This window comes from Tenrec ecaudatus, chromosome 2, assembly GCF_050624435.1.
Source record: "Tenrec ecaudatus isolate mTenEca1 chromosome 2, mTenEca1.hap1, whole genome shotgun sequence".
Lineage (NCBI taxonomy): Eukaryota > Metazoa > Chordata > Mammalia > Afrosoricida > Tenrecidae > Tenrec > Tenrec ecaudatus.
Window position 1 is genome coordinate 35,286,919 of NC_134531.1, and position 72,089 is coordinate 35,359,007.

General features: G+C 45.2%; 1 pseudogene; it reads left to right on the forward strand.

Moving 5' to 3' along the window:
- Positions 1–18,483: 18,483 nt before the first annotated feature.
- LOC142440749 (trafficking kinesin-binding protein 2-like) lies at positions 18,484–21,438 on the forward strand (annotated as a pseudogene).
- The last annotated feature ends 50,651 nt before the right edge of the window (positions 21,439–72,089 follow it).

Genomic DNA, 72,089 nt, shown 5'->3' on the forward strand with positions numbered 1-72,089 from the left:
TCTGTCTGGGTTGAAGTTGTCAAGGATTTTGTCTTGCTTCAATCCACAATCAATCATCACAGATGCAGTAGTCAGGAGATCAAATTATGCATTACATTAGTAAATCTACTGTAAAAGACCTCTTTAAAGTATTGAAAAGCAAGGATGTTACTTTGAGGACTAAGGTGTGACTGACCCACGTCATGATATTTTCCATCGCCTCATGTGCATGTGAAATGTGATCACTGAATAGGGAAGACCAAAGAAGAACCAGTGCATTTGAATTGTGACTCGGGAGAGGAATATTGAAAGTACCATGGGCTGTTAAAAAGACAAACCAAACTGTCTTGGAAGAAATTCGGCCAGAGTGCTCCTTACAGACAAGGGTGGGAAGACTTTGTCTCACGTACTTTGGATATATTGTCAGGAGTGACCAGTTCCTGGAGAAGGACATCATGCTTGGTAAAGTGGAGGGGCAGCAAAAAAGAGAAAGGTCCTTTACAGAATGGATTGGCACAGTGGCTGCAACTCAGGCATAGGAACAACCGTGAGGATGGCGCAGAACCATGCCGTGCTCCCTTCTGTTGTGCATAGGGTTGCTATGGGTTGGAACCAACTCAGGGGCACCTAACAACGAGAACAGCCTGGGGCTCTCTGCCTCCCATCTCTCCAAAGGGCACATAGCATTGGTTCGATATGATGAGCAAGACCTCTTTAAAGTACTGAAAAGCAAGGATGTTGCTTTGCGGGCCAATTTACACCTGACCCAAGCCATGGTATTCACCATTGCATCATATGCTGTGAAAGCTGAACACTGAATGAGGAAGACCGAAGAAGAAGAATCGGTGCATTCGGATGATGATGCTGGTGAAGAATATTGAAAGTATCATGCTCTCCCAAAAGAATGAACAAATCTGTCTTGGAAGAAGTACAGCTAGTGTGCTCCTTAGTAGTAAGGATCGTAAGAGTCTGTCTCATGGGCTTTGGAATGAAGTCAGGAGAGACTAATCTCTGAAAAAGGACATCATGTTTGGTAAAGTGGAGGGGCAGTGAAAAAAAGGAAGGCTCTTGACAGGATGGATTGACACAGTGGCTGCAACAATGGGCTCGAACATAAGAACAATTGTGGGGATGGTGCAGGGTTGGGTGGTGTTTCTTTCTGTTGTGCGTAGCATCGCTATGAGTAGGAACCAGCTCAACAGCACCTAACATAAGAAAGACTAGAACTGCCTCGTGGGATCCTGTAGTAGTCTGCATAGACTACAGAAACACGTCTATGGACACACATATGTGTATAAGGAAGAGGTTTACATACACGAGCAATTGTACATTAAGAAAGGGTGAGTGGGTTGGAAAGGGGGGAACCGATTACAAGGATCTACATGTGACCTCCTCCCTGGGGGACGGACAACAGAGAAGGGGGTGAAGAGAGACGCCGGATAGGGCAAGATATGACAAAATAATAATCTAAAATTATCAAGGGCTCATGAGGGAGAGGGGAGCAGGGAAGGAGGGGGGAAAAAAGAGGACCTGATGCAAAGGGCTTAAGTGGAGAGCAAATGCTTTGAAAATGATTAGGGCAAAGAATGTACAGATGTGCTTTATACAATTGATGTATGTATATGTATGGATTGTGATAAGAGTTGTATGAGCCCCTAATAAAATGTTTTTTTAAAAATAAAAGCAATTTTAAAAAAAGAAAAGAAAACACCCCAACCCATTGCAGTCCAAGGCCATAAGTCTGATATTAGCCCATATGTCCGATACCAATGTATAAAGTCCTCTTCAGATTCAGGAAACCCATGCAATGAAGCCAAATGCAGGACGATCACAAGCCAGTGGGTAGAAAGTCTTTGGGTCCAGTGGCATTGTAAGCATCTCAGCACTGGCAGGGGGTCTCTCTGTGGCTTCTCTGGCTTTAGAGCTCTGGTTGCATCCATGCAGCTTGTCCAGCTCAGGACACTACGGTAGTTCCATGTATCTTGTCAGCTGCAATGTCTCAGGGAGTGAAGTAGTGAGAGAGAGTCTCTCCTGCCTCCACAGAGGAAATACTGCATTCCCAGAATTCTCCGACGAAGGCCGTGCCCTCACAGAGGCCTCATTGACTACGATCTGATTCACAGCCTAGACTCCACCCCTACATTCTTAATTCTCAAATTGACAAATGATTATATAACTACCACAGATTCCCAAGGTTGGGTGTGTGTTAAGATTTCAAAAGCAGAGCATCGTTTTACATTGGACAATTCATATGCATGCTGATTCAACTCATCCATTGCAATCCCTTCAATGTACCATCGCTTATCCCATTTCTTCCCTGTGCTCCCTGTTTCCATTCCTCCTTCTTTCCTAAACTTCTGAACTTTGTCCTTGGGTAAAGGCTGCCCTTTTTAGATCTTAAATAGTTGATTATTCTAATGCATGCGTGAGTTTAGTTCCAGAATTGAAGAGTAAGGGCCATAAGTTAGGAGTGTCCCACTAGTCTCTCGTTTGCCAGTCAGTCCAGGTTCTTTGTGGATTTTGAGTTCTGTTCCACATGTCTCTCCCACTTTCTCCAGGACATTCTAATGTGTTCCTCTTCAGAGAAGCTGGTAGTGGGAGCCCAGCACCATCTAGGTCTTCTGGTCTCAGGGTTGTGCCCACTGATGTTTGCATGGTCCGTTGGATGAACTGCGTCCATGTGTCCCTCGCTTTTCACCACTTTCCTTCCCACTGGACAGTAATAAGAGACCAGTCATTGCGCCTTACTTGGATGCTGGTGAGCTTTTAAAGCCCCTGTTGCCAATTACCTATTAACCTATTACAAAAATTAAATCCCCACTCACCAAATAAGGATGTAAAACATTATCTTGATGAAACAAGCCATTGAACTCTAAGACGATGGTCCTAATCCCCCAGGCACAGTGACCCTTTCCAACAAGATAAGTGGTTATGTCTAAGATCTTTTCATAACTCTGCCTTTTGTACCTCGACCACCTTCATGGGTATATTTGAAGTAAAAGTAAACACAGACATACAAATATCCTCTGTCAGCCTACATATTGACCCAGTTTGCCTCTTGCCCTTCACGCTTACAAACCTCCCAGGGTCTTCCTCTGCCTCCCTCATTTTTCCTCACCCCCTCTTGGCATGCATTGGCATGTATTGGCATGCATTGGCATGCATTGGCATGTATTGCCTTTCCCTTCACCCAACTTAAAATCTGCCTACCCTCTAAGCTGCGACTTCCCTTCCCTGCTCTTCTCTCCCATCCTGGGTAACCCTCAAAACCGTGTTTTGTGTGTGTGAAAACCTATTCTTGACTTGTTTAATAGTGGTCTCATTCAGTGTCCTCCAGGTCCATCCATGTGGTGAAGTATTTCACATACTCATCATTATTTTTTTGACATTGCACAGTGCTGCCTCGTGTGTCTGCACCAACATGTTTTCATCTATTCTTTCGCTACTGGGCATTTCGGCGGTCTCCATCACTTTGCTGTCCTGAATCGGGCTGTGGTGAACACAGCTGTGCAGATCTCTGTTCATGTTACTGCTCTTCTTTCTCCAGGCTATATACCAGGTAGAGACCTGGCAGGGCCGTGTGGTATTTCTCGTCCCCGCTGTTAGAGGAGGCACTAGTATAGTGCTTTCCACAGCGGTGACACCATTTTACAGCCCCACCAGTCTCTCCACGTCTTTGCCCGCATTTGTTGTTAACCTTTTTTTTTCTTTTTGAGGGAGGTGGGCTTTTGTTTGCTTGCTTTTGAAATTTCTTAGTAATGCTAGGTGAGGTGGTATCTAATTGCTTTGATTTACATTTCTTAAATGGCTAATTATCACCAACATTTCTTCATATGTTTGTTGACAGCCTGAATGTCTTCTTTGAATTAGTGTCTGTTCATGTCCTCTGCCCATGTTTTAATTGTGTTATTTGTCTTTTCTTGTTGAGGTGTTGGAACTTTCTATAAATTTTAGAAATTTAAATTTTGTTTTAGAAATTACTCCCTTGTCCAACGCATTACTGCCAGAACTTTCTCCCAGTCTGTGTGTTCTTTTTACTCTCTTGGTGGCATCTTAGGATACATCTAAGATGTGTCTTTTATTATGCTTGTTAGGATATTTATGTATTAGGAAGCCTGTTTGTCCCTATTTTTCATTGATTATCTTTAGAGGTATAAATTTTTTTTAGTCATTTTATTGGGGGCTCATACAACTCTGATCACAATCCATGCATACATCAATTGTGTAAAGTACATTTGTACATTCATTGCCCTCATCATTCTCAAAACGTTTGCTCTCCACTTAAGCCCTTGTCATTGGTTCCTCATTTTCCCCCTCCCTCCCAGCTCCCCCCTCCCTCATGAAACCTTGATAATTCATAAATTATTATTTTGTCATATCTTACACTGTCCGACGTCTCCCTTCACCCACTTTTCTGTTGCCCATTCCCCAGAGAGGAGGTTATATGTAGACACGTGTAATCAGTTCCCCCTTTCCAACCCACCCTCCCACTACGCTCCCAGTATCACCACTCTCAATACTGGTCCTAAAGGGGTCATCCGTCCTGAATTCCCTGTGTTTCCAGTTCCTGTCTGTACCATTGTGCATTCTCTGATCTAGCAAGATTTGTAAGGTAGAATTGGGAACATGATAGTGTGGGGGAGGGAGGGGAGGATGCATTTAGGAACTAGACGAAAGTTGTATTTTCATTGTTTCTACACCGCAACCTGACTGGCTCATCTCCTTCATGCAACCCCTCTGTAAGGGGATGTCCAGTTGCCTACAGATGGGTCTTGGGTCCCCAGTCTGCACTTCTTCTCATTCACAATGATTTGATTTTTTGTTCTTTGATGCTTGATACCTGATCCCTTCAACATCTCATGATCACACAGGCTGGTGTGCTTCTTCTATGTGGGCTCTATTGCTTCTGAGCTAGAAGGCTACTTGTTTGCCATCAAGCTTTTAAGACCCCAAATGCTATATCTTTTGATAGCCGAGCACCATCAGCTTTCTTCACCACATTTGCTTATTCACCCGCTTTGTCTTCAGTGGTTGTGTAGGGAAGGTGAACATCATAGAATGCCGATTTAATAGAAGAAACTATTCTTGCATTGAGGGAGTACTTGAGTGGAGGCCTAATGTCCTTCTGCTACCTTAATACTGAACCTATAAATATATGCCCAAAATAGAGTTCTAAATTTTATGTTTAGGTTTCTGATCCATCTTGAGTTCATTTTGCATAGATATGAGTGAGATGTGAGGCCCAAATGTGATATTGTCTTCAAAAACCCAAAAGGACCCACCAACTCTCCTTCTTGGGAAGATGTAGCATTTTGTATTTCTGTTTCAATAAGACATCCCAGAATTCTCCAAACCATTAGCTTTCTGTAGATTTCCAAGGTGGCAGACTGTTGAATTTTCATGATTGTTTTAATGGTATCAGCTGTGTATGTATTTTATATGCTATTCCATTTAACTTGGCCCAGCAGAATGAATGAAGTTATTAGTACAGTGGACCATTGTGATGTTCCATAAAATAGTGTGATGCTCAATATTCCTATAAACTAAAATATGAGGGAACCCAAGAGCCTGCATTGTCTTTACCTTACCTCCTCTGTCAGGTAAGACAACTGCTTCTGATACTCTGTACTAACTGGAGCAGATAAAAAATATTTGCCAAATTGATACCACCATACCAAGAGACCAAGAGCCAGAAATTGGTTTTTTTTTTCCAATAAAAGCTGACATGTGGAACCATAACTAAAGCCAATTTCACTGCCACCAAGTTAATTTTGACTTGTCTCAACAATTCTACTCAACTCACTTCCATAGAGTCAATGCTAACTCATAAAGACCCTGTAGGACAAGGTAGAACTGCCCCTATAGGTTTCCAAGACTGTAGTTTTTATGGGAGTAGAAAGCCTCGTTTTCCTCACACAGAGAAACTAATGGTTTCAAATTGCTGACCTTGTAGTTATTAGCCCAACACAGAACCCATTACACCACAGGGTTTCTGAGATTGTAAATCTTTATGAGAGCAGACAGTCTTAGATATTTGTCTGCCTTGGAGCAACTGAGGGGTTTGAGCTGTCGACCTTTTCAGTTAGCGAACTAATGCCTAACCCATAGCACTACCGGGGCTCCTTGACATAGGAACAGGATACAATTGGAGTCACCATCTGAATAAATTGACAGTGATCCATTGTCAATCTCTAAATATGTTTTTTTTCTATAGAAGCCAAATGTAGTAGTTAAATCTGAATATAGAACCAGTGGAGGGGCCTGAGGGCTCGGCCCCCATACCAGTTCCATGGACAACTGCCCCTCCCTCCAGAAGAATTTACTTTAGAGGGGCACTGAAGCTACAGCTAGGGGAGAGGGGCATGTCTGATCAGAGCAAATAGGAGCAAATGAAGGGGGAGGAAGAGAGAGTGGAGCACATTCTGGCCCATCAGGCCTGGAGGACGATATCCCTGCTCTGAACAGCTAATGGACAGAGTGGACAATATGGCTGATCCCACTATGAGACACGCCGTCCCTTGATGGCCCAGGACCCTAAGGGGGACAACACTGGAGACTCAGTGTCGGAACTGAACCAGACTGACCCTGTGACACCGAGGCAAACCACTAAAAGCGTGCAGCAGAGTAACCGTGGGAGCAGAGCAGGGAGCCCTTGAGGGAGTACAAAGGACACCAGCTCTGGGGCCAAAGCATGGTACCCCATTGGACCTGACTGAAGGACACGCCTAGAGATCAAAAATCAGATATTGATCTATTTACAGGTTTTTCTTTCTTTTTAAATTTTTTTCTTTTAACTAATTTATTCTTCTACGGGTAATTGGTTTCCTTTTTGTTGTCATTGCGTGTTCTCACTCATCGCCTATCTTGCTATGACTTGATTTCTGGTGTATATTATTATCTCTACAGATCTATCTAGATAAGATAGACTGGATGAATAGTCTGGAGGAGAAAACAACGGGACCAATGGTGCTGGGGGGGACACGGGAAAGGGGGAGGCGAGGGTAAGGAGGTGGTGCTGACCAACCCAGGGACAGGGGAGCAACAAGTGATCCAAAATCAGTGGCAAGGAGGGTGTGAGAGGCCTGGTAGGGATTCAGAAAGGGCAATGTAACTGAGAGAAATTGCTGAAATCCAAATTAAGGCTCAGCATGATAGTGGGACAAGAGGAAAGTAAAAGGAAATAGAAGAAAGGGTGATAAAGGGTATTTATAGAGGTCTACAGGCTGGAATGTACATATATAAATATATTTATATAAGAATTTGGGGAAACAGATCTATGTGCATATATTTATAGGTTTAGTATTAAGGCAGAAGATGGACATTGGGCCTCTACTCAAGCACTTACTCAATGCAAGAGCACGTTGTTCTATTAAATTGGCAATTTGGATGCACACCTTCCCGACATGATTGCTGAAGAAAAAAGTGTGCATAAGCAAATGTGGTGAAAAAATCTGATGGTGCCCAGCTATCAAAAGATATAGTCTAGGGTCTTAAACGCCATCTAGTTCAGAAGCAACAAAGCCCACATGGAAGAAGCACACCAGCCTGTCTGACCACGAGGTGTAGAAGGGACCAGTTATCAGATATCAAAGAACTAAAAATCATATCAGTGGGTGCCCACCTTCCTGATACAATCACTGAAGACAAATGTGTGCATAAGCAAATGTGGTGAAGAAAGCTGATAGTATCCAGCTATCAAAAGATAATAGTCTAGGGTCTTAAAGGCTTGAAGATAAACAAGTGGCCACCTAGTTCAGAAGCAACAAAGCCCACATGGAAGAATCACACCAGCCTGTGTGACCATGAGCTGTCAAAGGGATCAGGTATCAAGCATCAAAGAACAAAAAATCATATCATTGTAAATGTGAGTGAGTGCAGAGTGGAGATGCAAAGCCCATCAGTAGGCAACTGGACACCCCTTACTGAAGGGTTGTGGGGAGGAGATGAGCCAGTCAGGGTGCAGGGCAGTGTAGCAACGATGAAACATATAACTTTCCTCTAGTTCTTAAATGCTTCCTCCCCCGCCTCCCACCCCCCGACCACTATCATGATCCCAATTCTACCTTACAAATCTTGCAAGACCAGAGGGTGTACATTGGTACAGATAGGAACTAGAAACACAGGGAATCCAGGACAGCTGACTCCTTCAGGACCAGTGGTGAGAGTGGCGATGCCTGGAGGGTAGAGGGAATGTGGGGTAGAAAGGGGGAACTGATTACAAGAATCTACATATAGCCTCCTCCCTGGGGGATGGACAGTAGAGAAGAGGGTGGGGGAGACATCAGATATTGTAACATATGACAAAATAATAATAATTTATGAATTTTGAAGGGTTCATAAGGTAGGGGGAGTGGAGAGGGAGGGGGAAATGAGCAGCTGATATTAAGGGCTCAAGTAGAAGGCAAATGTTTTGAGACTGATGATGGCAACAAATGTACATATGTGCTTGACACAATGGATAGATGTATGGATTGTGATAAGAATTGTGCAAGCCCCCAATAAAATGATTTTTTAAGGAAGAAAAATAAATAGATAAATAAATATATTTTTTAAAGAAAATGTTGTTCTTGGATTGGGGCTAGAACTAAGTATGAGCCCAAATCTGTTCCTGTATCTATGACTAATGTATGTCTCTGGTTCACTTTGGAGGCATCATTATCATTTTATGTTAGACATTATCAATCACCCTCCTGGAGCATAAGGTAATTCTACTGACAGTGTCATTAATTTACCCAATGGTACAGAATGTAAAGCATTGTTGAGAAAAAGGAATTATACAAGTATAGGGCGGCTATGAACCACAATGAAGTGAATTGTTAACTTGTGCAGCTGAAATTCTTAAGTGGCTGGGCACTATTTACACAGACAATAAGGGTTGCTGATGCATCCATAAGATTTTCCTCCATCACCTCAGGACCAACAATGAGAGGAGCCATGCCAGGAGGGGAATGGGAAGGTGGAGGAGAAAGGGGAAACCAATCACAATCATCTACATATAATCCCCTCCCTGGAGGCCAGACAACAGGAAAGTGGGTGAAGGGAGACATCAGACAGTGTAAGACGTGAAAAAATAATAATAATTTATAAATTATCCAGGGTTCATGGGGGAGGGGGCAGTGGAGAGGGAGGGGAAGAAAATGAGGAGCTGATACCAAGGGCTCAAGTAGAAAGTGAATGTTTTGAGAATGATGATGGCAACAAATGTACAAATGTGCTTGACACAATGGATGGATGGATGGATGGATGGATTGTGATAAGAGTTATGTAAGCCCCCAATAAAATGATTTAAATTTTTTTAAAAGAAACCCCAAAAAATCTGAATATAGAAGCATCACTAAGCCTAGCCTATTTTTTAAAAAAAAACCTTCCATGATAACACTAACGTCTGTGATTTCTGCCGCATCTTGGTATTGTTTAGGCTTTACGATTTTTTTATAGGTAGACATCATTGCAGCTTTTATTTTCCCTTTGTATATAATAACTTTTACTCCACAAAGCCAGTGTGTAATTCTCCAGTTGTTGAAATGTCTACTCCAACTATGCATTCAAGAGTTTCAAAGAACATAAGCCATTCTAGCAAGTTTAAGCGTCCTGGGGTTTACTACAAGGCCTTTAAAAGCTCACTGAATCATTGGGAGAGGCAAGGAATCCGATTTAGGTTAAGGTTTTAAGAATTACTCCCCGAGTCACAAGCTAGAACTGGGTCACTAAGGGAGTGCTTGGCTCTTCAGAAATCACAAACTAAAGTCAGCAAGCTGTCACGGTGTGAAAGTGCTCATGGACAAGAAGCTGAATCATATCACACCTGCTTCAATCCCAATTGCAGTATGAAGTTTCTGTGATCTCCCTCTTTGACGCTCAGAAGCTTCTACTGATGCTTCCACTGAAAGAACAACTACCTGCAGGGCCAAAGTTTCCAAAAGATAAAACAACCGCATGACCTCTGTCTCTTTATTGCTTTCCCTACCTTCCACCAGTGCAACAATCTGGTTGTGATCTAGCTGGACCTAGATCATAACCAGAGCCCCGACCCCTGCCTGTAATCATGACCCTGGAGAACAAGGCAGAACTGCTCCTTAGGATTTCAGAGGCTGTAAATCTTTATGGGAGCTCAAAAACCCAGACTCATTGCCATTGAGTCTATACTGACTCATGGGGACCCTGTAGGACAGGGGAGAACTGCTCCTGTGGGTTTCTGAGACTGTCACTCTTCATCGGAGTAGAAAGCCACTGAGTTGCTGGTGGTTTTGAACTGTTAATCCTTTGGTTAGCAGCCCAATGTGTAACTACTACGCCACCAGGATCCTTTACTGGAAGAAGACAGCCTCATATTTCTCCCCGCAAGCAGTTGGTAGACTTGAACCAGTGAGGTTGTGGTTAGCCTCCCAACACTTAGTCCACTGCACCACCAGGAATGCTTATCCACAACCTAAGGGGAGGGGAATCTGGGAAAACGATGCTCAACTCTCTAGCCTCCACAGTGGGTGGAGGCATATTAAAAAATGAGCAACATGGATATTGGATGCAAATCTACCAAGTCTATCACAAACCCCAGATACTGAGTTCTACTCCGAAACTCTAACAAAGAACCTACATAAATGTAACTCTGTTTGTAAGCAATCATTGCCTTGCGTGAATATGTAGGTAGTCCCACATATCTGGTATAACCTCTTCAGAGTTACAGGTAACCCATAAATGCCAAATGATTGAAAGCTGGACTTCGAGCATGTTTTTATTTGTCTGTTTTCTGACTTTCTTATAGAGGTCACTGCTATGAGGTTTCTCCATGCACCCGTCTCAGAAAACAGCTGCTGTTTCTCTTGAGGTGATCCTAGAGTCTCCTGGATCAGCCTAGTGAAAGTAGATTCTATTTGGTGTCATTGTAGTTTGAAATACATGGTACAATACACTCATCTTCTGGAAATGGACACAGGGAAGCAGGGCACCCCCTTTTTTCCTCATTCATGGCAGCAAACAGAGAGGTTACTGTCTTTAGGAAAGGAACACTTTTATGGCATTTTGCCTTGAAGACAACAATGTGCCTTCACATCACAGAGGAGGCTCCGTGGGAATGATACTCTCTCTCCCTAAGCTATCCTCTTTCTTACCTTGCACTCAGTTGTCTTGAAACTCTTGGGGTCTCTAGAGGGATCCTTCTACCTGAAACAGAGAAAATCTTTGTGAGTGTGTCTCAGTGCAAAAGATGACCCAGACAGCTGCGGCTCCCCTCCTTCTCATCTGACGCTCGTTTGGGTGTGTGAATCTCCAGGGCACATGGTGTACCCAGGACTGTGCAAGACTCAGACCTTGCACAAGAGACTTGCCTGTTCATAACTTGAAAGAGCTCAGGCCGTTTGGCTTATTCTGCCCTGAGCTTCCAGCCCCGACTTTGACCAGGTCTGTGAAACAGAATCCGAGCTCTGGTGGAGCAGTGGCTAAAGCACCCCGCTTTGAACAGAAAGGTTAGCCATTGGAACCTAGAAGACATGGCAGTCTACTTCTGTGCAGATGGCAGCCTTGAGAACACAATGAGGCAATACTAGTCTATCATACAGGGCTCCCACGAGTTGGAATCAACTCCATGATCACAGGGCGGTGGAGATGCAAACTCCTGCCCAAGCTACAAGGTGCGGTTGTGAGTCGGAAATGACAGGAGGCACCAGTCAGCCTTTACTTGTCAAAGCAAATCTCCCCTGTCACTTCCTAAGTCACAGATTGAAAGAGCAGCAACTGACGCAAGGTGAAAATGTTCCATCTGAGAAACACCAAGGAGACCAAGATGCTTATGATAGCTGTTTCACCAAGCGACACGTGTGCACCCAAAAAAGTGCGGACTTACGAGTCAGTCCTGGTCCAGCGACGTAGCATGCTTTGGCATGAGCAGTATTATCTCTCCGAGGAACAAAGAAAAGGAAACAAAGGAAGGTAATTATTCTAATAATTCGATGGCACCCTTTCCTTACTGTAGTCATTGTCTCAACCTTCCGTGGAGATTGGGTTGCAGGTTTTGTAGCATCTCTGGATTGGATGGACCTTACGAGTTGTTAGTCTTTGGGATGAAATGACCCCCTGTGCCTACTGCAAGCTTTATGTTTCTCCGCAAAGTACAGCCCCTCCACCTTCTTTCCCCAAACACACTCAAATCTAAGCTCTCCTGCCGAACTTCTTAAGATCCGTCTCCCAGGTCAAGAGCACATGGGTTAGGATGACGGTTTTGAGCTCCAGAGGAGATCGTTTAAGATGGCGTTACCTTCTAAAAGCACACCTGGTGCCTCTAACAGTTAAGTGTTCAGCTACTAATGAAAACGCAGGAGGTTCAAATCCACCCAGAGATACCTCAGAAGGAAGAAATGCCAATCTGTTGTCTAACTGCTTCAGCCGTAAGAATTCCCGGGAGCACAGTGTCACCGAGAGTTGGAATCCACTCGACGGCAACTCTTTGGTTTGGTTTGGTTTTTTAAGGAACCATGAACCAGTAGATGCATTTTTCCTAATTTTTAAGGTGTTAGAAGAGTGAAATCCTCCCAGGATCCCTTGCTAGACTCCTTCCTAAAACACACACCAATGGAGGTTTCTGCAGATGCCTCCCTTTGTGACCTAAGTTGTGACTTGTATTCTGCCTCTCACTATGTCCCCCTACACACACACACACACACACACACACACACACACACACACACACACACCATGATCCTGTCATGACCCAACATAGTCCAAAACAAGCAGTGGTTTGGGGGCTAAATTACATAGCTTCAAATCTGCCCTCTACCATCTCCTAATGGTCAGGCAAGTTTGACACCTCAGTGTTTTTAATCTGTAAAATCAGGCTAACAGTAGCATCTAACATACATTTTAATTAAATGTATGCATGTTAGTGATGTGCTTAGAAAACTCTCTGCCGATACATAGCATCTCTTATCATCACAGGAGATAGCATCTGGAGGCAGACTGCATAATTTATTCCCTTCCAGGCCCGACAAACCATGAAGCATTTGGTGTTGACCATGCCCACAGTACCTACTGAAGAAAAATAGTCATAGGTAGTTTTTTCTTCATTAAAATACAGCAGTTGATCATGGAATCAAACATGATTGTCCATGCAAAACTGAGCTCACTCACTGCCATCTAACCAATTCTGACTCAGCAATCTACAGCGTAGATTATAACTCCCCCTTTAATTTTCAAAAAATGTAAATCTTTATGGGAGCAGAAAGCCTCATCTTTCTCCTGGGGAGCATCTGATGGTTTCAGACTGCTAATTTTGCAGATAACAGCCCAACTTGTAACTACCTATGTCACCAGGACTCCTTACAGGCAAGATGAACAAGATGTGCAAGATGAACACACGAGGGGGTACACCCCCCAAAAAAAACCCAGAAAAATCTCTGCTGGGGCAAGAGGGAAGAAAAAGAGAAAAGAACAAGAAAGTAAAAATCATATATATATATAATTTATATACACACACACATATATATACACATATACAAACAAAAGGAAACAGATGGTCTTTGGACCTCTACTTAAATCTTAGCTCAGTACAAGAATGGCTTATTCTAATAATGTGGCAATGTATGATACTTACCTTCCCGACATAATCACTGAAGACAAAATGAGGCATAAGCAAATGTGGTGAAGAAAACTGATGGCGCCTGGCTATTAAAAGATATAGTGTCTGGGTTTTCAAAGGCTTGAGGTTAAACAAGCGGCCATCTAGCAGGGAAACAACAAAGCCCACATGGAAGAAGCACACCAGCCTGCGTAATTATAAGGTATCGATGGGAATAGGTATCAGAAATTCAAAATCAACATTCAAATTGAAGTCAAGGAGCATATGCAAATTGGAGACCCAAAACCTGCCTGTAAGATAATTGGACAGTTCCTCACAGGAGGGCCACATGGAAGAGATGCTGTATCCAAGGTGCAGTATAGCACTGAGGAAACACATAACGATCCTCTAGTTCTTTAATATTTCCTCCCCTAACTATTATGGTCTTGGTTTTACCTCATTAATCTTATTAGACCTGTGTATGTTCATTTGTATAATTAAGATTATCCAATGCATAAAATCCAAGATAGATTAAACCCTTCAGAACTAATAATGAGAGTATCGATTCCCTGAGGGTACGAGAAGAGAGGGGCAGGGAAAGGGAGGGAAGGGGAAACTGATAGAGATGATGACTGTATAACCCCACTCTAGGGCAACAAATATCATAATTTCGGTGACAGATACATTGGATGGTGTAAGATATGACATATATAAAATAATATATAATATAATAATAAGGATTCTTGGGAGTGGGGTGAGGGAGGGAGGGGATAAAGAGGAGCTGATATCAAAGAGTTCAAGAAGAAACAAAATGTTTTGAAACTGATGGTGGCAGCACATTTTACAACTATTCTTGACTTAATTGAATGAAGGACTGTTGTAATTTCTATAAGAGCTCCCAATAAAATGATTTTTTTAAACAGAAAAAGGCTCCACTGGGAGGAGCTGTCATTGTACACATTTCTCCTACTAGGTTAGCATCTAGCAACTCACTCTGAGTTAGTGCACCCAATGTCATCCTGTGGGAAGGTTCTCTCTGGTCACAGTGAATTTTTTCATAAAAGTAGTTTTGCTTGAAGGACATTTATAGAGGTATAAATAAAGGCATGTGCATATACATGTATATATATATATATATATATAAAGAGGGGGCTAGAACTATGTACTCATATCTATATGTTAAGAATTAAAGTGCATTTGGAGTTCATTCCACCAGGTCAGACTGCTAATCAAGCCAATAAACACATGTGGGGTTAATTGAAGGGTGGAGAAATAAATGGCTTGGTGAGCCTCTCCTTTCTAGTTCTTGGGTCTCTTGCTTTCTGATGGTCGGACCAGGGTGCAGCCAGTTCCCAGCTTCAGCTGCAAGGCTCACTTCCTGTGAGACATCCTCAAGGAGAAGCTACATGGACCTACCCTGATGCAGCCCTGGGTGCTGGAGCAGCCGCATGGAGACCCCTGCCAGTGCTGAGATGATTATACGCTCACTGACTCGGCTTTCCTCCTGCAGTCGGCATCATTGTGTGTGTTTAGTGAGATGGAGGAGGACTTTGTTGGTTGGTGTCGAACATATGAGTTAATGGGTTAATGGTGGATTTGTGGGCTTGGGCAGCACTGGGTTGGGATGTTTTCTTGATGTGCACTTACCCTTCATATAAAACTCTCTTCTACATATGACTTTCCATGACTTTGTTTCTCTAATGTACCCAGACTAACACAAGCACCTAACAAGAGTGCTCACTTAATCGAACTACATATCATGTGAAAATAATTTTCATTTGTACTGTAACCAAACGTACTGCCATGAAATCAAATGTAGACTCATAGTGACCCCCAGTGGGTTTTGGAGACTAGAACTATTTAAGGGAGTTAGAAAGCCTAGTCCTTCTCCTGCAGAACTGGTTGTGATTTTGACCTGCCGACCATGTGGACCACAGCCCAAGCTGTAACCACTACACCACCAAGGCTCCTTTGTGTGACGGGCTTCATTTTGACATTAACTTTATTGTGGTGGTCTGGAACCTACCGTGCAGTATCTCCAAGGTCTGCCAATAGCCAACTATGCCAATTGCAACTGGCTGTGAAGCAATTGGAATGAAACTGCAATGGGAATGACACTAAATGCAAAGACTGAAGAATTAAGTGCTGTTGAAAACTGTACAAAGCACTGGCAATGTGCTCCCCATCTCTTGTTAAAGATGCTGCTTTCCAAGCCCCGTTCACTGGTGAGGGTCTCCATACAGCGAGGGAGTAAGAAGACTCTGCATCTCCCTGAAAGATAATTGAGGCTTTCTCCTGTAAAGAGTCACAGTCTCAGAAAGTCACTGCGGCAGTTCTCCCCTGGTTGACAGGGTCACTAGAAGTTGGAATTGACTCAACAGCAGTGCACTTGGTATTTTGGAAGTGAGCTTAAGTCAAGAAGTTCTTGCTGAGTTCAGGGAGATGCTGATAGGATTTTTAAAAGAAGAATTGTACAACCTCAAAGCTTCCTATATTTCTAAGCCCTACCATATTGTATCCCCACGATGCTGTGGTTAGACAGCTAATCACAAGATAAGTAGTTCAAACGCATCAGCAACTCCATAGGAGAAGGATGAAACTGTCTTGCTCCTGTACCAATTTGTGGTCTCTGAACCTCTCGTAGGTCTGCCAACAGTTGGAAACCACTCAATGGCAGTGGGTATGAGTTTTCTCCTAAATCCCATTATGATGGCAGCTAAAAACAACAAGTGTGAGGTAGGTATTAGGCTAAATATTAGGCTTGCCACAAAGATAAACTGAGGCCACGCCAGAGAGAAGAAGGAGGAGAAGTTTATTCTGAGCTCCCAGGTGAGATTCACAGGCCCGAGAGTGGGGCCAGTGAAGTCCTGCCTATCTGTGGTGAAGATCAAGTTTTTAAGCTGGTCAGGAGGTTAAACAAGAAGGGAGGGGGCAGGAACTGCAGCTGCAGGGGCTTAAGCCATCTCCATCTGTGAAATTCCAAGGTGGGTGGTGGCTTGATTGCTCCACCTGGAGCCCTTTGAAGCTAACCGTCTGGGTCCTATAAGGGCAGGTGAAGCTATTCTTGATGGCCCGGCCTGTGCCTGACCCAACAGGGGGGAAAGCTGGGATCTGCGTACACACAGCACTACTTTGGTCATTGAGACCTTTCACAGGTCTGGAAAGAATGGCCACTATCATCTTGCATCTCCCAACCTCGTGAAGAAGGACTCAGGAGCATGCAAAGCCTCATCGAATAGGCAACACCACAGCCATTCACTCACTCGCCTGTGTTTACTGAGGCATAACTACATTTTTTCTACACACGGAAAGCCAAGCCAGTTGCTGCTAAATCAATCCAACTCCAGTAGAATGTGTTTCTTTTGTATATGACCTTTCTGGCCCTAGGACACTTGGTCTATTATATTCACCTTACAGGAATTGGTGGTTAATAAAACTCCCTCCAACCTCGGTGCCTCGCTCTTCGATATATAGTTTTTCAGATTATTTACTTGGCATGCAGATTGAATTAAGTACGGTGAAAGGCTCCAACTTAGCCACATACCTTTCCTGATTTTAAAACATGTGGTATTCTCTTGTTCCCTTTGGCTTATTGAGGCTTATGAACAACCTACAATATGCAGGTGACACAACTTTGCTTACTGAAAGTGAGGAGGACTGGAAACACTCACTGATGAAGATCAAGGGCGGTAGCCTTCAGTATGGCTAATAACTCAATGAAAAGAAACCAAAATTCTCACAACGGAACCCATAATGAGCAGAAGAAAGAATGAAGTTGTCAAAGATTTTAGTTTTCCTTGGTTCCACAGTCAATGCTCATGGAAGAATGAGTCAAATCAAATAACAGGCTGCATTGGACAAATCTGCTGCACAAGACTTTTTTTTTAAAGTGTTAAGGACAAAGGTGTCACTTTAAAGGCTAAGATATACCTGACCCTAGCCATGGTGTTTTCAATCGCATAATAAACATTTGAAAGTTGTACAACAAACAAGAAAGACTGGAGAATAATTGATGCCTTTGAATTACGGTGTTGGTCAAGAATATTGAAAGCATCTGCCAGAAGAATAAACAAATCTGTCTTGGAAGAAGTACAGCCATACGGTTCCTTAGAAGTGAGGGTGGTAAGATTCTGTCTCGTGTGCTTTGGATGTTATCAGGAGAGACCAGTCCCTGCAGAAGGACATCATGCTTGGTGAAGTAGAAGGTCAGAGAAAAAGAGGAAGGCTGTCAAAAAGGTGGATCGATGTGGCTGCAACAGTGGACTCAAATATCGCAACAATTGTGAGGCTGCTGAGGCTGCTCCGGCCTGGGCAGTGTGTCATTCTGTTATACGTGGGATCTCTCTGAGTTGAAACAGACTGAATGGTTTCTGACAACAACAAGGATCTGTTGGTTTACGAGTCAAAGGGGTGGTGTGTGAAACCACGGAATATGGTTGAGTGGCCTGTGATCCACCAGCAGGAGGAGTCCGTTTCTGGTCCTGTTGGGAGAGCCACGCCTTGGAAATGTGGAAGGAATTTGCTTATTAACTGTCCAGTTGCACAGAGTGTGGAAGCGGGAAGGAGAGCACGTCATAACAAAGAAAACCCCAGAGCAGAGTGGTTTGGACCCAGGGTTTCTGTTCAGTGAGCCTCCTAAAAAAGCTGTAATAGGGGGGCAGCGGCAGCTTCAGCAGCTTCAGCTGCTGCCCTCAAGCTGCTGCCACTTTAGAAACTTGTTGAGGGACCGCAGGCAGAGTTCGGAAGACTCTGCTCATTCTGGTCATGATTGCCCAGGGGATGATATCACTTGAGGATGCTCCTGGCTGCAGCTGTCACTTGACTCATCAGAAAACGTTGTTTAAAAGCGAAAATACCTATCACCGGATGCATTTCTTTATTGGATGGCTTGATGGATTTCCTGTACATGGATCTACGCCAAAGCTGCCCTTCTCGACCAAAGCAAGAAAGAAACCTGCATGAATCAGTCTCAGAATGCCATTTCTACATCACCAATAGCCTGGTAAGGCAACCAGACGTCCGCTTTTGGTGGGACAGTCCTGATTTTTAACAGTTTTTCCCACGTCCCGCGGCATTTTTTAAAAGTCCTGATTGTTATAAAGAATGCACGACAATCTAGAGTATACGGTTTTCGGCTGCCATGTGACTATTTCTCCAGGATGTGAGTTCTATCAATGGTGTCCCCGCTAGTGTCCCGCTTTACCAATGTTAAAATATGGTCACCTATGATAGGTGAAGAAACCCTCATGAATATCAATCACAGAGAAACAGAGAGCATCACTGTCTGCTGCAGTGAGGACCTTCCTGAAGTTGAGCTGGTGAGCCTGCTACAAGAACAGCTGCCACAGCATAAGCTGAGAGTGGACCCCCTCTTCTGTATGGAAACCAAGCCCAGCACCAACACGCCGCTGATGACCTCTCTCCAGTCCTTGCTGAGGAGACTTCCCACTATATGATTCTGGGCACTGACAGGGTAGACCAAATGACCCAAACTTACAATGACATTGACATGGTTCCACATCTCCTGGCTGAGAGGGACCGTGATTTGGAGGTAGCAGCTTGCATTGGCCAAGCTCTCTTAAAGCGGAATCATGTCTTATCTGAGCAGAATGAAGCCCTGGAAGAGCAATTGGGACAAGCCGTTGATCGAGTTAATCAGCCACAGCCTGAGCTGTCCAAGAAGGAAGAGTTACTTCGAGTTGTCTCCATTGCTTGTGAAGCGAGTGAGACGGGCTCCAGCTGTTCCAACCCTCTTGGGTTCAGTGAGTCCTTCAGCTTATCTCAAGGCCTGCTGCGGCTGGAGATGCTGCATGAGAAACTCAAGGAGCTGGAAGAAGAGACTATGGTTCTGCAATCTAAGGCTTGTCACATCAAGACAGAAACTGTGACCTATGAAGAAAAAGAACATCAGCTTGTCAATGACTGTGTTAAAGAACTTCGTGAAACCAATGCTCAGATGTCCAGAATGACAGAGGAATTGTCAGGGAAGAGTAATGAGCTGATTCGGTACCAAGAGGAGATCTCCACCCTCCTGTCTCAGATTGTAGACCTGCGGCACAAACTTAAAGAGCACACGATTGAGAAGGAAGAACTGAGACTTCACCTACAAGCTTCCAAGGAGGCTCAAAGACAACTCACGATGGAACTGCATACGTTGCAAGACAGGAATATGGAATGTCTCAGAATGCTCCATGAATCCCAAGAAGAAATAAAGGAACTCCGGAGCAGACATGGGACTGCTGCCCCTCTCTATTTCTCCCAGTCCTATGGAGATTTTTCTGGGGAATCTCTGGCAGCTGAGATTGAGGGGACCATGGTAAAAAGTTCACATTGGATGAGAACTCTTGTCTCTTTCAACAAAAGGCCCAACAAAAACGGGTATTTGATACCATCAAGGTTGCCAATGACTCTCGGGGGCATTCCTCCCCCTGCCCAGCACTGCTCCCCATCCCGGGCTCCAACCGTTCCAGCTGTTCCAGCGTCATCATGACAGTAAAGCCTTTTGAGTCAGGTTTCCAGCAATCAGAGGACAAAGCACTTTGGAAGCAGGGCAACATCTCAGAGCAAGTTGCTGGGAATGCTGGGGAGATGGGTCGGCCAGGACCCTCCGGAGGTGGCCATCTGGCTACAGCACTGCACTGCCTTAGTCTGCGTCAACAGAGCTGCTTAAGGGAGAAGCAGTTCTTTGCTCAAGAATGGGAGTGGAAGATCCAGGTTCTAGCTGACCAAAAAGGAGTTGGTAGCGGCTGCGCCACCCCCACCGAGAGCACAACTGCTCTCTGCGCCGACCACCCGGAGATAACGGACCTCCGCAGTGCCAGTTGCCTTCGGGGGTTATGCCCAAAAAAACTGCAAATCGCCAAGCCCCTGGAAGGGTCACAAACTTTGCACCGCTGGCAGCAGCTTGCTCAACCAAACTGGGGAACCATTCTTGACCCACGACCAGGTGTCATCACTAAAGGCTTTACCCAGTGGCCCAAGGACAGTGCCATCTACCACCTCTCAGATTTGGAAGAGGATGAAGAAGAGGGAATCCCTTTCCAAGTTCAGCTCCCTCTTCATGTGGAGCAGAAAGCTTCAATGTCCTAGCCAATGACAGGGATCTTCCTCCCACCTATGACTTCAGCAGTTGCAGCCCCAAGCCCAGGAAAGTGTCTGTCATTCACAAACTGGACATTCACCTGTGCCACCTGTAGGATACTGCATCCTGACATCCCTCGGGTCACCCCCCAGTTCTGGGTCCCCTTCACTCTCCTGCGGAAGTCGTGGGAGCAGTTCATCGGGCACAGCAGTCACTTCTCCTGCCCTGTCCTCCTCCAGACTCAGTACTGGGTAGTCCATCACAAAGCAACGGGATGCTACTGTAACCCTCAGCAGCACCAGGAGTCTGGCCAAACTTCTCCAAGAGCAGGGCATCTGGGCTACAGTGTACCATAGCCCAGTCTCAGAGAGGCCCTTCCTCCATTCTCCCCCCAAAACCCTGACTATCCCTCCACTCCACAAAATTCACCTTCGTACTCCTCCTGCCCTCCACTCTGCCCTTTGAATCTTGAGCACATGCCTCTGAAAATTTCTTGGCCTCCCGACCAGCTGAAACGTTCCTCCAGGAGATGTATGGCCTGAGACCTTCCCAGAATCCTCCTGACGTTGGCCAGCTGAAGATGAACTTGGTGGACAGGCTCAAGAGGCTGGGGGTAGCCAGAGTGGTCAAGACCCCCAATGCCCAGGAGAAAGGAAGAAGCCAAGAGTCAGAAATTGGTCTTCAAAAACCAGACTCTGCTCTTTATTTTAATTCAGGTAGCAATTTATTAGGAGGACTGAGGAGGAACCAGAGTCTTCCAGTCATGATGGGTAGGTTTGGAACCCCAGATTGCACATCCTCACCCAAAATGGGTGTCGTGAAGGAGGACTGAGGCTCAGCAGTGACCTGACTTCGTGTACAGTAGACATGCACAGACAGGTGAGGGGAAAGTATGTCACAGGAAGGTTGGGAACGTGCAAAGGGGCAAGTGGTGGGAGGGAAACAGAGTTGGAATGAGTCCCTAACGGACCAGGTGTGGTAAGGGAAATTGATCAATGAAGGGGCCTTGAGTGTTTGGAGAGGGGGGGGGGCAAAGAAAAGTTTAATACATTCCTTCAGGTAGATTTTCTTGTCATGAAAATAGATGGTGAATAGCAAGGTTCTGTAATAGTGCAACATACCAGAAATCCTGAACTTGCTAACCCACTTTATTTCAGGTCAGCAAGCTCAAGCAGGGAGACCGTGGGTGAGAGAGAGAAGAGTTTGTTGCTTAAAGCCAAGGGGTAAACTCCATGTGTTACTGAGACACATGGTCAGAAGGTGATGGTTTCCCCTGTGGGTGTCCCATCGCTCTACAGGTATGTTACAGCACTAGCAAAGCAAGGACTCTTACCTTTTTGCACAAGATCAGAAGTGGAAACTCCCCTTTTCTTAGGTTTTCGGGCCTTTGAGCCACCCGCAGTACAAAACACCACCCAAATTCATTTTGTATTTGCAAAGAATGAAAACATCTGGCTGTTTTTTTAATTTGTATTTTTATGCAGCCTGCGCGCACACACAAACACAACATGGGTGGGCAGTGGGCCTGAAAGAGGCTTACTTGAAGAAAGAAACAGGGGTTATGGGAGAAGCAAGGAAACGCATTTCCAGAGTGCTTCCTTTGGTAAGCACAGTGACCAAGAAGTATGAACCTAATTAAAGGGCATTCAAATATCCTTGGAGGCTGCCAGGAATTAAAACAGAAGTGAAATTAATAGGAATTAGGGGATGTTGTCTATTTATCTACATAAAACTTTTATATGGAATGTTGATTGCAATTAAATATTTTCCAAAGTATGCCATGCATATTTTTAATGAATGATGACATGTGTTTGCACAAAAATTCTCAGGCGCATTAAATTATAAACTAAGACAATCCCCCCCCCAAAAAAAAAGCTGTAATAGGGACTGAGAGCTTTAATACTGAAGAAGTCCAAAGGTCCCAAGTCAGAGCTGAAAGGCTAATAGCAAAGAGGCCAATGGCAGAGAGGCCTGGTGGCAGAGAGTAGCTGGCAGGACTGAGCAGACTGCTACACTGGCAGAGAGTTGGCCCAGTGAGCCCAGGAGAGGCTTGCGAGTGGGGAGGTTACAGCAGAGAAGCCTGATGATGGGGAGCGCCTGGGGGAGCTGTCCTGGTTGTAGGAAAAGAAGGACCTGCTCTCCACTTCCAGGGGACCGTCCAGCCCTGTCTATGTGCTTCCTGATCCTGACTTGGTCCTTTCACTTCCAAGTGGATTGTGGGGGGTTGGGAGTTGGGGGGCTGGGGAAGAGGGTTGGGGGCGGGGGCTGGGAAGTGGATGGCATCCGAAATGATGATGAAAATGAAGAACAGAGGCCTCTGTGTCATGGGAACAAACATTGCACACATCTTAATTCCTTTAAAAAAAAACATTTTTCCAACTGTATATACACTTAGTATAAAGGAAAACATTAGAAGAATTTAAAGTGTCCGTAAGAATCTATTCACTAGAATCAGCATACTGTAGATTCTTCAGGGGGGAGCCATTAGCTGAGAGGCTAGTTGGTACATGACTTTGGAGATCAAATACCTTTTTTAACAGTTTTTTAAAATTATGAATTCGGTGGGAGTTTTATGTTTCAGATCTTCAATTTTATATTCAAAAAATTTAAACTACTGCTCAACTCCCCCACCCCACCCCAAGTGGCTCTTTCCCTCATCAATCGGTCCGATTCATTGTATTATATTACAGCAAGCCATGATGACCCTGTGTGTGTCAGAACAGCACTGCGCTCCAAGGGTTTTCAGTGGCTGGTTGTTCAGGAGTTGGTCACCAGACCTTTCTTCCGAGGCACCCGAGTACAGCTGAACTTCCAACCCCTCTGTTGGCAGCCAAACATGTTTGCAGCACCCAAGGACTCCAGCACAAAGAAAAGTAGGGTCTTTAATAAGTGTAACCACCTTTCTTGGGTACCAGGAGTCTCTGGGTGACACAAATAATTATGTTCTTGACTACTACCCAAAAGGTTGATGGTTTGAACTCGCTTAAAGGCACCTCAGAAGAAATGCCTGGCGATTACTTTCTGAACAGTCACAGCCTTGAAAACCCAACGAGGCACAGCTCTACTCTGCACCACATGGGATGGGTGCCCGACGCGGAATCTCCTGGATGGCAACTGGTTTGGTTTGACTGGTTTTTGTTTTTGTTTTGGGAAGGGTGGGGTTGATATTAATTAAATCTATGTGGTATCTCAGAATTTCCTGGGATTCTTGCTAAGAATATAAATCCCGGGGCTTCATCTCAAACTTACCCATGTGGGGTTTGTTTGTTTGTCTGTGTAAACAGAGTTCTTTTTGACCAGGAGAGTCTCATGATAAAGTTTGGCTTCCTAGGTCATAGTTGCTACATGGCCAGGCAGAGTCTTCCATGAGACGACAGGCCACTGCCTCGTTCAGTTTAGAACCTGCAGCCCAGTTCTGGCACTGTGTCATGTGATCCTGTTAATTTTCTCTGCATGTGGCTTTGAATGAATGTGTAGGTACGGAGTGTAAAGAAATGGGGACGAGAAGAAAGCATCGTGAGAATTACAATCCAAAGAGCTCACTCATGACCTGTGAGCAAGGAAAGTGGCCAAAGAGAAGACTGAGCAGAAGTCACTGCAAACACGTTGTGCCTGTCACCCACTGGCCACATCGGCATCTGGCCTCAGCAACTGCCCGGCAGGTCCTGCATCTCGGCTTCAATTCAGTTTATATATTGAAGGTAGAAAGAGTGAGCCTAACTTTTTTTTTTAATTTCCACTGGGACTTAACGAGAAATTTGGCCTCCCATCAGAGCTGTGTGTAATAATCATAACACCAACGTAATTTATGTGTTTAGGATCCTTTAAGGCCAATCTCTCTTTTAAGCATTGTGCTGATGGAGATACCAAACTTGTAAGTTATAGACTAAAAGGCCAAAATTCGGTGATCTCCTGGATATGCCTTCTTTCCAGCAGCCTGCAGTCTGGAAACCAGCTCCAAAGTCAGTGCTCAGTTGGGCTCTGAGAAACATGTGAACTCCTGCTCATGGGCTGAACCTTGCAAGACAGTCCCAAGATCCCGGCTCGCCGTCCACGGCAACCCTTGCCACAATTTGTCAGAATGAAAATCAGCTCCTCTGACTCCCTGGGGTCGAGTGTATACATTTTGTTAATAAAAGTGCCTGCCACCGATCAGGTTCTAGAAAATCTGCCATGTCATAAACCACTTCCTGATTGGATTCAAATTTCTGTCAAAGGGAGTTCACTTGCAGACAGAATGCCTCCAGCCACAAAGGAACTCGCAGCCGTCTGGTTTCACACCAGAACACTGCTGCTTGGATTGAGTGATGAAATGAAAAGTCCTGCTCACGTGCATCCGGGGCTCATTCTCTTACTGTGGGATGCACCACTGAAAGGAGAAGCAAAGGGACTTGGTTCAGGAACCGGGGAGAATGTGAGCATTTTGCTCTTCAACAATAGAGCTGCTTCCACTGATGGCTTCAAATTATTAATATCATTTAGGCCCTAGTTTTTAATCTGCTTATTGACAAGGGAGCTTTTCTAGCAGAGCTGAAGTTTTAAGCCACCAAAATACTGAAGAGGCCTATTTTTTTAAATCATTTTATTGGGGGCTCGTACAACTCATCACAATCCATACATACACCCATTGTGTCAAGCACATTTATGAATTTGTTGCCATCATCATTCTCAAAATATTTGCTTTCTACTTGAGCCCTTGGTATCAGCTCCTCATTTTCCCCTCCCTCCCCACCTCCCCCCTCATGAACCTTTGATAATTTATAAATTATTATTTTGCCATGTCTTACACTGTCCGACGTCTCCTTTCACCTACTTTTCTGTTGTCTGTCCCCCAAGGAGGAGTTTATATGTAGATCCTTGTGATCAGTCCCCCATTTCTACCCCACTTTCCCTCCACCCTCCCGGTATCATCACTCTCACCACTGGTCCTGAAGGGTTCATCTGTCCTGGGTTCCCTGTGTCTCCAGTTCCTATCTGTACCAGTGTACATCCTCTGGTATAGCCAGATTTTCAAGGTAGAATTGGGTTCATGCTAGTGGGTGTCTGTAGGGGGGAACATTAAAGAACTAGAGGAAAGTTGTATGTTTCATTGGTGCTATATTGCACCCTGACTGGCTCATCTCCTCCCCATGACCCTTCTGTAAGGGGATGTCCAGTTGCCTACAGATGGGCTTTGGGTCCCCACTCCACACTCCCCCTCATTCACATAGATATGATTTTTTTTTGATGCTTGCTACCTGATCCCTTCAACACCTTATGATCACACAGGTTGGTGTGCGTCTTCCATGTGGGCTTTGTTGCTTCTGAGCTAGATGGTCACTTGTTTACCTCAAGCCTTTAAGAACCTCAGATGTTATATCTTTTGATAGCCAGGCATCGTCAGCTTTCTTCACCATATTTGCTTATGCACCCATTTGTCTTCAGTGATCGTGTCAGGAAGGTGAGCATCCTGGAATGTCAGTTTAATAGAACAAAGCGTTCTTGCATTGAGGGAGTACTTGAGTGGAGGCCTGAAGGGGGATCTTTTTTAAAAAAATTATTATTAATTGGGATTAATCCATATAGCATATCATTCCATAGTTTAATCACGTCAAGTAGAATGTACAATTGCTACCACATTCAGTTTCGAGACAATCTTTTTCTACATGGATCCCTTGATGTCATCTCCCTTTTACCTCACCGCCACTCCTGTACCCCTTTCCCCTGAACCTCTTATTCTACTTGCTGTCCCTATAGGTTCATAGATCCTGGGTTTTCAAGAATGTACATGTTATTCCCACACAAGAAGGGGAAAGAGGGGGTGCAGAAAAGGGTGGGGAGAAGGATACAATGGCACTGGGGGAGCAGGACTAATCCATCCCCCCAGGGAGAGAGTATTATTTATGTCTCCACAGAAATGGAGTGTGAGTGCAGACCCCACAAGGAACACCAAACCTTGAGGGCAATGTAACCACATGGAGCAACCCATGAACAGTGAGGTCTACAGGGCTGGCCCCAATCTGAGCCAAATTCACACACACACACACACACACACACACACCAGAAGTATGTGCTACAGAAGACAACACTGAACCTACAGGTTGGGAGTGGGGCCAGCCTGCCACACCCGTACAGAAGCAAACCAAGAAGGAAAAAGAGAGAGTGAGGGACTAGACCCCATACTGCCCACAAGCCTTGAGGATGACAGCCCTGCATGGAGCTGTTAAGGCACAAAGAGGAGTATAGAGCCAACAACAGCTCAAGACATGATGTCCCCTCACTGGAGCATACTACGACAGAGGACAATACTGGGAGCACGCAGCGGTAAGTGAGTCAGTCTGACCACCCCTACAGTGGGGCGAACCAAGAAGGGAACATAAAAGATCAGCAACAGGAGCAAAGTAAAGCCACAAAACCCCTGAAGACCCCTGAAAATATACTTCAGGCAAGGAGGGGCAGTTCCTGGAACCCCCCACCCCAGGACTGGTGGGGAGATAGTCATAAAGGTCAATGGATAGACCTGGAATTATATATACTTTTTCATTTGTTGGGGTTTTGTTGGGGGGGGGGTTGGTTAGTTGGGGGTCTAGCTTTTTTCTCTCTTTCTTCTTTTTATTCAATCTTTTGTTTTGTTTTGCCTCTGTTATTGTTGGTTTGACTACCAATATAAGATAGGCATGGGAAGCAAGCTGGAGGAGAAAGTATCAGCATGTATGGTTCTGGAGGGACCTGGGGAGAGGAGGTGATGGGGGAAAGAGGCAGTGAGCCAACAGCGCCATAGACAGGGGAACAACTAGTGAATTAAAAGCAACGAGGAGAAGGATGTAGAGATTCCGGTGGTGTTGGAGTGACAGCAATTGAGCTGAGAAGATTTACTAAGAGGCAGAAGGGCAATGTGATGGTGGGGCAGGAGGAAGGTAAAAGGAAACAGAGGAAAGATCTAGGAAGCAAAGTTATGGATGGAGGTATTAACAGAGGTGTGCACTTAGGTAAATATACTCATTTGTAAAAGTAGAGGTGTTGGCCTATGTACATATATTCATATAGAAATACATTGAGGAAGTGGATGGACTTTGGACATCTGCTCAAGCCCTCCCTTATTGCAAGAACACTTTGTTCTAACAACCTGAAATTCTGTGACGCTCCCCCTCCCAACATGAAAACAATTGGATGCACAGGTAAATGTGGTGAAGAAAGTTGATGGTGCCTAGCTATCAAAAGATATAGTGTCTGGGGTCTTAGGGGCTTAGAGTTAAACAAGTGGCCATCTACCTGAGAAGTCACAAAACCACATGGAAGAAGCACACCAGCCTGTGCGATCATGAGGTATTGACGGAATCAGGTAACAGGTACCAGAAGACCCAAAAAATAATTTTTAAAAAACATATTGTTTTGTTCTTTGATGCCTGATAACAATTGGATGCACAGGTAAATGTGGCGAAGAAAGCTGATGGTGCCCGGCTATCAAAAGAGATAGTGCCTGGGGTCTTAAAGGCTTGAAGGTGAACAAGTGGCCATCTAGCTCAGAAGCAATAAAAGCCCACATGGAAGAAGCACACCAGCCTGTGTGATCACGAGGTGCCAAAGGGACCAGGTATAAGGCATCATGCAAATATATATATATATATATATATATATATATATATATATATATATATATATATATATATATATATATATATATATACCATAGTGAATGAAGGGGAAAGTGCAGAGTGGAGACCGAAAGCTCATTTGTCGGCCACTGGAGATCCCCCCACAGAGGGGTTTAGGAGAGGAGATGGGTCAGTCAGGGTGCGATATAGTACCGATGAAGAACACAGCTTTCCCCCAGATCCTGGATGCTTCCTCCCCCCAACTACCATGATCTGAATTCTACCTTGCAGGACTGGATAGGGCAGAGGTTGTACACTGGTGCATATGGGAGCTGGAGGCACAGGGAATCCAGGGTGGATGATACCTTCAGGACCAGGGGTGTGAGGGGCGATACTGGAAGAGTAGAGGGTGAGTGGGTTGGAAAGGGGAAACTGATTACAAGGATCCACATGTGACCTCCTCCCTGGGAGACAGACGGCAGAGAAGGGGGGGAAGGGAGACGCCGGATAGGGCAAGATATGACAAAATAATAATCTATAAATTATCAAGGGATCATGAGGGAGGGGGGAGCAGGGAGGGAGGGGGAAAAAGAGGATCTGATGCAAAGGGCTTAAGTGGAGAGCAAATACTTTGAAAATGATTAGGGAAAAGAATGTACGGATGTGCTTTATACAATTGATGTATGTATATGTATGGATTGTGATAAGAGTTGTATGAGCCCCTTATAAAATGTAAAAAAAAAAAAAAAGAAAAAAAACAAAGCATAGGAAAAAAAAAAACATATTGCTGAGAATGAGGGTGGTTGAAGCAGAGACCCCAAACCCATCTGTAGACAATAGGCAATAGGACATCCCCTCACAAGGAAGGGATGAGTCAACCAGGTGACAGCATAGCACCTGATGAAACACAAAATATTCCTCTGGGTATTTGAGTAAGGTGACCAGATTTTAACATTGGTAAAACAGGACACCATTGACTGGGGGTGGCAGGGCGGGGCAGGGGGTAGTTCTTGATTAAAAATTTGGTCTATATGGAGCAACAAAAATTTTCATAGAATGCAAAAATAGTATTATAATTTTTTAATTTCAACATAAGTACAATTTACAAATATAATACTTTAAAAATTATATATAGTATTATTTTATTCTTTGGCATATTTCTCATTTGAGTGAATTTTTTTAGAAGTTTGCTGTCATTGTTTAAAAGTTCATGAAATTTTTCACAAGAATTTGTTAAATTTTATTTCACACATAAAATGGCTTTCAAAGTATCAACACTTAATTGTGATTTTTCTGATGGCCACACTTTATTGACCGTAGGAAAAACGCGTTCAGTCGCAGCATTAGTTCCTGGTGAGGACAGTGCATATTCCACAATTTTTAGTGCATTATTGTATGGAACATGGTTTGTTTCAAAATGATGAAATATTTCTAACCACTTGTTCTCTGTTGTGATTTTTACTGCTGCCCAAGATTTAACCTTTTCCTTATCAATATGATTTTAATAATGATACTTCATTAAAAAGATCATTTGGGGGAATATTACTAGATGGGAAATTTTGAGTAATACGATAGAATGATTTTTGCACATCATTCCAATTAAGTTCTTGTTTTAATACAACCCAGTGAAAATGTTTAATATCATTGTAATGTACCGTCCACTCTTCTAAATAATCTATGCAGTTACTATAGAACTTTCTAACGTGATTCATGATATCTGTACAATTTAGTGCACCTTGTTCTTCTAGCTGGCTTATACTATTATGGATAGTTAATGGAACAAAATTATTTTTTAACCGCTCTTGACACTGAAATTTTAAATTATTTACTTCATTTGCTACTTTGATTACCGAAATTTAGTCACCTTCAATAGTTTTATAGAATTTGAAAAAGAGCTGCTTGATTGTGTACAAACTCTAGCCAAATTTTTTAAGACTCTTTTTCAAAAAACTCTTCTAAAATTCTAGGACATTTATCCTGTGATAGAAAGTAGGATTTCAAAGGATTTTATCTTTTCAAATTTTTTTCGACAGCTGACAAAAGAGCTAAGCAGCACGTTTACAGTATCCAAGTATTTTCTGATATTCAACTTCCTCAGTTTCACAAAATTCTTTAAGCATTTCAATGCTCACAGTGTATATATAGAAATAAGAATATATTTTAATAACAATATTTTCCACATGTACGGTCAACAAATCAGCAGCTGTTTGAATGGTGTTACGTATTATGTGTGCTGCACAACCAACACCAATAATGTTTTGATTAAGGTTTTTGTTTTATTTATAAAAAATATTTGTACCTCTTCTCACTTTTCCTCCAAAATTTGCATTCGTGTTGTCTGCACAATATGCAGTCATTTTATGTTTTAAATTTTTTTTCCAAAATATTAATAATGGAACTGAAAATGATTTCAGAAGTTTTACTGGGCACAGAAATTAAATCTAAAATTCTAATTTTTATTCCAGTTTCTGAATAAAAAATATAATAATGGTTGGAAGTAACTCTATATCCTTATGATTAGATGGATCAGAATATATGGATATAAAATTAATTTTTTTCAAGATTTTTGTTTAATTCTGAGAATGCATATGGGGAAAGCACATTACACACAATTGCCTCGGATTTTTTTCTAGCACAGGCAGATTTTTGGTTGATTAACTTTTTGACAACTTGTGATGTAGATCTGAAGGAATGATTGTGATTAATAGCGTAAAAAGACATAAGTCCTTCTGCTAATGCTAATTTCTTTTTTTCATCTCCATAAGTTGTTTTCCCAAAAAATTCCTGTATTTTGGAGGAAGATGCAACAGTAATTAAATATCTTTTATGTTTCTGTGTCTCCAAGTGCTTTGAAATATCATTCTTCCCACTGTGCGAAATTGAAAATTTACCATTACATTTCTCACATTTTACCATGTAGTCACTTTTGTTTTTTTAATAAAAGGAAATTCTCTTTTTAGATCATCATTGAATGTGCATCCTCTTTTCTTACTCATTATGTTAAAAATCTTTTTAAAAATAATTTAAAATTATATTATAAATTATTATATACATATTGCTTAAGAACACAGCAAGTAGGTACACAATTACATGAACATATTTTATTGTTAGTTCATAAATTAAACTAATTTGATTGTTATAAAGTAACTATATATTTTTAATTATTTTAATTTTAATCCTATATTTCTTTCTAAATAATAGCAATACTAACTTGTATTATTTTTTCTCTGAATTTGCCGTAGCGTAAGTCATAAGAGTCACTTGCAAGGCTGGCACTAGACTTTTTGCCGCCACTATAAAATATAAATAATACGAGTACTGTCTGCTAAATTCAAGAAAATTTATGTATTTATGAAATAAATGACTTACCTAAATTATCTGAACAGCTGATTTATTTGTTGACATTACTTGTTTAACTAGCACACAGTATGATGTATATCGTCTGAGAGACAGTTACGAAATGTTTCCGTCACTGCCAATGCCCCAAAATGCCATTGTTCATTAAGTCCAAACAATGGCGGTCGAATTCTAACAACTGATGAACAATGCGAACTTTGATAAGCAGTTCTTGATAATCAGTTCTCAACAATTATTTGGTATTATTAAAGTTTAACATTATAAAATTAACAAAAATAATATAAAACTCATATCTTGGCGAAACTCACATGGCAGCCGAAAACCGTATATTCCCTTCCCGTTTTCCCGCCATTCCCTAGTTTGTCATGCATTCTTTCCAGAAATCGGTACTTTTTTAAAACGCCACGCGACGCTGGACAAATTGTTAAACATCGGGACTGTCCCGCCAAAAGTAGCACGTCTGGTCACCTTACCTGTGAGGCATCCTTAACCCACACTCTCAGGACCCCAGTCCTGCATTTCAGTTCTGGCTAGACCAGAACATGTACCCTGGTACAGATAAGAGCTCAGGACACACAGAATCCAGGTCAGATAAACCCCTCAGGAACAGAAATGGGAGTAGCGACACTAGGAGGGTAGGGGGAAGGTGGAAGGAGGAGCGAAGGAAGGGGAACACTTCCCTGATCACAATGGTCGATGTGATGAACAGCAGGGGACGAACAACAGAAATGTGAGTGAAGGGAGACAGCAGTCAGTGTAAGATATGAAACTAATAATCATTTATCATTTATCAAGGAGTCATGAGGGTGGGATGGGGAGAGAGGGGGAAAAGAGGAGCTGATACCAAGGGCTCAAATAGAAAGTAAATGTTTAGAAAATGATGGTGGCAACATATGTACAAATGTGCTTGATACAATTTATGTATGGAATGTTATAAGAAGTGTAAGAGCACCCAATAAAATAATTTTTTTAATCATGACTTTCAGATACAGAAAAATGGAAAAACATATAACACAACTTCAAGAGAGTGACCTCCGGTGACATAACACCTCTGAGATTCACCCTAATATGAACAGACAAAAACCAAAGAAAACACAAACCGAAAATTCAGAAAACTTTGGAAACCTGCTCAGGTCCAGACTGCATCACAGAGGGCATCTACCGACACAGTTTTATCTGTTCAGGTCAGATTTATGCCTTTGACCTTCTTTTCTCCTCTCTCCCAGCCACTCTGTCTAGTGACCACTTTCGCCCCATCCCTCAATTTTAGATAGGGGGAGTGCTCCAGAGACCTACTGCCTGTCTAGTTCCACAAATGAATCTTGGGCTTCCACTGCCATCAATTTCCTTCTGCAACACCGGATTCTCACAATGTACACTCTGATACTAATCCCTCTGAAGGGGGTCTTTATTTTTAAAGCTCCTTTGAGTCCTTTGCACCAAATATTTCAAGGATATTTAACAATGTCCTTTACTTCTAAAAAAAATTTAAGATGGTCAATAAAGACCTTTTGATACCTTCTCAGGCAAAACGGCTGCGACATGGGCTCAAGTGTAGCAAGAGCAGTAAGGAGGGTACAAGAGGAGTGAAGGCATCGGACATGGGCAGGACTGGCTCAGTGCGGCATAACAGCAATACGACTTCCATTCTGCATAAAGAAATGGACCCAACTCTGAGAAACGGGGAACTGAGCTCTGGGGGCCCTTTTTCCCCTCAGCACAAGACCTAGACTTAAAGTCTGGCTGAATAGCCCGTTACGTGTCTCATGTCTTCCCCAGCCCTGCTGTGTTCCTGCCTCTTACTTCTTACTCTTTTCCCTTCAGAAGAGGAAGTAAGGGGGCATTTGAACAGGTGAGCATGCCCTTTTTCCTAACCCTTCCTTTTGGGTTCTTTTTCCTGGGCCCAACCCAAAGTCCACAAGGACTTCCAAGCTTATGGGAGGGCAGACACTGGAGAAAATGTGTCTGGGGAAGACCAGGATCCCAGGACAGATTCTGCTTGTAACATTCTCCTCTGGCATCCTGCCCTCATTGAGTGCAACTAATCCACAGCGTCAGCCCTCTTTCTTGTGGTAAGGTGGAGAGGGCATCAACTCTGCAGCTTTGAAACCTGTCAACTCAATAGTTCAAGGCCACACACAAACCAGAGGCCCTTCTTGTCACCTCTCCTGCTGGCCATGACCCCACCATGGTCTTGGGACTGAGCACACCACACCATGTGCTTCCCTCTCGATTTCCACATCAGTTCAAGCAAGTCCTTCTTTCGTGTCTCACATCTATTGCTTGCCATGTTCAGTGCCTTCACTCTGACCCAGACTTTCAATTTTGTGTACCAAATTATTACAAGAGATTCTGTTATCCGATTCTTTTGTTGACCAATCATTCCCTCTCTCTGATTCCAAGTGGCTCTTCCTAAGCATCATCAGTCATTTGTAGCCGCCCCCCCCCACCTCCATTACAAAGGGCAGTAGAGGGAAATATTAAGCATAAGAACTTTGAAGCCATTCAACCTGGGCTTGACTTTGAGTCCACCACTTATGAACTCTGTGACTTTGGACAAGTTACTTTACCTCTCTGTGTCTCAGTGTCCACCTCCTTAAATAAGGATAATAGGGTAATACCAATTATAATGGGTGTGAGGATTAAATAAGTAATAAGCATTTAGTAAATGCTAGTTGAGGAGCCTTAGTAGGTATTTTAGGCTGGGTTGATTAGAGAGACAAATCCAGTGACATTCATATATGTGTAAGAAAGAGCTTAATATCAAGAAGCTTTATATATCAGGAAACCAGCCCAGCCCAGTCCTACTCAAGTCCATCAGTCCAATGTTAGTTCATGAGTCCCTCTTCAGACTCATACAGCCGCAAGCAATGATGCAGAATGCAGGAAGATCACAAGCTGGTGGGTACAAAGTCTTCTGTATTCAATGGCTCTGGCCACCGTAAGGGTCAGCCAGCAGGAAGGTGAAGGCAGAAGATTGGAGGGGGGTTCCAGGACCTTCCTTATGAGAAGGCCAGGCCTATGAGATTCTAGCTTGTGACCTACGAGTGAGGTTGCTTAATGGAGCTGTACCAGGCTGAACTAAGTGTGAATCTCATCACCATGTATACAACTCATCACAAATTTCTGTCTTAGCAGATGCAAAAATATTAACTAACTCCCTGCCATAGAGTCAATTCTGATTCATACCGATCCTGTAGAACAGCGGTTCTCAACCTGTGGGTCAAGACCCCTTTGGGGCTCAAACAACCCTTTCATGGGGGTCACTCAATTCATAACAGTAGCAAAATTACAGTTCTGAAGTAGCAACAAAAATAATATTATGGTTAGGGGGTTAGTACAACATAAGGAACTGTATTAAAAAGTGACGACATTAGGAAGGTTGAGAACCACTGCTCTAGAACAGGGGTCCTCAAACTTTATAAACAGGGGGCCAGTTCACTGTCCCTCAGACCCGTTGGAGGACCGGACTATAGTTTAAAAAAAACTATTAACAAATTCATATGCACACTGCACATATCTTATTTTGAAGTAAAAAAACAAACGGGGCAAAAACACCTGGCGGGCCAGATAAATGTCCACAGCAGGCCGCATGTGGCCCGCGGACCGTAGTTTGAGGACGCTTGCTCTAGAACAAAGTAGAACTGCCCCTTTGAGTTTTCAGTGCTTTACATTTTTATTGGAGTAGACAACCTCTTCTTTCTCCCTTGGAGCAGCTCATGGGCTTGAACAAGCTGACCTTGTGGTGAGCAGTTAAGTATTAATCCACTACACCACCAGGGTTTCCCTTAGCTGGCCAAAACCCAAATTCACTGCCATTGAGTCAATGCTAACAGAGTAGAACTGCCCCTGTGAGCTTTGGAAACTGTAACTGTTTACAGAAATAAAGCTGTCTTTCTCCCAAGGCTGGGATTTCCACCTGGGAACCTTAGGGATCCAGCCCAATGTATACCCATACACCACCAGGGCTCCCTGTTTCCCAATGCTCCATCTCAGTTGCATCACCTTGTGTCCGGGAGGACTCTTTACTTGCACAAGCACATTCGCCTCGATGCTGCTCCCACCTGCAGGGACATAACACATGACCAAGTTCACTGTCCCTGTTGGGGATCTGAACCCGAACATGACCAGCATTTGGAAGCCTCCATGAGAAGCCACATGGTAAGAAGACAAAGCTGTAAGCTGTGGGGTCAGAAACTTGAGCTTGAATTCCGGTTCTGACTCTCACTAGCCAGGTGGGAAGTTATATAAGTTCTCTGAGTCTCTTTCTTCTAGGAAATGTGGACATAATCATAACTGAGAGGATTGTGGTCAAGGTTAAACAGGATATGGATATAAATGCACTGAGCACAATGCTGCCCTGTAGTACCTGCCTAAAAAAATTTTTTTTTACTTAGGAAGAACATATCCCACTATATAGAAAGAGCTAGGGAAGGAACCTTTGTGACCCTGTGGACTAGGTATGGGGCTGATTACCACAAGGCTGATGGTTCAAACCCATGAACCACTCCACAGGAGAAATATGAGACGTGGCTCCATACAGTTTAATAGTCTTAGAAACACTAAACAGAGCCACAGTGAACCAGAAGTGTCTGCATGGCAGCGGGTGTGGTGTGGTGTGGTTTGATTTGTTGTGGTATGGTGTGGTGTGGTGGTGTGGTGGTGTGGTGGTATGGTGGTGTGGTGTGTGGTGGTGTGGTGGTGTGGTGGTGTGGTGTGGTGTGTGGTGTGGTGGTGTGGTGGTGTGGTGGTGTGGTATGTGGTGTGGTGGTGTGGTGTGGTGGTGTGGTGGTGTGGTGTGGTGTGGTGGTGTGGTGGTGTGGTGTGGTGTGGTGTGGTGGTGTGGTGTGGTGTGGTGTGGTGGTGGTGTGGTGGTGTGGTGGTGGTGTGGTGGTGGTGGTGGTGTGGTGGTTTGGTGGTGTGGTGTGGCGGTGTGGTGTGGTGTGGTGGTGTGGTGTGGTGGTGTGGTGTGGTGGTGTGGTGGTGTGGTGTGGTGTGGTGTGGTGTGGTGGTATGGTGTGGTGGTGTGGTGGTGTGGTGTAGTGGTGTGGTGGTGTGGTGTGGTGTGGTGTGGTGGTATGGTGTGGTGGTGTGGTGGTGTGGTGGTGTGGTGGTGTGGTGTGGTGGTGTGGTATGTGGTGTGGTGTGATGGTGTGGTATGTGGTGGTGTGGTGGTGTGGTGTGGTGGTGTGGTGTGGTGGTGTGGTAGTGTGGTGTGGTGGTGTGGTGGTGTGTGGTGGTGTGGTGGTGTGGTGTGGTGTGGTGGTGTGGTGTGGTGTGGTGTGGTGGTGTGGTGTGGTGGTGTGGTGGTGTGGTGTGGTGGTGTGGTGTGGTGGTGTGGTGGTGTGGTGGTGTGTGGTGGTGTGGTGGTGTGGTGGTGTGTGGTGGTGTGGTGGTGTGGTGGTGTGTGGTGGTGTGGTGGTGTGGTGTGGTGGTGTGGTGGTGTGGTGGTGTGGTGGTGTGTGGTGGTGTGGTGGTGTGGTGTGGTGGTGTGGTGTGGTGTGGTGGTGTGGTGGTGTGGTGTGGTGGTGTGGTGTGGTGTGGTGTGGTGGTGTGGTGTGGTGTGGTGGTGTGGTGTGGTGGTGTGGTGGTGTGTGGTGGTGTGGTGGTGTGGTGTGGTGGTGTGTGGTGTGGTGGTGTGGTGTGGTGTGGTGTGGTGTGGTGGTGTGGTGTGGTGTGGTGGTGTGGTGGTGTGTGGTGGTGTGGTGGTGTGGTGTGGTGGTGTGGTGGTGTGTGGTGGTGTGGTGGTGTGGTGGTGTGGTGTGGTGGTGTGGTGTGGTGTGGTGGTGTGGTGGTGTGGTGTGGTGGTGTGGTGTGGTGGTGTGGTGGTGTGGTGTGGTGGTGTGGTGTGGTGTGGTGGTGTGGTGTGGTGGTGTGGTGGTGTGTGGTGGTGTGGTGGTGTGGTGTGGTGGTGTGTGGTGTGGTGGTGTGGTGGTGTGGTGTGTGGTGTGGTGGTGTATGGTGTGGGGTGGCATGGCATGGCTTGGTTTGTTTGGTTTGATGTGGGCTACAGAATTAGAGGCCACGTTTGGAAAGCTGAGAGGGAAACAATGGAAAGATCTTTAACGCGCTCCTCAGAGGCCCAGCATTGCCTTTCAATCGGAGGGAGAGGAGACTACCCAAACCAAGGGCCTTGGAAGAAGGACTTCAAGCAAACCTGAGCAGCATGCAACTCTTGTCATTTTCCCCAATGTTTGTGGAGAGAAAGATATAGCTTATGCTAATAAAACATTTACTACAAGGACTCTGGAAGACAGGTAAAACCCTACAACCAAACCCACTGACACTAATTTGATTCTGACTCGTGGGGACCCGATGCAGGGTTTCTGAGGCTGGAAATCTTTCCGAGAGCAGACAGCCTCATCTGTCTGCAGTGGAATGGCCGGTGGCGTAGCGGTTACGCGTTGGTCCATGATACACATGGTCAGCAGTAGGAAAACCACCAGCCGCTTGGCAGAGAACGGCTGGGCTTTCTAACACTGTAAACAGTTCCAGTCGTGGAAACTTACCGGAGTTTCTGTATCGACTTGATAGCAGTGAGTTCGAGTGAGACGTACCCAATGGCAGCACCACCAGGGCGCTGAAAGAAAGGCCGTAACAGTAAACACCAAACTCGCCTTCATCGAGTTCAGTCCTACTCACAGCGAGCCTGGTGCACAGGGTGGAACTGCCTTTGAAGGTTTCTGGGCTATAATTCTTTATACGAGTAAAAAAGCTCATCTTTCTCTCACCACACAGCCGGTGGTTTTGAACTGCTGAGCTTGCAGTTTGCAGCCCAAGACTTAACTCACTACACCACCAGGGTTCTCATTGCTAACTTGTGTAACATAACACAGTTAAACTAAAAAAGCAGTTTCCACCCAAAACTATTGGAGGCAAATATAGTCTATGTTTGTGTAAAAGTTACTTTGTTACAGTTTTAGACTTTTGATAAGATCTCTATATGTTTTAAAAAGTACTAGTAAATCAATTTATATATTAGAAAAATATTTTTATGATATTGCTGGTATATATTTTAACCAGCAATATCAGAAAGATCTTAGGTAACTTAAGGATTTGGGTATTTTTTTTTCTATCCTGAAGTTCTATTTACTATCTAATGAAGAAATGAATAATTCCCAAGACGTGCCACCAGAGGGCACTTGTGCAAAACTGAGTCAAAGATTCCTACTGCATTTTACCTGGCAGTCACAGAAATAAGGTGCCCTGGTAGTACGGCAGGTTAGACACTGCTTTCAAAAGATTGGCAACTCTAACCCACGAACTGCTCTGTGGGAGAAAGAGGAGGCAGTTTGTTTCTGTAGAGATATCAGGTTCGGAAACCCCATGGGGCGGTTTTACTTCCTATGAGTCAGAACTCACTTGAAAACAGAGGGTCTGGTTGGGGTCTTAATCAAAAAGCTCCCTTTCATTAGAGCAACCCTTCAAATACAAATATCTCGTACTAGCACAGACTGAAAGCAAGATGCCTGAATTCACACAAGCATTCAAATGAAACCCACTGCCATGGGTGGATTCTCCCTCATAGTTACCCTATATAGATCCCCAAGACTATAAATCTTGAGGACAGCAGACAGCCCAATTTTTCTCCTCCAAGAGTGCTGGTGGGTTTGAACAGCCAACCTTCTGGTTAGCAGTTTAACACCTAACCCCACAGCAACACCAAGGCATTATTTCAGAATAGAATGCTTAGATGGTGTTTTCTTGCACACACACACATACACACACACAAAATAAATACAAATGAATAAAATCTTAAATAGGGTGGAGCTAAGAGCAGGTTTGGAATCTCCACGTACTCACTGCATGTCTACAGTTCTCACAGATGGAGCCAAAAGTAGGATTCCCAGACTGCCCTCCTAATAGTTTTGTGGCCTTGAGAAAATCTCTAAGCCTCAGTTTCCTCATCTGTAAAATGGAAACAGCTATACTTACCTTGCTGAGCTGAGGGGAGGCGCAGCAGCTTAAGTTCCTACAGTACCAGCACTCTGTGGATCACTGCAGTAGACTTGACCCAGACTCTATACATCACAGAATGAAACATCGCCACAGTCCATTGGGGATTGGGCCATTGTAATCCATCGAGTTTTCATGGACTGATTTTAGAAGTAGGTGACGCCCAGGCCTTTCTTACTCATCTTAGTCCAAAAGCTCGCTGAAACCTGTTCAGCCTCAGAGCAAGGTTCAAGCCTCCATTGATGGGTGACTGAGCAAGAGGCACACTGACTGCAAGTTGAAGCTGCATCTCTCTCATGGAAGACAAGGCTTCCACATAGTCTGAACGACCACTGCCCCCCCCCTCCTCACACCTGACATCACGTGCCAACTCCACATGAAGTTGATGCCAACTCAAAGCAACCCTGAAGGACAAAGTAGAACTGCCCGATGGGGTTTCTCAGCTTGTCAACTTTATGAGATGGTGTAGTCGCTACGCATTGGAATGTGAACTGCATGGTAGGCAGTTCAAAACCACCAGTAGCTCCACGGGAGAAAGACTGGGCTTTCTACTCCTGTAAACAGTGACATTCTCTGAAACCCACCGGGGGTCATTAGGAGTCAGGTTTGACTTGATGGCAGTGAGAGAGAGAACCTTTATAAGAGCAAATTGCCAAATCTTTTCACCCAAACCTCCAATTAGCCACCAAGAACTTCACTCCTGGACCGCCAAGGGTCTTTGCCTTCCACTGCTGTTGTTAGGTGCCATTGAACTGGTTCCAACCCAAACCAACCCTGCGTACAACAGAACCGAACACTGCCCAGTCCTGCTCCATCCTCACCGTTGTCCTTATGTCTGAGCCCATGGTTGCAGCCACTGTGTCAGTCTGTCTCCTTGAGGACCTTTCTCTTTATGACTACTCATTCACTTTACCAAACATGGTGTCCTTCTCCAGGGACTGGTCTCTCCTGACAACATGTCCAACGTATGTGAGACAAAGCCTTGCCATCCATGCCTCTAAGGAGCATTCTGGCTGTACTTCTTCCAAGACAGCTTTGTGTGTTCTTTTGGCAGTCTATGGTACTTTCAAAAGTCTTTGCCAGCACGATCATTTAAATGCATCGATTCTTCTTTGGTCTATCTTATTCAATATACAACATCCTTATTCAATATACAAAAATACATAGGAGGTGATTGAAAATCCATGGCTTGGATCAGGCACACCTCCCATTCTGGGTCTTCAGCCCAGTACAATGAGTTAGATGTCTTGATTGCTACTTCTATATAATATACCCCTGTATGACAGAGAGAGGAACTGAGGGTAACCATGTGCCAAAGATGACAGGATGGTAAGTAGCAGGGACAAGGTACAAAGCTTGCGTCGTTTTTATTTTCCACATAGGATGTGCAGGAGCCCGGCTTGCACTGTATAATATGCTTCTTTGAGCCACTGGGGCTGACATAGAAGAAACAAAGTAATTGCTTGGGAAGATGATGAATACACCCATGTAGAAGCTTCTGGGTGGGAAACGAGATAAATACCATTTTCTCTGGAAAATCAAAAGAATCCCAAAAAAGTGAGGTGATTTTTGTTTGCTTTTCAAAAACTGGCTAGAACCATCTCCTTAATTTAATGCATGTATTTAGGAAAGGAACACAAAATTGTGTGTACATGGTAAGTATATCCACATCAAACCATTTGCATTTCGACAATATTTTCCATGTATGATACAGTGACATGAATTTCACACAGCATGATGTGTAACCATGGCAGCTGTTTCCAGATTTTTTTGTCATTATCTTTGACAAAACTTAACAGCCGAAATCCCCCTGCCATTGAGTGGTTTCTGACCCCCAGTGACCCTATAGCACAGAGTAGGGCTGCAAATTTTGCCAGAAGCAGACGGCCTCCTTTCTCTGCAAGCAGAAGCAGATGGGGTACAGTCTCAGACCTGAACCACTGTGTCACCAGAGCTCCTAAAAGAGAAGCCCCCTAAGCCCTAAACTGGGAATCCTTTTTCGCCCCCTCCTTTCTAAACCGGAGAACCTGTTAATAAACTTCAAAGCAGGTACTTTTTGTCATCATCATTATGATTAAAATGCATCACCCGCTTGGCAGATTGAAGGGTAATGATATGCAGAGATTGAACTCAATCTAAGACGCCTCGCAGTAGCTCTGCGAACCACAAGGTGGCTGGTTCAAACCGACTAGCCTCTCCCTTAACGATTTACCGCCTCAGAAACCCCCGGGGGCGCCGTTCTGCCCTGTCCTGTGGGATCGCTGGGAGTCAAAAACGACTCCTCCAGGAGGCTGAATGTCCAGCAGAGGTCACTACACAGCACAGGTGAGAAGGGCGAGGGCAGCAGGCAGCCTCACCTGGCTGAAGAGGACCAAGCCTCAGGGACAAGGCCCCAGCAGCATAATCTGGAGAAACGGCTTTTCCAGGGCTGGACCCAGGCACCAACTGAACCGAAGTGGCTTCGGATCCTGAGCCAGTAAGACAAGCCATCCTGGTTGCCCTCCTGCCCTCTGTGTGTCCCAGTCGCCCCCGCCCCCCTCAGAGCTCCGCCCTCAGGGACTGTGCCTGCCCAGCCTTTGTCTTCCCAGAGCCCCAGAATCGCTTGCTTAGTAGCCACCACCTGCAGAAGAGGCTGTTGCCAGCCCCCGTCCTGAAGTATGAATGTCTTATGTGTTGCAGCCAGCACCCTCTGAGCTCCAGGCGCGTTTCCTGATGTTTCCAGCAGCTAGCAGGTGCAGACAGACAGAAGGTGGTTACAGCAAGCTGGACCTGCCTAGCGACCAGGTTGACTTCATGTCAAATGTTTTATTTGTGGACCTATAAGAATCACAGGTCTGTGCAGAGCAGGCCCCCGGGTCATCATCCAGCCAGGGGTGGCGTTGCCTGGGAGGACCTAGAACAGAATCCAGTCTGGAAAGACATTGATTCTGTGGGGAAATGTGCTTCCAAGAGAACCTCTTAAATAGTCCACTGTCCTTGATTGACATTACGACATCGCTTCCTCCTAGCTTCTTGAGCTAGATAGAGCTATTCCAGTTTCACAGGTGAGATATTAAAAAAAAAATGAGCCTCTGGGAGGTTAAGTCACTTTCGATGTTGTTCAGAGCTGTGGAATCCATTTCAACTCACAGTACCTGGTGACAGAGAGGTGACAGTTCGCTACGCTGTGATCTTACGGGAGCAGGGGCAGGTCTTTCTTCCAGGGACTTGCTGGTCGTGTTCGTTCGGCAGCCTTTCGGTTAGCTAGCAGTCCAGTTGCTTAGCCATCATACCCCACAGCAGTGGGGCCTGTTTACTGGGTACTCGCTATGGTTCTGGGATGCCCGTTGAACATAAGATAAATTAGCCCTCATACTAATCCTACGAGATAACGTTGATTATGAGCCCCATTGTCCAGATGAAGATGCATCCTGAGGTTTGGAGAGGTTAAAGTAGCTTGCCCCAAATCAAAAACAGTGACTCATTGGCCGAGCCAGAGTGCCGATGATGATGATGATGATGATAACCTTAGTGTCAGGCCCCCTGCCTGTAGTCACGTCCTCAGAACAGCTTACGAGGTGGGATCAGTATCCCCATTTGACAGACAAGGCAGCTGAGGGTCAGGGAGATTAAATACCTTATCTGGAGAATGAGGCTCTCAACCTGAGCAGTCTCATCCCAGCATTTGAGGCTGCAATCACAATGCTGTGTGGGCTCCCGGGGCTAGACTGCCTGAGAACGGACAATGTAAGCAAAGGTTCAGCCAGGCTAGCTGGCTTCGAATCTCGGGGTGCTTCCAGCGTCATGGCTGCACAATTCTCCAACTGAGGTTCTTGTCTTGGAGGCAGAGATTGCCTGTCTGACCAAGCATGCATGTGCGGACTGCTCCAATGGGAAGCCAGACTCACCAGCAGCTCCGCAGAAGAAAGAGGTGGCTTTCTACTCCCTGAGAGAGTGACAGTCTCCAAAACCCACGGGGACAGTTTACTCTGTCCTACAGGGTCACCAGGAGTTAGAATCGACTAGATGACAGGTTTTGTTGTTGTGGTTTTGTGGAATAGAGGTTCCTGAGCAGTGAACCTCTTGGTCCAGGTGCAGATCCCGGTCCAGCTGTGACATTTTTTGGGAGAAGCAGAGATGCTGCAGCAGTGGAACCAGGAGTCAGGACATGAACCAGAGCAATGAGCGCCCCACCCAAACAGCAAGCAAAGGGGAGTGCTTTGAGGCAGGAGGCTGCTTTGTGGATTAAGGGGCCTCTGGGGACTTCCTTTGGTTGGCTGGAGCTGGATGCCTTCAGGTTGAAGTGTACAGAAGAGTGGCATCCCCTTGGGGTATTTATTAGCAGCCCTAAACGTACTTTGTAACATGTACCCGAATGAACAATTCTATCTTAAACATTTCCCCTTCCATGGTAACCCGTTGACTTCCAAAGAAAACCTCATAATCGTGAGCATCAGCTGTGAGCTCTGTGTGGCCCTTACAATGGCTTCTGAAAAGGATAGTGTCGTGGGAGGCAGAGCAGCCACCAAGTGGATTCCAATTCAGAGTGTCCCTACATATGGTTTCTGAAATCTCCCTTAAGCCAAGGCCAGACAGTCTCATCCTCCTCTTCCTCCTCCTCCTCCCAGGGAGTAGTCGGTGGGTTGAACTGCCGACCTCATGGTTAGCTGCCCAACAACTAAGCGACAGCCACCAACAAGGCTTTCTTATGAGGATTACAGCAAATTTAGACAAAAGTCCACAGGCTCGTGGTTCTACACGATGGGTTTATTACTCCACAGACTGCTACGTCCCCAGGGTTTGTGACTTAATTAAATGCAGAGCCGTCTTCTTAAAAAGATGGCCTGATTTACCGTTTCTATGCCAGACGCCTCAGCGGTCTCTCATCCATTCAGAAAATTCTGCCGCACAAGCACAGGTGAAATCAAATGGCGACTGTCTTTCTCAAGACTGTGACCTGTGACTGTGAAGCAGACTGCCACCCCTTTCTCCCTCGGAGCAGCCAGTAGGTGAAAATCTGTAGCAAGGAGCCAGTGGTGCTGTAGGTTAGGTGTTCACAGGTCGGCAGTTCAAACTCACCAACTTCTCTCTGGATATACGGTACAGCTATCCGATGGGAAGGTCCTTCCATTTCTGCATGCTCACAGGCCAGCATGCGCCAACTTCCAACCAGCAGTCTGACATTTAATTCTGACATTCCATAGTCTGACATTCCATATAGAGACATGTGCAGGGCTGTCCAAACTCCCGCTGAAAGTTTTTTTATAAATACATCTTCTCTCTCTTCCACCTCTTTGGAAGGATTTTTGTGAGTGTGTAAAATCAAGGGGGGAAGAGGGAACTGTGTCAATACGTTGTGAAAAACAAAACAAAGCATGAAGTCTTGTCACAGAAGAATGTGTGTGGCATTGCTAATTCCAGGTGACAGAACTACCTCTGGTCCCCCTGTCAGCTTTGCACATCTTTCTAACAAGCCCAAGAAAGTGTCTCACCTCTGGGGTGCAGTGTTGGACAGCTTAACACAGACCACAGTCTCCTCCCCCCCCCCCCCGCCCCCCACCCACACACACCCCAATCCTGCCCAGGACCCTAATTTACACTCGCTGAGCCAGGTCAAGGAGGCGTGGCTTTGTGGAAAGGCTTCTCTGAGAGAGGAAACCGGGCAGCAACAACAGCAAACCCAAGCCCCTGCCACTGAGGCCAGTAGGTTCCAGCTCAGAGCAGAACGGCCCGGCCGGGGTTCCAAGGCTGTAAATCTACACAAAAGCAGCCTGCTACATCCTTCTCCCTCGGGACAGCTGGTGGGCTGAGATCGGTAGCAAGGAGCCCTGTGCTGCCGAAAGCTCCGCGTTGGCCGCCAACCCCAAGGTCGCAGTTCAAACTCTATACTATACTGGCAGTGGGTTTTTAGGCTAGCAGGCCAGCCCTTACATCAATCACTACACCACCGAGGCACTTCTACGATCCACAAGAATGCTGAAATAAAAAATGTTAAAAAGAATGCTGGAAACACTAGACTGCCTGCAGGCGTACCCGGACTGCTATTGCTGGAAGTGATCACATTGAGGCCCGCGCTCCGGTGGTTTCACCAGCGCCTGCTCAGTGTCCTGGTCTTGCCCACAGTAACTCCAGCCCCACCTCCTCTTTGTACTTCTCCCGGGGCCTCCCTCGGACGAGATCTCATGCATCTCCCCGAGGCTGCCGGCAGTGCCCACCAGTCAGCGTTTCTCACCATCCATAGCCCCCTCTGTGTCGTCCTTGCTGTTGTTGCCACTGAGTCTGTTCCAGCTCGCGGCAACTCCAAGGACAGCCAAAGCAGCATCCCCCGGTCCTGCGCCAGCACCAAACCGTTTGACAGCCATTGTGTATCTCAAGCGTCTCCCGGGCTAGGGGCGAATCTCCCACCACTCGATCAGCGAACATTCTGCTGCGATCCATAGGCTTCCCCTGGCTATTTTTCTAAAGTGGATCGCCAGGCCTTTCTTCTTACACTTCGACTGGAAGCTCCTCATGGGCAGCCTGTGGGTATTTGAATAAATGGTGGCCTTGTTCCTGGTATCAGAGCAACTCGGTGGGCACCACACTATAACAGACCATTGGGGTCCCACACATTCCTGCTATATTGTCATCCTGAAGAAGGACTCTAGCTATGGCTCAGAAACCTCCGGTGGCCCCCAGTGCCTCCCACACCCCTTGACTTGCCCATCAGGGGAGAGGGTCCCTAACACCCACCTTTCCAAGCTCATCTCCCAGAGCTCTCCTTCCCACATCTTCCTCTCCTTGCTCCTGGCATTCCAAATGACCATGCTGCTCCCATCGCTGCCTCCTCAGAGGCCTACCCATCTTTTCGAATACCACTTCTTTCATACAGTTTTCTCTTCAACAAACATGCACCAGATCCGGCCTCTTCCTCTTCTGAATTCCTGCATATGTCGCACCTTTCTGGAAAATGCCGTATCTCGCCCAGTTTGAGATTAGTAATAAGCTAGCTCTAGGCAGAAATGCCTGTGGTGTCGTGTGGAAATTTGCGTTCCCCTAGCGGTGCAATGCATAGGAGCCCTCATGGTGTAGTGGGGTGCTTGATCTTGCTAATTGCAAGATTAGCAGTTCCAAATCACCAGTTGCTCCTTGGAAGAAAAATAAGGCTTTCTACTCCCATAAAGATTTATAGTCTTGGAAACCTACAGGGGTAATTCTACTCACTGTGGGTTAGAAAAGACTCGATGCTAATGAACTTTAGCACCTTTACTTCCTAGTCCAATGCACTGGGTCCATATCAAGTACTCAGGAAATACTAGAAACTATCTCCTTTCAAAGGAATGCTGGTGGCTTATTGGTTTGGCAGCTAACCAAAAGGCCAGCAGTTTGAATCTACCAATAACTCCATGGGAGAGAAGACCCAGAGATCTCCTCCCCAGAAGAGTACAGCCTTGCTAATCGTATAGGGCAGTTCTATTCTGTCCTCTCTGTCCTATAGGGTCACTTTGAGTTGGAATCAACTCAGCGGCCCAAAACCACCACCACCACAGATCCACGCAGGTAAGCTATAGTCATCTTCCAGTTGAAACCATTTGGAAGGTGAGGTATTAAAGTTTATTGTGCCAACCTGGCCAATAAGCACACGTGGGGCTACTTGAAGGGCAGAAGGATAAATGGTTCAGTGAGCCTTGCCCTTCCAGTTCTTAGGTCTCTTGCTTTCCGACAGTCGGACCAGGGTACAGCTCCCTTAGCCAGTTCCTTGATTTATCTGGCAAGGCTGACTTCCTGCAAGACATCCCTGAGGAGAAGCCACATGGACTTACCCCTGCCAGCCCTGAGATGCTTATATATTCACTGACTCAACTTTCCTCCTGCAGTCGGCTTCATAGTGTGTGTTTTGTGAGATGGAGGAGGATTTTGTGGATTGGTGTTGGACATATGGCTTAATGGGTTAATGTTGGACTTGTGGGCTTGGGCAGCACTGGGTTGGGATGTTTTCTTGATGGGCACTTAAAAATGTCTTATACATGAGTTTCTGTGGATTTGTTTCTCTAAAGTACTCAGACTAACACAGAAGGTGTGTACATTTTTCTAAGAGGTTAATGAAGAGTTTCAAGGCAAAGCAGTGTGTTGAAAGATTTAATAGCATGATGCTAATGGCAAAACTTCATCTTCCATACTCTGGACATGTTAGGAGAGACTGGCCCCTGGAGGAAGACATCACGTTAGGGCACGTCAAGGCGCAGTGAAGAAAAGGAAGGCTCGCGGGAGATGAATAGACACAGTGGCTACAACAGTGAGCTCAAGCCTAGGAGCATTGGTGAGGATGGCCCAGGACTGGGCTGTGTTCTCCTCTTTTGTACATAAGATTGCTATGGGTTGGAACCACTCAATGCCACCTCACAACAACATCTTAATAGGCAGAGCCACTTCACCCAGAAGTGAGCAAGACACGGCAGCTTTGGCAGTTGTACTGTGGGACTGATGTTTTATCTCACTCAAAGAGCTGGTGCCAGCCCTATGAACACTGCAGCTTCCTGCTCCAAATCTCTGTCCTTTTCTTCCATGGAATGACTTTATTGGAATTTCTTTCTTCTTTCCTTCCTTTTTTTTGCCCCCTTTTAACTCAAGTTGCTACTAAATTTTTGGACACATACCAACCAATCCCTTTAAAGTGGGAGCTTGAAAAGTAATAGAGCAGGCTCAGATCTGAGTTGGGTGCCCAAAATAAAATGCAATTTCCTCGGTTTAATCTGATCCAGCCAAATGGCCAGTCCAGTGAGCAACATATGTCCAGCCAACTGGTTGGAGTCCACGCATTTAATTCCTTCTGTAGATTAATGAGATTATGGCATTGTTAAAAAAAGAGGCGGAAAATGCTAATTTGACATCTACCATGATATCCTTTACAGTTGGGGAAGTTTCTTCATTTTAAGGCATTTTTAATTACCGCATTACATGGTGCCAACAAGGACCATATGCCCAGGCTTGTCCCTCCACGGCTGTCTCTGGAGTCACCTGTCTGTTCCCAGACAGCACAGACTGCCCAGGCCCGACTGATCACAGCCTCCCTGAGAAGACTCAGGTGGCAGCTGCTGCGCCACGAGCAGCACCTCTTGGTGAAAGCTGCTTCCCTTCGAGAGAAAAGTCACCTATGGGCCCAAAGCCAAAGAATCAATGGGCTGTGGTGAAAGTGAGTTCATTGCAACAGTTCACTGCGTGAGGCAGTTCTCTAGAAAGGCAAAGCCAGTGACGCCTGTATGTGTTCATAAAGAGAAAGAGCTTTGTATGGAGAAATGCCTTACACAGTTGCAGAAATAGGTCAGTCCAGTCCAGTTCCAGTCAGGCTTCCCGTGACTCCTGGAAGCTGAGGAACCAGAAGCAGGATGATGAAGCAGAGACAGCTGGTAGCTGCAGAGGTCCCAAGTCGGCCCAATGAATCCACCCTCAGTGGTCTGCTGATGGCTTCTGGAATCGGCAGGTGAAGCAACAGATCCAGGAATGGGCTACAAGATCCAGCTCCGGCAGCAGGCAAAGGGCCAAAGAGGATTCGACTCTACTCCGTCTCTTTCTCTTATACTAAAAGGCTCATGACACCAAAGAGGTGTCATCAGGCTTCGATGTAATCGAAGTGTTGAGCTCCGCCCCTACCCTTACCCAGAAGTGTCTGGTTGACATAATACCTGACCATCACATTCACCCCTTTGGTTTTCAGAGACAAACAGCCACCTAGTGATAGGGGTATTTTCCCACGGTCATGCTCCATGTGGAAAATACTGGACTTCTACTTGTCTGCTCTCCACCCCTACATGTTTGTAAAAGGTTACTGGGCTGTGTGTTACATGCTGTCCCAGAGGCTTTTGCAACAGGTGCGCATAAACAAGACATTATGCTATCCTGCTTCCCAACACCCTGGGGAACTTCAGCCAAACAAGGTTGTCGCTTCCTTCTTTTACCCTGGAACAAACCTCTCCTGTGATCTCTTCCATGCATGGCGACGGCTGCGTGTGAAGAGCGCTTCAAAGAGCCTTCCCTGAAAGTGTGAGCAGTGGCGTCTCAGAAGGCAAATCGAGCAAATTCACTCATGAAAAGATTCCGTGGCACAGAGAGAGCGGGTGGCGTGCATCAGGCATGGTTCTACATGCATCACATAGATGACCTCACTCAAGCCTCAGAACAGCTCTGAAACCACTGACTGACGGCTAGGTGAGTGCGTGGTGGTTCAAACCCACCCAGGGGCTCCAAGGGAGAAGGCTGTGGTGACCTGCCCCCGTAAAGAGTACAGCCTGGGAAACCCTAGGGAGTTGACAGCCCCCAGCAGCCATTGCGTCACATGCATGTGAGAGCTGGGCACTGAATAAGGAAGGCAGAAGTAGAGTGGGTGCGTTTGAATTATGGTGCTGGCAAAGAATACTGAAGGTACCCGCAACAATGCAGAGGGTGCCGAAGGACTGGGCAGTGTTGCCTTCCGTTGGACGTAGGATCGCTATGAGTCGAACTGATTCGACGACACCGAACAACGACGACAATCCTCATAATCACATGATAAGAAAGCAAGTCTTATCTCACTTTCTTACAGATAAGGGAGTTCAAGTACAGAAATATTAAGCTGTTTTCCAAAGTCTCTCAGATGCAAAGTATTGGAGTCAGGATTCGAAGGCAGGCAGTCAGTCTGGCAGAAACGAGCCCTTTGCCACACACCCCCACTGCCATCAGGTTGATTACAACTTATAGCATCTTACACAGTGGCCTTTGAAGGAGCCTGGTGGCATACTAAGTTATGGGTTGGGCTGCCAACTGGAGAAAGATGAGGCTTTCTACTCCCATAAAACATTGTAGTCTCAGAAACCCACACTAACAATTCTACTCTGTCCTGTAGGGCACAAGGTGGAATCAACTTAATGGCAGTGAGCATTCTAGTGGTCCTGGAGAGGTTGTCTGAAGCTTTATGTTTTTATGGGAGCAAACAGCCTCAATTTTCTCCGAGGAGCAGCTGGTGGATGTGAACCCCCAACCTTGCTGTTAGCAGCCCAATGCCTCTCTGACAGCGCCACCAGGGCTCCTTGCCCCTACCCACTACAATGTACAGCATTGTCAGTAAAGACAACCAGCTCGTGGGAAAATCTAAAGATGGCTAGAGCAAGCTTATTTTTTTCTGAATTGTTTTGAGCAATTATGAGAAATGTTTTGTTTACCAGGAAAGCATTTAAATGTTTGGGGGGTTCCAACATATGAAATAATGGCATATCGATTCAGTTAAATGGCAGGGTGGCAGGCCTCCAGTAAGGAGGTAAACAGGGAAACAATGCAAAACAAAACACAAGCATATGTGATCACCCCCGCTCAACAAGAACACAAACGGCTCTGAGGACGACACAGCCTCTTCTCGCCCCACCCAACACCTGCTTTTCTGACAAGGGGTGCCCTTGGTTCTGTTTTCTGCTGGCTTTACGGAGATATTCATAGGCTCCCATCTCCCCCTGAAGAGGCCACTGGATCTTCAGATTCAAAAGATCAGGTAGAACGAGGATTATCATTGTCGATGTCAGATGGATCTTGGCTCAAAGCAGAGCCAAGAATATCAGAAAGATGCTTGTTTATGTTTTATTGACAAGTCAAAGACATTTGACTGTATGTGTCGTAACAAACTTGAATAGCCTTGTGAAGAATGGGAATTCCAAAACGCTGCCTTGTGCTCATGTGGAACCTCGGCATAGACCAAGGGGCAGCTTCAGGCAGATCAAGGGAATACTGCAGGGTTTTAAATCAGGAAAGATGTATCCTTTAACCATACTTATTCAATCTGTACGCTGGGCAGATAATACAAGAAGCTACACTTATGAAGAAGAACACAGTATCAGAGTTGGAAGAAGGTTTATTAACAACCTGTGATATGTAGACGACACAACCCTGTTTGTCAAAAGTGAGGACTTAACGCATTTGCTGATGAAGAGCAAGGATTGCAGCCTTCAGTGTGGACTGCACCGCGACGCAAAGAAAAATATCTTCATAACTGAACCAGTAGATAACATTATGATAAACAAAGAAAAGACTGAAGATGTCAAGGATTTCTTCTTGCTTGGATCCACAATCAATTTTCATGGAAGCAGCAGTCAAGAGATCAAATGACATTTTTCACTGGGCAAATCTCCTCCACAAAACCTCTTTAAAGTGTTAACGAGTAAGGATGTCACTTGGAAGACTCAGATGCACCTGACCCAACTCATGATCTTTTCAGTGGCCTTATATCTGTGTGGCATTTGGACATCGAATTAGGAAGACAAAAGAAGAATCGATACGTTTGCATTATGGTGTTGTCCAAGAAAAATACCATGGACTGACAGGAGACCTAACAGGTCTCTCTTGGAAGAAGTACAGCCAGAATGCTCCTTGGCAGTGCAGACAGCAAGACTTCATCTCACCTATTGGAGAAGGACATCGTGCTTGGTAAGGTGCAGGGGCAGAGAAAAAGAGAAAGACCTTTGATGGCATGCACTGGTAGAGCAGCTGCAACGGTGGGCTCAAATCTAACAACACTGTGAGGATGGTGCAGAACTGGCAGTGTTTCCTTCTATTGTACATCGAGCCACTAGGAGTCGGAACTTATTCTAGAGCATCTAACAAAGCAACAATCATCGACATGCTCCAAGTCTTTAACAACACGAATCCTCACACTCCTTTGATTTCCAAATATCAGAATCTTTTTTTCTTTTGCCTTGGAACTTTTTTTTAAAAATCATTTTATTGGGGGCTCATGCAGCTCTGATCACAATCCATCCATACATCCATTGTGTTGAGCACATTTGTACATTTGTTGCCATCATCATTTTCAAAACATTTTCTTTCAACTTCAGCCCTGGGTATCAGCTCCTTGTTGTTTTCCCTCCCTCCATCACCTTCCCTCCCTCATGAAACCTTAATAATTTATAAATTGTTATTATTTTTTCATGTCTTACACTGACTGATGTCTCCTTTCACCGATTTTTGTGTTGTCCATCCCCTTGGGAGGGGGTTATAGATAGATCATTGTGATCAGTTCCCCTTTTCTCCCCCACCTTCTGCTTCCCCTCCTGATATCACTACTCTCATTGTTGCCAAATATCAGAATCTAGTACAGACCAATACAAAGTACTTCAAAGAATCACTTATTCATTATTGCTTCTTTCTCCTCTTCTTCCTCCTGCTCTTGCTTCTTTTAAACTCCCCCCTCCTCTCTCTCACACACATACATACATTGTATCCAAGACCCTAAAATGTGTTTTCAAGGGACATAGCCAGCCAGTGAGTCAACCTTTCATTCACCATCTACTGCAGCCTCAGGGTACAAAAGTAAATGAGACATGAGTCATGCCCTTTGAGAATTTGCAGTCTATTGGTAGGAACAGACACATAAACAAATAATGACTTTACAATCTACTTCAGGTACTCCCCAAATCACGAAGGATTCAAGTTACAAGAAAGAGCACCGAAGCCTGTCTTGATGGTACACCTTGACCCTTCATAAAACCAACTACACAGCCTGTTGCTGCGCACAATTTGCTGACCTGACACTCTTCCCAGAAGTTCATTCACAGATGCCAAGTTGTGATTTACTGTTCTAAAACAGTGCCTATGGTAAGCTAGAAGCTTAAAAATAATGATAATAAAGGAGGTATCCTATTGACATTAGATCCAATTTCGGGGACAGTTTTGTCAGAAGGGAGCAAATCCTTGGCAAATTGGGACTACTTGTAAACGGATCAAAGCAACAACCTCGGGGTAGTACTTGCAAAATCCCAGAGGAGGGAGCTAGAGAGCAGTCTAGCCCTAGCTGAAAATGGCCCTTAAACAAGCAGGCGCGACCTTTATTTCTAGCTTGGGACTCTTAGCTGCGTGCTCAGCCAATTTGCTCTCATTCTGTCCTCTGTGAAGACGGAGAGCATTCTGCGGCCTCTTTCTCATAATAACTGCCTCAATCTATCACAAAGGCCAGCCCTCGTGAGCACAGAAGTCACCAAGGACACATTCCTGGTCTGAATATTTCACTGTCACAAAAGTCTACTGCAAACAGGACTTGGAATCTGTCCAGCGGAGTTCAGAGGGGATTTCTAAGCCAACGCGATTCTAGCCTTTTGTATAAATAAGCTGTTTGTTTCCTCTGGGATCGACTTACTCTCGTGGGACTTTATTTTCCGTCTTGATAAACAAAACCCAAGATGCAAAATTAGGACTAAATGCGTTTACAATGCAACATATCTATTTTAAAGCACGGATTGCAAGTGCCATGAAATCCCGTTTGGGTTTGTTGTCTCGCTAATGAAGAGGGCCACATTTCTCTCTGCTCGGATCCTGCTTTCCGAGGGAGGCACTTGCAGGAATCCGTTGCCAGAGGCAGCCTTCGGAACAGGTGGCAGAACGGTCCCAGCAGCTGTGTGCCAGGCTCTTAGCAAGGCGGTGCTGACCACCCCTCCTCTCACAGGCCCTGTTTTGGACACCAGAGGGCTTTCATGGGATGGGGAATCCTGTTATTGGGGGCGCAGGGGAGCTGGTGGGGGTCGATAACAACAACAACAAACAGTGTCCAGAAAGTCCACTTGGACTCAAGGTTAGCTCAGAGCTTTCAGAGCAGAACTCTTCTCCAGGGGATTCTCACTGGCTGGGATATTCTGGTGGCTCACGTTGCACTGCTAACTGCAAGGTCAGGAGTTCAAAGACACCAGCAGCTACATGAGAGAAAGACAAGACTTTCTACTGTAAAAAGTTACAGCCTCAGAAATCCACAGAGGCAGTTCTATCCTGCCCCCTATAGGGTCACTATGAGTCAGAATCTACTCGCCAACGGTGGGTTTCCTTTGGATTTGGAGTGATCTTTTAAAGCTAGATTACCAGGCTTTTCTTCTGAGGTGCCCCTGGGTGGATCCAAATCACCAGCCTAGCTGAGCCACACCCAGAAACTCGATTATCAGGGAAGGCTGGTCTCATTTCTCAGTTCACAGGGAACAGTCTTCCTGGTACCTACTCAGTACCACACGGAACCTATCTAGATGGGGAGAGACTGGTGCATGCGAAGCAAGCAGGTGGCCAGCTTGGGAGCATGAAGTTCTCCTCATCTGAAACGGCAGTCTAAAGGCCGTGGTCCCTGGAGGAGTGAAAAGGGAAGATGGAATATGCAAAGGAGAGGAGACCACCAGGAATTCACCAGGGATGCACTGGGTAGCCTCTGAAACAGGCTGAAGGGCAGGGTGAGTGTTCTTAGCGCCAACTATCCGCTGAGAACTTCCAAGCTTAACTGTCTAGCTAGGACCTTGCTCTTGTTAACCGGTTCCAACCGGTTAAAGTGCCACCTGCATCACCTGACAACAACACAGTACAACTCAAATCGAGCTTGTTTCTGAACTTGATGACCACTCACCTCAGGTATGTTTTCCCTTACCCCGAATTTCAAATCGCAACAAGACCCCCTGCTCTGGCTCTGGAGTGTCTCTTGCTTCCATACCCTTTTCTCAGGTTGAAGGCTGAGATCGATTTTACCTGGGCTACAGAAAACATCTCCCAGCAGGTCTCCTGGGGCCACACTCTGCTGCTACCCGTGACTCTGCTTCAAATCAACATGGCAAAAGCGAGCTAAGGTTACAGATAGGCTTAGGGTGGCTAACGAGCTGTTTTTAAAATAAAGACGATCCTGGATGATGAAAATGGTACCAGTGTAATAATCACAAGGATCTTTGAAATCAGAAAAGTGAGACCAAAGAGTCAGATTGCTGCAATAGGAAGACGATCCAACAAGATTCAGCTGGAAAAGATTCCGCTTCAAAGATGGCGGAAGAAGCCACAACCCAAGGAATGAATTCTCCCCTAGAGTCTCCAGGAAGGAACAGAACCCTGGTGGCACCTTGATTTTAACCCAGTAAGACCTGGGTAAGGCTTGTAAGATGAGGCTTGTGGTGATTTCAAGCTGGGGGAAGTGGAACTACCCAGGTCAATTGGCATCCCATAGTCCACACATTCCACATCCTACTTTGGTGACTAGAAATTAGGATATTGAGTAGCCATCTAGGGAGCAACTATTGGTCTCTCCCAGACCAGGGCAAAGAAGAGCCGTGCAAAGTGAAGGGACGTGGAAGCGATTACTCCAGCTGACTACTGGACCACACAACCCCATCTCCTGAATCCTGAGGACAGATCCAGATGGTGCCAGGCTACCACTACCAACTGCCTTGAAAGGAATCCCATTGGAAGGTCAGGAGAGAACAGGAGAACGATGTGCAATAGGCCTCAAAATCGCGAAGGAAGCCAAGCTTACTGTACAGTTAGAGACTGGTGGAAGCCCTGAGACTGATCGTTGGTCATTCACTGGGTCTGAAACGGAATTCTCCCCTGGTAGCTACATTTTTCGGTCAAACAATGGACAGGTCTATCAGAGGGTTAACAATACTATTGTTGCTTACACACCATAGAATAATTGGCTGTCGCATCACGAGGGCAGCATTTACCCAAAGGCAAACTTCAGAGGATTAAGAAAGCGGAAGTGGAGACAAGAAACACAGGAGAGAGGTGGGATGGATCCTGCTGGAGTCATGCTAAGGGATGTGATGAAACAGGACGTGTATGAATGGAACACTGATGATCTGCTCTGAAAACTTTCACCCAATTCATCATTTTTGTTTTAGTTTTAAGAACACAACATGAAAGGAGCAGATGATGCAAGCAGGCATGGAGGAAGACAGATGCCAAGGGTAGCGGAGACCTCCAATGACGCAGGGAACAAGGACCTGAGGCGCCATCAGAGAGGGGACACTGACCCCAGAGCAGAGCCCTGAAGTTAGACTTGCAGTGTCTGAAACGGTGGGAGAACGAAGCTCGGTTGGTGACAGCCAAAAAGAAAAAGGAGTTGAGAAAGAGAAATCGTCCATTTTCCACGAACTTTTTGAAACCCCTTGGGGCCAGGTCGTGTCGCCCCTGAGCACACACCTCTTCCACTCTCACCCTGCCCATCCATAGATAAAACCCCGGCCCCACTGCCGCCGCAGGAGTGCCCGAGATCATGCTTAGAAACGAGCCAGGGAAATGTAACAGTGAGCGCGCGGGCTCTGGGTCAAGTTCGCCCATCCAGCCTCCCGGTCCGCTGGGAGGGACACACCGCCGCCTCCCCCGGCGCAGCGGGGCGCCCGCACACCGCTGCCCGTCGCCGGAGCGCCCGCCCGGTGGGAATCCCTGCGCAGGCGGAGAGGTGTTGCCTTCCCGGAGGAACGTCCACTGGAAGCGGCTCCACCGGGCTGTCCTCGCCACCGAGCCCGCGACGCGCTGTAATGAACGCAGTCCCAGCCGCCCGCTGCGCTCCCGGCCGCCGAGGCCCCTCTCCCTCCCGGGCTCCGCGGCTCCTCTCCCCCACATCCCCGGCCGCCGCGGCCCCTCTCCCCGCCCCCCGGACCCCCAGGCCGCCGCCCCGAAGTCTGCAGGGCGCCGCCCTCCTCCGACGGAGCGTTTCCTCCCACATCCCCGAGGCTGGTGCTTGTGATTGGGGCCCAGGCACTTTCACACGCGGCTCTGGAAACGGTCCTCCACCAGCCGCCGCGGCCCGGCTCGCACCCGCGTCCAAAAGCCGCGGGTGAGTACAATGGAGGGAGGGCCGGAGGGAGGGCGCCTGCCTTCGGGAGCCAGGGGAACGAGGAGCGGTAAAACCGGTCGGCCAGGTCCCCCGGGAGCGCAGGGGAGACGCCCCACGTGAGCTCACCTGCTGGCGGCGAGCAGACTCGGCTGGGATGCTGGGCGAGAGAGGAGGGGAAGGGACCGGGCAATCCAGGCCCCGCACTTGGTCTCAGGCCCCGCACAGGTCTCATGGGATAGTGAGTGGAAAGGAGCCACCCAGGCTGGAGGGCATTCTGACTCCTTTAGGTGGTGTCTAAGAGTCTGATCTTTGATGCACTCTGCCCACTCCGCCCACCATTTCACTACCTTGCTCCCGCAGAGGGTGGTGCACAGACCAGCTGCCTGGGTGTCACACTGAAGCTTGCCGCGTGTCCACCCTCGAGCTCGTGCCCAGGTGATCCGGAGACACATTAAAGTTGAAGGGGTATAACGACTAACTGTACCATACTAAGCCTTCCTGTAGGGTATCTTGGTGGCATAGTGAGTTATACGCTGGCATGCTAACCCCAAGACTGGTGGTTCAAACCCACTCATCCCCTCTGTGTGAAAGATGAGGCTGTCTGCCATCATAAAGGGTTACAGACTCAGAAGCTCAGTACAGACTGGAGGCTGTGAGCTTAGTTTCTGGTTTGTTTTTCCATTTTTCGGTTCTTCCTTTCCTTCGTTGATCTTGGGGGAGTTTGTTTGTTTGTATTTTTTCTGAAAATGCTCTGCTGCCAAAGGCAAAGTTGGTTCATTTGCACCCGCCCAGCCACTCGGCTTCAGGAACCCTGGTGGTGTGTTGGTTACACGTTGGCCTGCTAACCACAAAGTCCACAGTTCAAAACCACCAACTGCTCTTCGGGATAAAGACAGGGCTTTCTACTCCCATCATTTCAGTTTCAGAAACTCACAGGGACAGCTCCACCTTGTCCTATAGGGTCCCTTTGAGTCAGCACTGACTCGATGGCATTGAATTAGAGTTTGAGCCACTTCCCATAGTGGTTACTCATAGGACTGATAACCTCAAGGTTAGAAGTTCAAACCCACCAGCCATCCCACCAGAAAAAGACAAAAGGTTTTCAACTCCTGTAAAAAGTTGTAGTCTTTAAAGCCCACAGGAGCATTCGTGCCTTGGTCTATAGGGCTGCCATGAGTCAGAACCGACTCAATGGCTCCGAGTTTCTGTTTCAGTTTGAGCCTCTCCCCAAGAGAAAGATCTGGCAGTCCTGTACAGATTCTAGCACACTGCTGTGGAGTCCTTTCCCAACTCACAGTCACCCTGGAGCAGAATGGAACCTGCCATTGGGTTTCCACGGCTATAAATCTTTACCTCATTTTTCTGCTGCACAGCGGGTTAGTAGCGCAAGCACTTCACCTCTGTGCCTCCAGAGCTCTTCAGGTAAAGGATACACCCAAGAGACACAATGGACAATCTAACTTTGTCATATGGGGTGCTGTGAGTCCGAATCCACTCCAAGGCCCTTAACAGCATGTGTCCTGAGGACCATCATCACTTCAACACAGCACCATAAAACTTGGGGACCAGGCAGGGCGTTTAGAGACTGGTAAACATGCTCTCAACTAAACACATGTGCCTGTTTGATGCTCAGCGGTACCTCTCTGCTGATTACCGCCAGGAGGAAATAAATGGAGAGGGGGCAAAGCCTGCTAAACAGTGCAACGAGGGAAGACTTAGAGAGATGAAATGGGAGCCAACACCAACACAAACCAAAGAAACCACGGCCACCAGTCGATTCCAACTCAGAGGGAACCTCTATAGGGTTCCTGAGACCTAAATTTGGGCCCCCAAACCATGTGGTTAGCAGCCCACTGTCTAACCCACAGTGCCACACACTGTCACAACAGCCCAAAGTGATTTAACGCTATGAAATCAGATAAGGCAGAAATGACTGAGTATCTGTTAGGCTGAGTTGCCTAGAGCAACAAATCCCGTGACACACATGTATAAGAAAGAATTTTATCTCAAGAAATAATCTTATATCAAGAAGATATCCCAGCCCAGTCCAACTCAAGTTCACAAATCCGATGCAAGCCAGGGCCCAGGGCCCTTTCAGACTGGTGGCACAGGAAAGTGAAGCAGGAAGATCACAGGCCCCTGGGTGCAGATGCTAGTAGACCATGTCCAGTGGACACATCATGACAGGATGTGGACAGCCCTCGGGGTCAAGGGCAGAGTCTGAGAAAGCAGGAAGGGGAAGCCCCAGAGAGAGGGGGAGGATCCCAGTTTCTTCTTATAGGAAGGCCACACCCCCCAGGAGACATCATAGGGCTGTGACCTGATTGACCGGTGGATTCCACCCCTACACTTCCGTGAGTATTTAAATTGACATGAAATCTAACAGACCCTGGATCCTATGAGTGGCTTAAGCCTTAGGTAGTGGGGGGGGGGGCTTCAAAAAGTTGGTGGAAAAATCTGATTAGCTTTTAATTCCGTTTAACCACGTATTTCTAAAGCCACTTCAAATATGCTATAAGTTTAGTCTATTCACTGTCTTTAATAGATGCCACCAGAGAAAGTTGAGGCAGTTTGCTTCTGTGAAGACTTACAGCCTTAGAAACCCTGTGAGGCAGTTGTACTCTATGAGTTGGAATCAATTTAATAGCAGTGGATTTTGTTTTTTTGTTTTAAATATATACTCTCCCCTCAAGTACTATCTCAGTGCAGGTATACTTGGCTCTATTAAACTGGCATTCCAGGATGCTCACCTTCCCAACATGATCACCCAAGACAAAGTGGGTGCATAAACAAATGTGGCTAAGAAAGCTGATGAAGCCTGGCTATCAAAAGATATAGCATCTGGGGTCTTAAAGGCTTTAAGGTAAACAAACAGCCATCTAGCTGAGAAGCAACAAAGCCCACATGGAAGAAGCACACCTATCTGTGTGATCATGAGGTGTTGAAAGGATCCGGTATCAGGCATCAAAGAACAAAAAAATCATATCATTGTGAATGAGGGGGAGTGTGGAGTGGAGGCCGAAAGACCATCTGTCGAAAATTGGACATCCCCTTACCAAAGGGTCTCAGGGAGGAGAAGAGCCAGTCAGGGTGCAGTATAGCAACGATGAAATATATAACTTTCCTCTAGCTCTTTAATGCTTCCTCCCCTTCACTATCATGATCCCAATTCAATCTTACAAATCTGGCTAGACCAGAGGATGTACACTGGTACAGATAGGAACTGGAAACACAGGGAATCTAGGACAGATGAACCCCTCAGGACCAGTGGTGAGAGCGGCGATACCAGGAGGGTGGAGGGAGGGTGGGGTAGAAAAGGGGAACCAATCACAAGGATCTATATATAACCTCCTCCCTGGGGGACAGACAACAGAAAAGTGGGTGAAAGGAGACATTGGACAGCGTAAAACATGATAAAATAATAATAATGTATAAATTATCAAGGGTGCATGGCGGGAGCAGCAAGGAGGGAGGGGAAAAATGAGAAGCTGATACCAAGGGCTCAAGTAGAAAGCAAATGTTTTGAGAATGATGATGGCAACAAATATACAAATGTGCTTGATACAATGGATGGATGTATGGATTGTGATGAGTTGTATAAGCCCCCAATAAAATGATTTTTTAACAAACTACTACCAATTTTATATATATACACTATATATTTACAACTCATATGCATGTATCTGTGGAGAGAAAATGAACATATATTCTAGCACGCTGCTTCACATATAGACCATAAAAACAAACTCACTGCCACTGAGTCAGTGCTGACTCATAGCGACCTCCTGTGGGTTTCTGAGACTATAGCTGTTTACAAGAGCAGAAAGCTGGTGGTTTCAAATGGCTGACCAAGAGGATCACAACCCAATGCAGAACTCCACACCACCAGGGCTCCCAAAAACCAAACCAAGGGCCATTGAGTTGGTTCTGACGCATAGCGACCCTAGCCAAGGCTATACATCTTTACAGGAGCAGATAACCTCATCTTTTTTCCACAAAGCAGCTGGCAGGTTTGAATCAAGTCTGGGTAGACTAGAGAAGCAAATCCATAGAAACTCATGTGTATGAAAGAGAGTTTTATATCAAAGAGTTTTATATAAAAGCGCAATTGAACATTAAGAAAACATCCTAACCTAGTCCAGTCCAAGCCCATAAGTCTGATATTAGCTATTTATAGATACCAATCTATAAAATCCTCTTCAGACTCACAAAATTCATGCAATGATGCCGAATGCAGGACCATCATAGGCCAGTGGGTAGAAATTCTTTGGATCCAGTGGCCTTGTAACCATCTCAGCGCTGGCAGGGGTCTTCGTGTGGCTCCTCCATTTCCCAGGGCTGCATCAGGGTAGGTCCATGTGGCTTCTCCTCAGGGATGCCTCGCAGGAAGTAAGCAGAGAAAGAAAGTGTCTCCTGCCTCCAAGGAGGAAAATCAGGACTTCCCAGAATCCTCAGGAGAAGGCCATGCCCACACAGAGGCCTCGTCGGCTATGACCCGATTAACAGACTAGATTCCACCCCTACACTCTTAATCCTCTCAAGTCCCAAATTGACACCAGATTATGTAACTACCACAAGCACCACCAGTACTCCACACACAGATTAGGTGATTACTCTTTGCTAAATTAATAGTTAAGATCCTTTTACAAAATTCTCTCCAAAATAGAGCACTTTGTCTTTTAAACCAATTGTGTTAGTATGAGTTGACTAAAGAAACAAATTCATAGACACTTGTGTTAGTTACATGTGTTTAAGAAAGCTTTATATAAAGAGTAGCTGTATATTAATAAAGCATCCCAGCCCAGTCCAAATCAAGTCCATAAGTCCGATACTAGCCCATATGTCCAATACCAGTCTATAAATTCCTCTTTAGACTCACCCAGTACAAGCAATGGCCAAATGCAGGAAGGTCACATGCCAGTGGGTGGAAAGTCTTGTGGATCCAGTGGCAGTGAAAGCATGTCAGCACTGACTTGGGTCTCCATATGGCTCCTTCAGCTCCAGAGCTCTGGTTCCATCAGCGTCGCTCCATGTGGCTTGTCAACAGGAATGTCTCGCAGGAAGATTATGTGTCCCACCTCTTGGGAGGAAGACAGGAATGCCCAGAATCCTCAGGAGAAGGATGCCCACGCAGAGGCCTCATTGGCTATGACCTGATTGACATGCTAGACTCCACCACTTCACTCAACTTGATTGTAACTGCCACACTACTCGGTATTTATCTTTTCCAATGCTGCATTTTAAACATTCATGTACACTTATTCACCATAAGTATGCAGCCCCTATTTGAACATGATAAATGTGGGGGTCCACAGAGGGCTGGCATAGCAGCAGAAGAACCCTGCTAAGTCGTTCAGGTCAAAATCACAGCATAGACCCCCGATGCAGTCAGGAAGGGCCCCCAGGCCACTGTACCCTCTGAGTCAGAGATAGTAACTTTTTCAATGTCAGATCCCATCCTCGGGGATTACTGCCAAACAACTGAGAACCCTGGTCCAGCCAAGTGACACAAAAACTAACTACCATAAGGAGCTTGCCTCCCAGCTTTTACCCAGACCACCCAACTAGTTCATTCCAGTTTGACGCCCCTGCTGAGAATTTGCCATTCTACCCTGGATATACTGAATCAAAATCTCTAGGTTACACCAGATTCCACCTCAATTTCTAAGCCCTGTCCGAAAATGCCCCTCGGTTTACCATGAAGACCACCAACAGCTTCCCTGACTGCTTTCTTACTGACTGGTGGCCATCTACACTGTGCTGATTGTTGCTGCTAGGTGCGGCCAAGTCAATTCTGACTCATAACGATCCTGTGTACAGCAGAAAGACACACCGCCCAGTCCTGCATTATCTTCACAATTGTCTTTTTTTTAGCCCCTTGCTGCAGCCACTGTGTTAGTCCATCTTGTTGAGTGCCTTCCTCTGTTTGTTGCCTCTCTCCCCAGCATAATATCTTCTTCCAAAGACTGGTCCCCAGCTAGCTTAAGACCCCAAATTTCTCTGTTTGAGGGTCCCCACAGGAAAGGCAGGCTGGCGGTGTCAGGCTGTTAAACCTCAGCCCATAGAGAGATGAGTTGGCACATAACTAGCCTCCTCTCCCCTGTAATATTACGATTGGATCATTCTGAGATTCATTCTATAGTCTTTCAGTGGTTCCCAGAAGGACTAGCTCCCAGTTACCTCTTCCATTCCCAAGAAAGGTGGTAGAATGTGCGAATGATAGTACAATATCATTGGTATCTGAGGTAGTTAGTTTATTGTGCCAACCTGGCCAATAAACACATGTGGGGTTAATTGAAGGGCGGAAGGATAAATGGCTTGGTGAGCCTTGCCTTTCTAGTTCTCGGTTCTCTTGCTTTGTGATGGTTGGACCAGGGTGCAGCTGCCTTAGCCAGTTCCCTGCTTCAGCTGGCAAGGCTGCAAGACATCCCCAAGGAGAAGCCACAGGGAACTACCTTCATGCAGCCCTGGGTGCTGGAGCAGCCATGTGGAGACCCCTGCCAGCGCTGAGGTGCTTACACATTCACTTATTGAGTTTTCCTCCTGCAGTCAGCATCATAGCGTGTGTTTTGTGAGATGGAGGAGGACTTTGTGGATTGGTGTTGGACATATGGGTTAACTGGGTTAATGTTGGATTTGTGGGCTTGGGCAGCACTGGGTTGGAATGTTTTCTTGATGTGCACTTACCCTTTATATAAAACTCTCTCTTATACATGAGTTTCTGTATATTTGTTTCTCTAAAGTACCTAGACTAATACAGTATCATATGCAAGTAAAATTTTGCTGAAGGTCATCCAATATTGGTTGGTTGCAGCAGTATATTGACAGGGAGCTGCCAGAGGTTCACATGCAATTCAGAAAAAGGCAAGGAATAAGGGATATCATTGCTGGTGTCAGATGGATCTTGGTTGAAAGCAGCGAACACCAGAAAGATGTTTACTTGTATTTTATTGACAATGCAAAGGTATTAAACTGTGTGGATCATAAGTAACTATGGATAGTTCAGAGAAGAATGGGAATTCCAGGCCACTTTATTGTGCTCATCCAGAGCCTTGCACGGATCAAGAGACAGTTGTTTGAACAGGACAAAGGAGCGCTGCATGGTCTAACATCAGGAAAGGTGCGCTTCGGGATAGTGTCCTCTTGTTACACTTAGTCAATGTGCATGCTGAGCAAATCCTAAGAGAAACTGGATTATGTGAAGAAGAAGGTGATACACAGATGACATAATTTTGTTTGCTGAAAATGAGGAAGACTTGCAGCACTTGCTAATGAAGGTCAAGGATTGCAGTCTTCAGTATGGATTGTGATTCAGTGTAAGGAAGCCCAAAGTCCTCACAACTGGACCAAAATGGAACATCATGCTAACCAGAGAAGGGGTTGAAGTTGTCAATGATTTCATCTTGCTTGGATCCACAACCAGTGCTCATAGAAGCAGCAATTAAAAGATCGAACAATGAAATGCATTGGGTAAATCTGCTTCACAAGACCTCTCCAAAGTGTTGAAAAGAAAGGATGTTACTTTGGGGAGTAAGGTGCACCTGGCCCAAGCCATGGTATTTTCAATTGCCTCATAGGCATCTGAAAGTGGGTCATTGAATAAAGAAGACCGAAGGAGAATTGATGTATTTGGATTGTGGTGCTGAGTACGAATACTGAAAGTACTGTGGACTGCCAAAAGGAAAAACATATCTGTCTTGGAAGAAGTACAGCCAGAATACTCTTTTAGAGGCAAGGATGATGAGACTTCATTGTCTGTATTTCGGATATGTTGTTAGGAGACCCACCCCTGAAGAAGGACATCATGTTTGATAAAGTAGAGGGGCAGGGATGGATGAACACAGTGACTGCAACTTATGGATGAGCTCCAACCTCAGGACAATTGTGAGGATGGTGCAGGCCCGACAGTGTTTGGTTCTGTTGTACACAGCACCACTATGAGCTGGAACCCACTGCACGGCACCCAACAACAATAGACCAAGACTGACTTGGAGATAGTTAGCTGGGTGACAGTGGATAAAATGCTCTTCAATATGAGATTCATTTGATCACAAAGAAAAGTTGCCCAGGCCGCCGCACACGACACTTACCAACCAGCGAATTACGGTATGGCACAGAATAACAGTAAACACAAAAAAGGCAACAGGAGAACCACCTTTCATTAGAAGAACAAGGTTACAAGCAAACATACACTAATTAATCTTTTCAAGAGCCTCAGGAAATTATTCGTTAGCATTTTCATACATAGTACTTAATGTTTTCGAAGTGTTTTACTAACACTAATTAGTAGTTCCTCAAATCAACCTTGTGAAGTAGGTCAGTATCATTCTCCCTGTGTTAAAGAAAACAAGTCAGTGAGTAAACATATGCCAAGAGGGGGACCCTCCCTTCCCACTTTCTGCCACTTCATCTTAAAAATATGGGGAAGTGCTTTTTTTTTTTAATGGCCTCATTTGAACCTCCTTCAAAGACCCAGGGCAGTAGGTAGAAATCTCTTCTATTTTATAGATGATGAAGCAGAGGTTCACCACACATGCACATACTTCACGCCAGAGAGGCAGTGGCTGATTTTGTCCAATTGAAAGTCCTGGTCCAAGCATCCAGCAAGAATGAAGCTGCCTAGATAAGCAGCCCGCAGCTTCTTCGAGGAATTCACTTTCAAAGGGAAAGACGTTCCCAAGCATCTGCGTTTGTTTTATTAATAACAGATCTATGGACTACCAATCCTCTCAGAAAGTCAGGCAGGCCATTTAAATTGAATGAAGGTAAGTTTTGCATATGAAGAAGAAGAAGAAAGAATGGAAGGACAATACCTACTACCAGATTCCCTGATGGCTTTAGGAAAAGCAGTCTTGTTGAAAAATAATATGAGCTGATTGGTATTTGAGAAGAGTAATTCAAAGCCAGCCGGGTCATCAGATTTAAGAGAATAATTTTGAGTGAAACAGAATCAATGTTCTTAAACCTATTTTAAAAGGTTTCATCATATATGATCCATTTTCATCTTAAAAGTATGTCATTTTTATTCTCTATAATTACACTGGACTTCATAATTTCTTTTTATTAGGAAAGAAAAGCCCTCTGTGTATTTTATTTGTAATATAGTTGGACTGTTTACTAAATGTTAGCAATTACAGTAAAATATGAATAATAAAAAGAAAAAGTTGTCAACTCATAGTCTGACCTCTTTTTCCCCCTCTATTTGCATGAATGCAAGTATATCAAAGCAAAATAAGTTGGAATTTGTAACATGCTATTTTCCATTCATCTAACTGACAATTAAGCTAAGTGAAGCGAATGTGGCCTTGAAGTGGATAGCATTATTCCACATTAAACAACAACAACAGAAAAAGAACTCCAGCCAAACACATCTCCGCTCAGAACTCTGAAAATTATGCTTTCTTATCTTGGAAAAGCTCCTCTAGGAAACTTAAATTTTAATGCACATGATTTTTTTAATCTTTTTATTGCAGGCACACGCACATTATAGTGACTCTGTTCAAATGTTTATTTTCTTAGTTATATCTTACTGATTTTTTTTTCCAACTAAAGAAAGCACCAGTTGGAGAACCCAAACATGAATTTTGACAGAAATCTACAAATAGAAAATGACTTAAAGGTTTATCTTGGGGTCATTCCAAATACAAGGATTGCCAAGAACAAACAAATCAACACTACAGGAATTTCCCTTGAATACCTTCCATGAGTTCTTGTGATTTCACTGCTTTTAAGAATTAAACCAAACACTTTTTTTAAATCATTTTATGGATGGCCCATACAACTCTTATCACAATCCACACATACAATGTGTTAGGGTTCTCTAGAGAGATAAAACCAGATTGCTGATAATTATACAGATATAGATATATAACACAAGAAATTAACTGTTAAATTATATACAAATGGCTCACTGCAACTCACTCCCATGAGAGAGTTGTCCTTCAAGTCTTGAGGGTCACCAGATAGTCCTCTGTAGAGATTGTTAGGCTATCCCAGCACAGGCAGCAAACAGCAAGGCAGGTCAGCAACCATCAGCCAGGTCACCAACAGTCAGTCCCCAGCTCAAGAGATGTAAATTCCAATCATGTGGTCTTAAAGGGACCTCAACTTACAGTGACACAGTCCACAGGCTAGCCATCCCACAGGTAGTGTAACCTGTAAATTGAGGCACAAAACAATCAAGGCAGCCACACACTGGTCCCATGATCAAAGAGCGAGAGACAAGAAAGGCAAGGCTCACGGAGCCATTTACCTCTCTGCCCTTCAATTAAGCTCACTTGTGTTTATCAGCCAGGCTGGCACCATAAACTATCTCATACATCAATTATGTAAAGCACATTTGTAAATTCATTACCCTCATCATTCTCATAGCATTTGCTCTCCACTTAAGCCCCTGGCATCAGCTCCTCATTTCTCCCCTCCCTCCCCACTTTCCCCTCCCTCATGAACCCTTGATAATTTATAAATTACTATTTTGTCAAATCTTACACTATCCGACATCTCCCTTCACCCACCTTTCTGTTGTCTGTCCCCCAGGGAGGAAGTTATATGTATATCCTTGTAATTGGTTCCCCCTTTCTACCCCACCCATCCTCCACCCTCCCAGTATTGCCACTCTCACCATAGGTCCTGAAGGGATCATCTCTTCTGGATTCCCTGTGTTTCCAGTACTGTCTGTACCAGTGTACATCCTCTGGTCTAGCCAGATTTGTAAGGTAAAATTGGGATCATGATAGTGGTGGGGAGGAAGCATTTAGGAACTAGAGAAAAGTTGTATGTTTCATCATTGCTACACTACACCCTGACTGACTCATCTCCTCCCCTCAACACTTCTGTAAGGGGATGTCCAATTGCCTACAGATAGGCTTTGGGTCCCCACTCCTCACTCCCCCTCATTCACACTGATATGATTATTTTATTCCTTGATGGCTGATACCTGATCCCTTCAGCACCTCATAATCACACAGGCGGGTGTGCTTCTTCCATGTGGGTTTTGTTGCTTCTGGGCTAGGTGGCTCCTCAAAGCAAATACTTTCTATGATTCCATTTTAAGAACATTTCTTGTCCTAATTCAGTGGCTCTAATCTGTAGCACAGAGGTGGCTAGGACTGGAAATGCCTCCCTTTGGGGAAGATCTGACCGCAATCCCAAGCTGTCTTCACCAGATCCCTGCTGGGAGCTGCTCATGTTGGGCACCATTTGGAGATACAGAGAAGGAGAAGGCTCACCTTCCGACCTGAACGAGTGTGACATGGCCATAAAGCTTCAGGAACACAGAAATCAACAGCACCGGGTCATCCACTTCCCATTGCAGATCCCAAGGGAGCTACTGCATGAGCCTGCGGTTGGTGGCTTTTGAACTTGTCTTCCTCCCTCCCTCTCTTTCTCTCTCTTTTTATTGGGAATTAGGTGAAGGTTTCTAGAACAGATCATAGTTTTACACTCAACAATTCATATACATTCTAATTCAACTCATCCACTGCAACCCCCTTGAATGATCATCTTAGCCCGCTTCCTCCTGTGTTTCCTGTTTCCATTGATCCTTTGTTCCTGCTAGACCAGGTTGATTAGAGAAACAAATCCAGAGACAAGCATATATGTATAATATATCAAGAAGTAATTGTATATCAGGAAGACATTCCAACCCCATCCAACTCAAGTCCTTCAGTCTGATATTAGTAAAAAAAGACTCATGAAGCCACATGCAATGATGCAGAATGCAGGAATATCACAGGCCAGTGAGTACAAAGTCTTGTGGATCCAATGGCGGTGGAAACATCTCCAGGGCTCTGGCAGCAACCAGGGTCAGCCAGCAGGAAGGTGAAGGCAAAGAGAGAGAGGGAGATTCCCAGAGCCCACTTTATGAGAAGACCATGCCCACAAGGAATTATCATTAGTCTGTGACCTGATTGACAGGCTAAATTCCACCCCTACACGTGTATGTATCTTCAAGTTGACATGAAATTATGTTACTACCACACCCTCTGAATTTTGTCTTTGGAAAATGTTGCCCTTTTGATCTTTCTTTTTTTATTACTAATTTTAAATTGTGGGTTAGGTGGGAACTTTATATTTCTGATCACCAACTCTAAATTCAACACTTCAAACCACTCATCAACTCCCATCCCAGTAATCTATCTCACCCCTGTGCCCCTGATTTTTCTTCTCGGTCCCGTGGGCTTTCATCCTCCATTTCATCCACGTTCATACTGTCAGTCTTCTAGTCTGTAGCTTCATTACCCCATCCTTGCTCTCTTTCCCTTGAGAGACTCCAAAGTCTCTTCTCTTTGATACAGAAATTTTTGTCTTGGTTTTAATCCTAATATTGGTCTCAGACAATATGCGCTCTTTTTTGATTAACTACACTCAGCATAATGTTCTCCATCTTATGGGGCCCTTAGTAGTTTCATCATTGTTTTTAGTGATTATATAATATCCCATTGTGTGTGTGTACCAAAGTTTCTTTATACATTCTTTTACTGATGGACATTTGGGCTCTTTCCAACTTCTTGGTATTGTGAACCGATGTGAGGAACATTCAAGTTCCTCTTGTTAGGTCACTTACTTTTTAGGGTACATGCCCAGCAGAGGGATTGCTGGATCAAATCGAATTTCTATGCCCAGTTGTTTTCACAGTCATCAAGTCAATTCCAATTTATATCGACCCTATAGGACAGGGCAGAACTGCCCCTGTGAGTTTCTGAAACTGTAACTTTCTCCCACAGAGCGGCTGCTGGTTTTGAACTGTGGACCTTGTGGTTAGCAGCCCAATGCATAACTGCTACCCCATATTGCTTCCCACGATGATTATGCATGCTCTTTTGATCTTAAATGGCTGTTTATTCTAACCCAGAGATGAGAACAGATCCAGACTGGAAGTGTAAGGGTCATAGTGTTAGACTAGTCTCTGTCTAAGCAGTGAGCCTGATCACTGCTGATATTGAGCTTTGTTCCACATTTACCTCCCGTTCTATTCAGGGCTTTCTAATGTGACCATTTCAGAGCCATCAGTGGTTCTTCTGGTCTTGGGGTCATGAAGATGTTTGCAGGGTCTGTGGTCCATTGGATTGTTGCCGTGGGTCGTTCCACTTTCGTCACTCCTCTTTCCTCTGGACAGAGAGACCAAAGAGGGCACCTCATACGTCTGCTCACAAAAACATATGCCTCACTCTTTTCTGGATGTTGGAAATGCTGGTGGGAAACTTTGCAATTGAAATGTACTCTCTGGTCTCAATTGAAACAGGAGAAGCTCAGAGTCGCGGAGTTGGAATAGCTTCCTTCTACAATCAGAGGCAAAGGATGCGTTATGACAATAGGCAGGAAGACTAGTTTGGTGATCAGAAACTGGCCTTGTCTTTCTTAACACTAAGCTGGTCTGCACTCTGCAGTTCCTCCTATGTGCTTTTTTAAAGAATGTAGATGATCCAATTTTGATTTGCAGTCAGTGTACCTCATGTGCAGCTACCATGTATCTGCAAGTGGAGGTATGTCTGTTGCTATAACGCTCATGAGGTTCCAGATGAAGAGGGACTAGCAAGAAAAGCGTGGTGATGTGCTTCTGAACACCCTGTGGATTACAGGAGTGCTTGCTACCTACAACTTGGCATGGGGATTATGCAAACAGAGCAATGTTTCTTTCCATTGTGCCTTGGGTCAGCCCTGGTAACACAATCACTCAGCAATCAGCTACTAATCAAAAGGTTGGTAGTTTGCGCCCATGCAGCAGCTCCATGGGAAATAAGCCAGGCAGTTTGTGCCTGTGAAGATTACAGGCTAGAAAACCTTATGGGGCAGTTCTTCTCTGTTCTGTAGGGTCAAAAATGGACTCAGCAGCATCTAACAAGCCCAAGGTAACAGAGCTCTATAAATTCACATTAACCTGAAATAATCTCTCACAGTGATAATGATATACATCATCTTAACCCAGTACTATTTATCTATTGAGACAGCCTTCAGTGGAGTTTCCCTAGACTCCCCACCCCCAACTGGGCTAGGAATGAACCTGTATGTTCTTGTAATACCCTCCACACAGTCACTGTCATTGCCCTTTTGCTTATTATATGTTAAACTTCCCCCACTAAACTGTGGGTACACCAAAGTGGATATCAGAAGAGACTGGAGTTTTCTCTTCACTGGAGAGTAGCTCAGGAAATAGAGAAAACGGTGAAGTCAAAGAGCTGAATAGAAAATACAAAGGAGGCTCAAGAAGAAAAAAATTTTAGAATGAAGTATGCAGAGACCTAGAGTTAGAAAATCAAAGAAGAGAAACACACTTGGTATATCTTAAAATTAAAGAACAGAAGAAAAACATCAAGCCTCAAGTTGTGATATTGAAAGATTGTATGGGGAAAACATTGACTAAAGCAACAAACATCAAAAAGGTGGAAAGAATGCACAGAGTGACACAACCAAAAAGAATGATTCTACATTCACTCCTTTCAAGTGGTAGCAATGCTCAAGAACCAATGTTACTGAAGGAAGAAGTCCAAGGTTCACAGAAGGCACTGGCCAAAAACAAGGCTCCTGGAACTGCTGTACTACTACCAATTGAAATGTTTTAAGAAGCTGATGTAACACTGGAAACACTTACTCATCTATGCCAACAACTTTGGAAGCCAGCCTGGCCAACTGGAAGAAATCCATATTTGCACCTTTCTCAAAGAACAAACAGAACGTGCAAACTACAGAACAATATCACTGATATCACCTGCAGGTAAAATTTTGCTGAAGATCAGCCAACAACAGTTTCAGCAGTACATTGACAGAGAACTGCCAGAAATTCAGGCTGGATTCAGAAGAGAACTTAAACAAGGGATATTGTTGACATTAGATGGATCTTGGCGGAAAGCAGAGGACACCAGAAAGATGTTTACTTATGTTTTACTGATTATGCAAAAGCATTCAAATATGTGATCATGACAAACTTATGGATGGCCTTGAGAAGAATGGGAATTCCAGAACACTTAATTTTTCTCATGCAAAACTTGTACATAAATCGAGAGGCAGTTGTTTGAACGGAACGAGGGAATATTACATGATTTAAATCAGAAA